The 68,630-nt window shown below is 46.0% G+C and overlaps 6 protein-coding genes across 10 annotated transcripts; 2 read left to right on the top strand and 4 right to left on the bottom strand.

Moving 5' to 3' along the window:
* Positions 1-1,281: 1,281 nt before the first annotated feature.
* Positions 1,282-8,961, top strand: HOPX (HOP homeobox). Of its 3 annotated transcripts, none has more exons than XM_071556069.1 (3): positions 1,282-1,597; positions 6,009-6,184; positions 8,508-8,961. In XM_071556069.1, the coding sequence occupies exons 2-3, from the start codon at positions 6,041-6,043 to the stop codon at positions 8,583-8,585; spliced, it is 222 nt and encodes a 73-aa protein (XP_071412170.1). In that variant the 5' UTR covers positions 1,282-1,597; positions 6,009-6,040; the 3' UTR covers positions 8,586-8,961. The 3 variants fall into 3 exon arrangements, with proteins under 3 accessions (XP_071412170.1, XP_071412168.1, XP_071412171.1); XM_071556067.1 differs by lacking the exon at positions 1,282-1,597 and adding an exon at positions 3,646-3,949; XM_071556070.1 differs by lacking the exon at positions 1,282-1,597 and adding an exon at positions 5,738-5,927.
* On the bottom strand, positions 8,943-18,147 carry SPMAP2L (sperm microtubule associated protein 2 like). The gene is made up of 7 exons (XM_071557097.1): positions 18,112-18,147; positions 15,519-15,682; positions 13,806-13,919; positions 13,375-13,495; positions 12,149-12,280; positions 11,453-11,628; positions 8,943-10,900 (listed from the first exon to the last, which is right to left on the bottom strand). Exons 1-7 carry the CDS (start codon positions 18,145-18,147, stop codon positions 10,786-10,788), a joined length of 858 nt encoding a protein of 285 aa, XP_071413198.1. The 3' UTR covers positions 8,943-10,785.
* A 1,723-nt stretch (positions 18,148-19,870) lies between these two features.
* Positions 19,871-26,008, bottom strand: ARL9 (ARF like GTPase 9). 3 transcript variants are annotated; one of them, XM_071556064.1, is made up of 4 exons: positions 25,800-26,008; positions 24,831-24,999; positions 22,122-22,297; positions 19,871-21,051 (listed from the first exon to the last, which is right to left on the bottom strand). In XM_071556064.1, exons 1-4 carry the CDS (start codon positions 25,923-25,925, stop codon positions 20,872-20,874), a joined length of 651 nt encoding a protein of 216 aa, XP_071412165.1. In that variant the 5' UTR covers positions 25,926-26,008; the 3' UTR covers positions 19,871-20,871. The 3 variants fall into 3 exon arrangements, with proteins under 3 accessions (XP_071412165.1, XP_071412167.1, XP_071412166.1); XM_071556066.1 differs by lacking the exon at positions 25,800-26,008 and adding an exon at positions 25,405-25,772; XM_071556065.1 differs by lacking the exons at positions 24,831-24,999; positions 25,800-26,008 and adding an exon at positions 23,699-23,755.
* A 1,687-nt stretch (positions 26,009-27,695) lies between these two features.
* SRP72 (signal recognition particle 72) lies at positions 27,696-41,439 on the bottom strand. Its single transcript, XM_071556063.1, has 19 exons — positions 41,265-41,439; positions 40,160-40,280; positions 38,247-38,370; positions 37,324-37,467; positions 36,464-36,575; positions 35,301-35,332; positions 34,589-34,713; positions 34,434-34,491; positions 34,123-34,254; positions 33,609-33,737; positions 33,074-33,146; positions 32,439-32,503; positions 31,534-31,629; positions 30,965-31,068; positions 30,289-30,366; positions 29,539-29,676; positions 29,240-29,277; positions 28,775-28,934; positions 27,696-27,950 (listed from the first exon to the last, which is right to left on the bottom strand). Exons 1-19 carry the CDS (start codon positions 41,368-41,370, stop codon positions 27,776-27,778), a joined length of 2,010 nt encoding a protein of 669 aa, XP_071412164.1. The 5' UTR covers positions 41,371-41,439; the 3' UTR covers positions 27,696-27,775.
* A 2,323-nt stretch (positions 41,440-43,762) lies between these two features.
* LEPROTL1 (leptin receptor overlapping transcript like 1) lies at positions 43,763-49,218 on the bottom strand. Its single transcript, XM_071556062.1, has 4 exons — positions 49,095-49,218; positions 48,844-48,919; positions 47,272-47,458; positions 43,763-46,240 (listed from the first exon to the last, which is right to left on the bottom strand). Exons 1-4 carry the CDS (start codon positions 49,108-49,110, stop codon positions 46,124-46,126), a joined length of 396 nt encoding a protein of 131 aa, XP_071412163.1. The 5' UTR covers positions 49,111-49,218; the 3' UTR covers positions 43,763-46,123.
* A 101-nt stretch (positions 49,219-49,319) lies between these two features.
* SARAF (store-operated calcium entry associated regulatory factor) lies at positions 49,320-59,436 on the top strand. Its single transcript, XM_071556061.1, has 6 exons — positions 49,320-49,448; positions 50,111-50,286; positions 51,452-51,836; positions 54,582-54,690; positions 56,409-56,527; positions 57,026-59,436. The coding sequence occupies exons 1-6, from the start codon at positions 49,355-49,357 to the stop codon at positions 57,049-57,051; spliced, it is 909 nt and encodes a 302-aa protein (XP_071412162.1). The 5' UTR covers positions 49,320-49,354; the 3' UTR covers positions 57,052-59,436.
* Positions 59,437-68,630: the final 9,194 nt, after the last annotated feature.

Genomic DNA, 68,630 nt, shown 5'->3' with positions numbered 1-68,630 from the left:
CAAGAGCAGATGCCAGAGCAGAGCATAGGTATGGGGCACATAAGAAGCAATACCCACCAGAGCTCCCTCAAGCATGTGACTGTATGCAGTCCGGGACCTCTGCCTGGACATTTCCACACTGGATTTGAAATCCAGGGCTGAGTCCTGCGGCAGGGGTCTCCTCCAGAGTCCTTGAATGTAGCTGCTGAACCCATTTGATCGGACACATCTTCCAACCTGCTTGTCCGTACCCATTGCTACCCATGCTCATGTAGCTTAGCACCTGTGATAAACAGGACATAATCCCTTGGCCAGGTGCCTGCGCAAGGCATGCAGGGTCAAGTCTTCTCCCAACAACCAGCAACCGAACAGCACTACTGGGTTTATCAGGCAGTGAAGCTATCCTTGTAGCAAAAGCAGTCTTGTTTGACAAATGTCATCCTGCCAGAAAAATTGGCACAGGTCAGCCTGCCCTTCAGCACAAATCTCTTTGCAATCCCCTTGTCTTGGCCCATGTTTTCCCCAACATTAAAAACCTCTTCAGGGTGGTTTTGGCTTATTACTAAAGACATGGCAGGTTTCTTGCATGGGTTTGTCCCTCTGCTTCTCCCCAGGGGCAGAGCTCCCTGCCCCTGACTCCAGCCAGCTCCACAGCTTTTTGCATCCTGTGCCAGTTTGTGTTTTGCTCTGGCAGATAACCTCAGCCATTGCAAGCCACACTCAATTTTTCATGAGACTTTATTCCAGCCTCTTTACAGCATCCCATTCCAGCTGTCTGTAAGTGGAGTGAAAATCAGCCCCTCCCCACTGCACCGCACCCCACAAGATTCTTCTTTGGAAGCTGCTGCCTAAAGCTTCCAGACCACCCCGCTGGAAACTGCAGGCTCCTGGGCACTTTAATCGAAGAGAGCGTAGGTCTTTGGCAGAAGAGGATGCCCTATGCCCCTTCACATACACAGCCAGGCTCCTGTCCTGTGCTTCTACGGGCACTGGGGCTGCAGAACAGGTCAGATCCAGGACCCAATTCTGCCCCTATATGCAGCCTGGAGGGATCACATGGCTGATTAAAGTGACAACAGAGTCAGGAAATGTTAAACCTGGACCCATCATTTGGAAGAGACTGGAGCGAGATGAGAAGCCAACCCTACAAGGAGTGAGCACCGCTTTACTCCATCAGCAAAGCGGGGAGCGGCACCGAGTCTGGCCGAGGGGCACACGGAGTGCAGATGAACGAACAGCTCAGCGCACTTTCCGCCGCACCCCGCCTTCACCCTTCCTGTACCCCTGCAGGAAACGGCCCCAGCAGCCCTCGCCCGGGGCCCGTAGGATGATGTCCGTAAGCCCGGAGAGTGATGGGACGAGCCTCGGCGGCTCCCGGTGCCACCCGTCCCAGAGCCCCGCAGCGGATACAACCATGCATTGAGCCCTGCCAAGGAGAGTGGATGCCAAACCTGAATTTCCAGCCCAGAGAGTGGCTGCGGATCCCGGGAGCTCCTGTGATTTGCGGCAGGTTTTTCAGGTCCCCGCCTGTCACACACACACACGCAGATACTTAAGCAGTCACACAAAGACCTGCGGGGTTCTTGTTTTACACACTTCTGGTCCCTGCCAGCTCCAGGTAAGCACAGACTTTGAACTGGGGGTACTGGGGTGGATTTGCTCTTGAGGATGGGGAGGTTGGGGATGGACGGAGGAGCTCACCTGTGAGTTCTAGTGCTGGGGGAGGTTGGAGCTGCACCCAGCAGGCCTAGGTGAGAAAGCTTCATGCCCAGGGCAGGGCGAGGGGTGCACAGGCAGGCAGAGACCCCAGGTGGGAGCTACCACAGGGATCTGCCTCTGCTGCAGTAGCTGCTGTGCTGTTGCTTGCTTTGTTCCCATTCGATATTATCTTCTAAAAGGCTGAATGGCTAGTTTACAGGATGCATGACAGGTGGTTTTTCCTTATTTATAGCAGGGTCCAGTTTATTTTTAAAGCTTCTGTCCCACCTTATCCTGTGCGCCATGCTGGCTGATGTTATCCACAGCCGCCCCGCAGCAGGAGGCCAAGCAAAGCTCAGGACAGGACATGGTTCTGCAGCAGAGCAAGGCAGGGTAAGAGGGCTCGTTTGCATTGAGAACTGCTATTTTGATCCCTGCAGTGGCAGGAAATAGCTGCCTGCAAGCTAAAACCAGATGCAGATGCCTCCAGTCACATCCCAGCCCTGACAGTGGGAACACTGGGGAAGGGGTCAAGAAGCCCAGCAGCGGCTATGGGACCCCATCAGTTTGGCAGGAGCTACTGCTCAGAGAGATTTCCCGGGGCTTTGGGCACAGTAAATGGTCAGAAAGCTACACAGCCAGCTATTGTGACTACTGTTCCAAAAAGCAAAGCTGAGCAAACAGAGATCATGTCTTTTCTGGAAAAGCAGCAGATTTCTGCCAAGATAGTAAATGCTGACTGTACTAGAAGTGCTGGGAGACAGAGAGATGTCCTCTCCCATTTCAGGCCAGAGCTAGGAGTCCTGCTAGAACCCAGGGTGTCTCTGAGGAACTGGATGCAACCACAGGACATGGGCAGTATAATATATCTAGTAAGACTTTCTCTTGCTGCAACTTGTGTCCATCAGCCATTACCTTTTGTCTGCTCACTCCAAAATGGCCATGGAGGTCCATTTCAATGCTGTGTCAGCCACAGTAAGCAGGTGCTGCCACATACACAGTAAGGCTGGCTGGAGCCGATCGAGGCCAGGCAACCACTTAAAGCTTCTGCTCTCACATTGCTCCACCTCAAACCGAGATGGTCAGACCCAAGTGAGTCTTTAGCATAACACTTAGGACAGAGCAGGTGTCACCAAAGCTGTGGTGGTTTCACTGACAGTGCATCTGGCATTGTCATTTCTGCCTGGGTGAGTAAACCCCTGACACAGAGCTCTCAGGTGACTGTTCACTGAGCTGAATGACAACTGCAGACCCACAGCCTTTCTGAAAGCATTTGCACTGAAAAAAACTGATTTTTTCCCCCAGTGCCTTCAAAACTTTAGGCAGAAAAAAGCAGTAATGCTTTTCAGCAACTGAGCCAAACAGCTATGAGTGTCAATATTTCTACCAGGCTTAAAGAAGTGCAAGCAAGACATTTGTACCTTTCCTGTATGGGGTGAGATCTTGTGCATCCTGAAGGCCAGGCTGCAGGCCTGGACTTAAATGAGCCTCCATTTAAGTAGGAAACAGGTGAGTAGGTAGGGCCAGTCAAGGCATTTAGGCACTCCTGGTACCTTCAAGTCCTGTTGTATACCCCCAATTTTTAGCACCCAAGAGGTGCTAAATGCTGGATGCTGTACAGGGGCCACATGGCTCCTGAAGGCCTCCAGGACCTAGTGGAGCAATATGGGGAGACTTTCAGAGCCCTCCAGGAGCCCCAAGGTTTTTGCCTTTTCCTGAAAGCCATCTCACAGCCTTGAGAAGTAGGAACTGTTGTCCTTCCAGAGCAGGAAAAGCCATTGGGCATCACATCATGCATGCTGGAACACCCTGGGCTGCCAGCAGGTAGAATATACTGTGTCCTAGGGGGAAATGCCTCAGGAACCTGGAGATAATCAGAAACAGAAACAGCTGTGCAGGTGAAACATAAAAGTTGAAGCACATTTTCCCTATGCAAATCAATGCACTCTCATTAATGTACATTAATGCAGCAGGTTGCAAACAATGACTTATGAACTGCCAAGACATGTTGCTGCTCCTGGCCCAAGGTAGATGTATGATCCAGAGGTGATGAGGAGCCCTGTAGTGGCTGGGCTTTCTAGGAGGGCAGGTGGCTCAGTGAGGTGCTAATCAAGGAGGAGACGCAGGACCTGTGGCTGGAGCTTGGCCTCATCTACACGTCGACCTCATGGACAGCCTGGCAGCCATACTGCTGGAGAGGAGCATCTCAAGTGCAGGGGACCTCCTTCTCCCCTTGCATCTTTTTCCAGAGGTCTCCAAATGCCCAAAGTAGGTGAGCAGCATTCAGCAGACCCCCACTACCTCACATGTGTGAGGAACTCAATTTTGTTTGCTCCCTCCCTATATGGGTGCCTCTGAACCGAGCTGACCCCAGGAGAGCCCAGGCAGCTGGGCTCTCTGTAGACAAGGCCAGCTCAGCTTGCAGTTCCTGGGGTTAACGATAGTCTTTCCCCAGTCCATCCAGGGCTGGTGAATGATACTGTCTACAAGCACTCCATCATGCTGAGAGGTGCTCCAACTTTTCGCAACCACTGTGTTACAATCAGCATTTACCAAGTGACTTAAGCAGAGTGGGCTGTTTCACAACCCACCCTGGTCTATTTATAAGCCCCTACTCAAATGCCAAAGGATTCTTTTATTAGTCAAAGCACCCTTTGCAGATGAGGCTTAAGGGAGCCTTTGCTTTATGATGTAAAGCTCAAAGAGGATCTCTCCAGGCTGTCATGAACAGCAGAGCTGGCTCTTTGCAAGCTGCAAGACAGTTTTGAAGCTGAGCTCCATCCTAGCAGTTCTGTCAGCAAGTGAAAGGCCTGGGACATTCAATACCCCAATTTTCAATACCTTATGGTGAGCTACCAGTCAACCAATAAAGTGATTGGGTTTAAAGCTATGCAGTAGGGGTGCAGCATGATGGAGGTGCCTGGGTTACATCCCTGAGCCAAAGGAAAGGAGACCTGGACTGCAATGCAGAAGCAGGGCAAGTCTGCAGCACATGGCCCAGAGGAGTCCCAAGGTGGGCCAAGGGGTCCTGGCAGCACTGGACAGCCAGCAATATGAACCAGCCCACCTGAAGAGATGGGCTGGGCGACTTGGACAGCAGGAAAGAGATCAAGAAAGGCCACATTTTTGCATCCAGCTCCTCCCCCGCCAACACCCCACAGCCTGGTTTTGAAAACACCACAATGATTCAGCATCTAGGGACTTCTGCATGCTTTGTGGGGGCAACGCCTCATGTCTTAGTTAACTAAATTGGCAAACTTGACCCTGTGCCACACAGAAGCAAACCTGAAGCCCAGCAGAAGAGACCATCTTTAACTTTGGGTGGAACTTACCCAAGGTGCACTTACTTGTTTTTTCTGTGCTTTTGGGCCAAGTCTTCCAGACATTCATATCAGCATAAGTGGGACAAATGTTACTTTGGAGGACAACATGGGCTTCTCATTTCTGCCGTTGCTGGGAGCACCTAGCATTGACCACAGCTAAAGGCAGTGAGTGCTTGGGCAACAGACATGAACAGGGTACACTCCTCCAAGGACTGACCCTTCACTTACACCCTACAAAATAATCAAACAGTCCAGTGATGTTCAGGAACAGTAGGACTGTTTATGCCCATGCATGATAACATTAAATACTAGTAAAAACAAAGCAGCTCACCCACTTGTCACCAGCTTTGTGTGATGTCTGGCCATGCTGGAGGACCAGGACACTGATCAGGAGGGGAAATAGTGTGATTGCTGGGTCAAAGACCAAGCTCCCAAAAGATACAGCCTTCTTCAGTTTGGGATTCCCTTGCACAAACTTGCCTGATCACTGAGAAGTTGGAAAAAAAAAAAGACAACTCCCTAGGCTGGATGCCAGGTACTGTCCCTTCACCCAGAGGATAAATACTGTTTTTAAACTAATATCTTCAAATTAACCCCCTGAACATGCCCACTGCTGTGACATCATTCCTAAGTGACGCCCAGGCCTAAATACGGCTGTAAACAGGAATCGTCCCCATGGGAGTTATGCTGGCTATAAATACCAGCACCAGGACAGCGCTGAGCAGCCTGCAGTTTCCTGCCAGCTAAGGATGGTGAGGCTGCTCAGCTGGGCACTGTTGGTGTGCGGCCGTGAGGAAACTGAGGCAGAAGCTGCTGGGAGACTGGGGGTTGGCGCTCCTAGCTGAGCTCCCTGCCATGCCTTTGGGAAGGGACTTGTGCCCTGCTGCAGCCAGAGGCCACCGGGGAGGTGGGAGCTGGCGGGGACAGGTATGGAAACTCTGGGGCTCAGCAAGTGTGGCCCCACTGGCTGCTTCCAGCTTGAGCAATGACACTGGCCCTTCTCTGCAGTGCCTGGCCCCATAGCCCTGCCCCAGGAGGAGATGGCCACAGAAAAGCCAGAGACCCCCACTGAGGAGCAGCTGGAGATCCTGGAGTACAACTTCTGCAAGGTGAACAAGCATCCTGACCCCACCACACTGTGCCTCATCGCGGCTGAGACCGGGCTCTCCGAGGAGCAGACACTGGTGAGTGCCCCTTGGCACCAGCCCTGCTCCCCCTGCATGCCTCTGTGCCCCATACACTCCCCCAGCATCCCCTGCCTGTCCTGTCCTGGTCTCTGTATCACACATCTGCACCCATCTGTCCCCTCACAGGCTTCCATAGCAGCCCCTTGCACTTCTCATGTGCACCTCCACACGCCCTGCACTCCTCTATGCCCCATACACTCCCTGCTTGCGCTTCCTGCACCACTGTGCAACCTGCATACTGCTCACTGCACCCCACACTGCACCCACAAGCTTCCTCTGCACCTCTGCAACTCCCAGCACACCCCTAACCTCACACATCACCCACAAAGCTGTACTGCAACACAGTATATCCCTGTAACCCACATACTCCCTGCACCCTGTATGTTCCTGCCCCTGAATGTACAAGCCATGCATGCTGTTCTTCCAACCCATTTCTGATAGTTTTAGGTGCCCAAAAGCACTGCTGGCTTTACATTCTGAAGAAACTACAGTCATTTTAAAAGAGATACAGGATAGATGCAATTCCTGCAGGATGTGCTGTGGCACATGCTCAGGCTGAGCACACTCCCTCTCACTGCAATTAGATACCCCAGCATCCCCAAGCCCAGATGTCGCGCAAGTCTGTTCAGCCTTTCCAGGAGACATAGACGCCTTCAAATAACCCTCCACAGGGACAGGCTGCCACTGTCTGGGAATTACAACAAGCCCTGTGGCTATCTGCAAGCTACCATGGGCTTCAGAAGCAAATGGCTCCTTCCCAATTCCTTCAGGCTGTGGTGCAGCTCATTTTGATGCAGGTGTTTTATAAGCTACTAGACCTGTAGCAGCATTGATGGGTATAGAAAAGAAACAGTGCAAAGTTAGCAGCAGTTTGCAGAGAGCTGCCAAGCCTGGCTTTCCCTCAGCAAAGGCAAAGGGACATGAACCAAAGAAGCAATGTCAGCATTTAGCCTGTCCCGGGGAAGGATGCTGGTAAAGCATTCATTGCACTGAGTCCTTGACTGGAGTAGAAAAGGGGACCCCTCCTCTACTGTGCTTTGGTGACAGGCAGGTATTGCTGCTTGTTTGAGGCAGCAAGAAGGCAGTACCCCTAAAATGGCACTGTTACATTTTTTTTTCCTAAAGCAAGTTGTAAAAAAATGGTCATGTATGCCCAGGACACCTCTGTAGATATCTTAAAATCTTACCTGATAGCTATCTTTTTCCACAAATCCAGGGTGCTCCTAGAGATCTGGAGATGAAGGTCACATTAGGGACAGGATCAAAACTGGGATGGTGAGCTGCAAAGTGCCTGCATTGCACATAACACAGAGAATCATTGCTCCTGACATCTGGAGTGCTTTATCGGCTAGAAATAGCAGCCATTTTAATAAAAAATTCAGTAAAAATGAGACGCAAAGATGCACTGAGTCAACAGGAGATGATGGTTTAGGACAGAAGGTAAAATTTTTGGGAGGAAGCTAGGCTGTCAATGATCTAACTGGATGTAGTCCAAGGCAGTGTGAGTGCGAGAGGCATTTGTAGAGCGCACTGTGGTTGTATCACTACAAACCATAATAGCTTCAAAAATAGTCATGAACAAATATAGCAACAAGATGAGCTGCAACAAAAGGAATCACAGGCACATTGCCAAACAAAAGGCTGAACTGTGCTTCCGGCACGAGTTATATCTCTTTTCTTACTTTACTTCTTAGGTAGTGTGGCTTTAACCAGATGCATTTTGTCTATTATTTTAAATGGTGGCTGTGTTGAAATGGCATTAAAAGCTCTTGGACTTGGCTTACAGATGCTGTTTCTAAAGAATAACAGACATGCATATTGCTTGAAGACTAAGATAATTTTTAAGCAATTTTTAAAATCTATTTGTTCTTAAATTTGTTGAGAACCACTGTGGTGTCCCTCTCATCCTTTCTGAAGCAGTTCAACTTTTGATTCCTGACAGTTTTGGACCTGCAAGTGATTATTTCACTGCTCCAATCATGTAAACAGACACTATCCAGCTCCTTAAACAATCTTACTCTGTTTGCAAGAAAAATCTGGACTCACAGCAATAAAAGAAGGACTCACCCATGCTGTCAAGGTCTGAAGTGAGCAAGAGAAATGAATTTGGAAGATGTGCACACATAGTTTAACAAAACTGTTTGGTCAGGAGTGACAATCCATACTGGGTGGGAACAGTGCAGTGCCTTGTTACAAGACAGCAGAACCATGAGTTTCCCTCTCTGGTCCCACACGCTGACCACATCTGCACCTTTAGCAAAGTTATTTGGAAGGTTTGCTCAGCCCAGTGCATTCAACCCATTTTGTTCTTTCTCTCCAGAAATGGTTCAAGCAGCGCCTGGCAGAGTGGAGAAAGTCTGAAGGACTGCCCTCAGAAAGCGGGTCTGTCAGGGACTAGAGGATGCTGCTTTGATCCCCATGCCTCCTATAAATGCCTCCTATAAAAGCTCTTCAATGTGTTTTTCCTTGGGATTCTTCTGTTGCAATAGGTTTTGTGATACAAAGTAATACTCTGCTATTTAACATAAGTTTTATTTAACATGTAAATAACCAGGAAAAAAAAGCCATTATATATCTATATCTATAGCTATATATATTTGTGTGTATGTATACAGCTTTTGATGGCTGGTAACCTGTCTAGTGATTCCAACCCATTAACAGCAGCTGCACAGGACAAGGCAATCTCATGCCCTTGTCCCAGGCTTGCAGAAAAGCTGCCATGAAACGTGTTCAGATATAGAAGGAAGAAATAAAGATTCTTTTTCCTTACAATCCCCAGAGGCAAAGTATGTGTGCTAACTTTAAGGTACTCATCCAGAGAGTAGGGCACCTGGAAAACCAGATGTGTTGTTCAGGTGCCCTTGTTTAGCTCAAGATGCCTGAGTCAGCCCTGGATCTTGGCAAAGCAAGTGCCTACACTGTAATCAGACCAAGTCAAGCCCCCCTTGAATGCTTTTTCTACCTTTCTGTTAAAGGTCACCAAAGAGAAAGAACTAGTGAGTTGTTTGGGTTTTTTCCCAATACAGTAATGAAGAAAACAATGCTTTTTGATGAGAGGAGCTGCGTTATGTCCCTGCTTGTGCTCCCTGCCCTGACGGCAGGAGGCAGACTCCTTCCTCTGAAAGGGCAACATTTCTCCAAGGCAGCCTCCGTGGGTTTTCCCTCTTGCCACAGGGACAGTCCGCAGACATGGGCAACCTTGTCTTCTAGGACACCCGTGGGTCCATACATGGCAGCCCACACAGCCCCATGCACACCCTAAACCCAGAGGCTGGTGGTGCTGGGGTTCCCCCCCAGGGTAATGGGTGCAGGGGGCAAACCCCAGCCTCCTGCTGGCCATTCTCAAGCTTGAGGAATGCAGTTGTTCTGGGGCTCTTGCACAAAACCCAAACTCTTATCCATCCTGGTACAAGACAATGCATGGTCTAAAAATAACCAGCACCAAGTGACTTTACCTTGTTCAAAAGGGTTAAAAAGTCCTCTGCTTAGTGGATAGTTGAATCAATCAATGCATCCTCTGATTAATCCCCATCTGGTTTGTGCTCACCTACCTCTACTTCTTTGGAAAGAGAATCAGCTTAGCGCAGGGAAGATTAAAATACATTGGCTCTGAAAGTGCCACATCCTTTCATTTGTGGCTTTTGTTCCTTACTGGTAAGCATCTCTCTTACCTCACTATCTCCAGCCCGTTGCCAGTGGTTGGGCTGCCAATGCAAAGCACACCAAACTTGTAGGAAATAGATAAAAGCATTCTTCCTGTGCCATGTCCTGCACAGGCTACGTTGTTCCTCTGCAATCCAGCTGTCAAACTGACTCATCCTCAGACCCAACTGGAGCTCAGAAATTGTTCTGCAGAGTCTGGCATCAGTATCTGTTTTCTTCTTAGCCTTTGCAATGTGCCTTCTCTTTTACACTAAAGGGAACTCTGCTTTTTTGAGTTAGGCTCCAAAAATCCCAATGCAGAACTCCCTTATTTTGCCGAGGGTCACACAACTGAGTATCTGAACCACGCAGATTTAACCCAACTGTGTAATGTGTATCAAAGACGCATGCAAAGGAAAAGGCTGGATCTGCCTGTTCTCCAGGCATTTGAGAAAGCAGGTCCCAAATCCAAGCCAACTCAACATACATTGCAGCCTTTTGTTTCCACTTCTGTCACAAGCACAAAACTTTGAGTGTCAGTAAGATCTTTAAGCTTTAGCAAAAATGTTTACACGCAAGTTCAGCTGTTGTGTTGCATCAGCCTACTGCATGCTGTTGCTTTTGGTTTGCCACACTTTCCTGTGTGAAAGAACAGTTCCTGTGCTGCCTTCCCCCAGCAGTTGTTTCATTACTTCTTTAACTATTACAGCAAAACAATAAGGAGATAAACTGCAGACATAACCCATCTTAGAGATTTCCCACATTAGGTCAAATTTTGTTCATCTCCCCTGGTGACTATTCTTAAGGAATGACCATTTTATTTGAATTCCCAGAGGGTGTTCCTGCTGAGTGCTGCCTCTGTGCTGTGTTCAAGTTTTCCAGCCACAGCACAGTCCAGAGAGAGTCATGTTCCAAGGAGTGATGGGGGCAACTGGCAGCTGCAATTCTGAGGGAGCTTAGCGCTGAACTGGACAGGATAGTTCTCGGATCCGATGAGAACAAGTTGCCTTCATAGCAGTCTCCTTCACTCTGAATGCATCTAGGTTGAATAGAGTCAAGCCCATAGGAGGCCTGCAGGAAAGAGGGTAGGGATGGTCAGTCCTGACTGGAGCAGGGTCAGCTGCCAGCTGTCTGCCAGCTGACATACCACCTGTGCCCTTCTCTTCCCTGTCAAGGGAGGACAAAAGGAGTCATGCCTCCACTGTTGTCACCAGAAGAGGAACATCTCTGGCAGCCACTACAGCCAGGCATTCCCTCACCCTCTGTGAAACATCCTACCCAGCACTTCTGCAGGCTGGGCTGAGGCCAGCTGCATCATGCTGGCCCTGTGCCAGTTGGTTGCTTTTTATGATTGTAATTAATATGAAGTCCCAACCAGTAATTCCTACTGGAATTAGAAAGTTCCTATTTCTTTTTTTTTTACTCTCCTTTCACCTTAAAAGTGTTTTTTTAAATCGCAATCCATGCAGCTTTAGCACATCCAGACAGAAAATCCATGTATTTTGGAAGTGGAAGAGCAGTGATTTAATCTCACTGGCCAAACACAAATCAAGACGGTGCCATGGCCTGCACAAAATGGGCTGGCAGATGATCATTTCCCTGTGACAGGGAAGCAGCACCTACCTTGTGCCAGGCTGGGCCAGTTCCACAGTCCTTGGCGTTGCCACTGCATGCTTGGCAGCTTTCGACACTGGCCACTCAGGATCCCGTGGGGGCACATAGCCAGAATGTATTTTTTTTGGCTTAGCCAGCTCAATGATCCGAGGGCTTACAATTGCCTTCTGAGCTGCCTTGGAAACCTGTGGAAGAATTGGGAGGAAGGTCCTTAGAGGTGCTCCTGGCATTCAAGGGTGATCAGCCTGCAACTAACTCAGTGTACCCAGGTTCACAGCCACTGACCACATGCAGATGGGACGTGATCCTGTCCTCAGATGAGTTTGGCACCAGACAAACTGTAGAAGGATAAATCACTTCCTGGCCAGTGCCACAACCTGCCCTCCAGCTTCCCCTTACTCACAGCCATCCAACCCACCTCCCAGCACCGGAGATCCCAGTTAGACACTTGTCCACCTCTCCCCCTCCCCACAACTGCAGGCTAGGCTTAGCTCTTGCCATTCTCTGGGGGTATCTTTGGGAGTCAGTTCATGCTTTGAATGGAGGACAAGTCCTGTTTTCCTGCTCAGGAAGAAGCTACAGCAGCCTCACAGAAAGCAGCCCATCCACGGCTGCCATGAAGACAGCCAGAAGCAACTGAGCACCCATGCCCTCTCCTCTGCCAAGTGTCCCTTCCATACAGGGTCCCAGGTGATGACACCTTACCGGATGAATGAGAGATTCAGGATTGCTGTGCTTATAGCAGCAGGTCACCTGCCTGATACAGGGCTCTGCAAGACGCTCTAACCGCAAGGATGCTCTGGCCAAGGCTGCAGAAGTTGAAACCTGTGTTGGCACCTGCATGGGTTCAGAATGGAGGAGGCATGTGCAGACACAGAGCTTGTCCACAGCAGCGCACGGGGACATGCTCCCTCTCAACAAGGATGAGCATCTCAGCACCCTTCCTCTGCAGACATGGTCACAAGAAGGAGCACTCTTACTTTCCCAGTACCCATTGTCTTTCTTTCACCTGAACTATAAGGTAATTTCGGTGGCTATAGAGATTTGTATGTCATAGCCACTATCACTTCCTTTCCCCCAGTGTTGCCTACTCATAGCCAGGGAAGGAATGCCTGTAATGACAGCCTGCATAGCCAAATAAATTTCTTCTTGTAGTAGAGAAATTTTTTCTATGTTTTTCATGTTCATCTTCCTGGCTGAATCAAATGGTAAGGAGAGACACTCAGATTTCAGGATAAAGGGCTGGTACAGTTAATGGCATTCCTACAGAAAAAGTGATTACTGCTCCACCATGGGACTTCCCTATTTTACACAGAGTTACTGTTGCCAAAATCTGCTCCAGCACAGCCTCCCATTTCCCAGCCCCAGAGACTGCATCCGTGCAGTCTAGCCTTTGCCATGGAAATGAGTGTCCTCTGAGATTGCTCCAAGCCCTTTCACCCCTGCCAAACAATGACCCATGTAAAAGGAACAAGTTCAGAAATACGGATCTAAATTAGGCTTTTGGTAAAACACTGTTAAAATATACATAGTGTTTGCAGTCTCATGCCCCCTATATACATACATAGGAACACAGCTGCCCAACTACAAATAGGACTGTGCTCCCTAAGAGCTAAACAGGCCATTCCCATCTGGTTTCTCCACTTTCCCAGGGTGCAGGGGGTGCAGCCCAGATGCCTCCCTTGGCTCTTCTACTATACTAGGCTGCTCCAGCCTGGTTGGTTTTTGTCTCTCAGCAGGGAGATTTGCAAAGACTATCTCACTCTGAGAAGGGAGTTTCTCTCAGTATCACAAACCCCAGCAGAAACAGACAACTTTTCCCCTCCATAGCACACACTGGGCACATCCAGGGGTGGGATTCAGGATGTAAAAACTCAGGACAGTTTGCTACATCACTGTCCCTTCCAAATCTCACTCAACCACCTCCTCACCTCTCTGGGCAGCATGAAGTCTCTGTGCAGCGGCTTTGGCCGGGCAAGCTCACAGATGCGCGGGGAGGCGTCATAGGTCAGTGCGGCTAGTGACACGGGCCACTCGGGGGAGTCACGAGCTCTGCAAGCAGAGAGACATGGCACCGTCAATCACAGATATTCCACCCCTCTGGTTTAAACAGACAGCAGCTGGGATGTTTATGCCTCATCTTTGGTGCACTAGAAGACAGCTTTGTCTTGTGGCCGTTTCCAGTGTAGAACTCATCCCATGAGAGGGTCCAGGAGTTCTAATCCCAGCAGAGACCCTGCTCTGCATTTTGCCCTCTGTTACACTCACCTTCTATTCCTGCATTTATTACTTTGAAGCTGCACTGATGCTACAAGGCCCAAGGGCCTACCTATAGCACCCTACAGGCTTTCTAGCCTCTCACCTTTGTTGCAGGAAAGCTGGGTGGTGTTTTCTAGGTTCAGACAACTTCAGCAGCCGCTCAGAAGGGAAGCCAAACTTCACTAGTGGGGGACGCCCACCGATCACTGCTCTGCAGCTGTACAAGAAGAAGAATTTTGAGGAACAGCACAGAAGAGTTCGCAGAAGGCAACTTACAGAGAACATGATCCTGGCGGATGGTATCCTAAGTTTGGTTAAACATCCACGTGTACAAAAGTTGGCCCTGGTGCACCTGGAAAAGCCACAAACAAATGGGCATTTACACTTGAGATTTCCTCACTTTAAAGGTAAATGCTGTTTGTGTCTGAAGAGTTCTTTTTCAAGCATCTTCAGTGCATTGCTTTCAAAGTTTAGGCTTTTCCTGGATCATTTCAAGAAGCCACTCCCCAACACCCAGCAGCACAGCACCTCTGTTGGTCAGATCTGCCAATTTAGAAATCTCTTTGTTACAACAGCCTGATAACATCTTGTGCCCTTGTAGCTCCTTTCATCTTGGTGTCTCCCCAGGCTCTAAAAGTGGCATGTTAACCCAGCTTTCCATCAGGCATAACTGTTGGAAGATGCTTGTTATCACCAGGGAAGAAGCAAGCAGAGGTAAGCAGAAAGGCAGAAAGGGCTGTCAGATGGACACCAGTAGCAAGAGGCAGAAGCTCTCATGAGGATAAGAGCCCATAAATAGTGACAGTAGCAGAGGGGAGAAAACTACAGACATGCATGTCTTGACATCCCTCCAGGTAGAGGAAAACCAGGAATGCAACAGAGTTTCCTCTCCATTCTCATTGCTAAGACTTCTTATAGACTAGCAACCACCATCCTGTCTCCATAAGAGCTCCATCACCTGTAACAGAGCTACAGATGACTTGCTTCAAGAAATGCAGCATCACCTGGGGCCACTGTCATTTACACTTTCTATATAATTTTCACTCCTATTCCAAAACATGGTCTAATTTCACACCATGCAGTGCCAGCAGAGGTCTAACTCAAGGCAAGAGAGCTGGATTCCTTCCAGCAGCAGGATGCTGCAAGATTTCTCTGTTCCTGACCTTTATCTTTGAGATTTAGTTCAGACTCCAAGAGGATGCAGGGGATCATTAGTTGTATCCAGGTGCCTGGCTGGGCTGCATCAGCCCCAATACGGATAGGGAATACTGTAGGTACAGTTCCCCTGTACTCAGTTACAACACACACATTTCCATCACAGAAAAATGCATGCAGTGGATGCTTGCTTCCAAGCCAAAGCAGAGGTGTTGGTGGAGGCTTTTTTTGTTACAACAGAGGAACATGCTCCCATATGCTTGGAGACTGAGATCAAGGCAAGCTCCTATGGCCACTGATAGGAACTTGCATCATCAGACTAGTAACCATGTGTTGTGGAAGTCCCTCCCACAGCCAGGAAGTGGGTATGAGGAAATAAAAGGGCACCAAAAGTTAACACCCCCCAGTTTCTTCCCCTTTTGGAAAACAAGCACTTAGGCTGACTATGCTCCCATAGCACTTTCTTCTCTGCTATAGGCAGCCCCTGTTCCAAGCACAAAACAGTCTGCTGAGTCACAGTGCCATGGGGCTCCCTGTGGGGTAGGGGTGGCAGCAAAGGAGATGGCATCTCCCCTTCCCCTGGGAGACAGCATGTCTCCCCTCATTAGAGGGAGCACTCTGAGCTGCCTGCTTCCCCAGGGTATGGTATCACATCACTGACCTGTGCTGGTGCTTGCTAAAATCTTCCTTGGGCTTGGACAGTGATATAATTCTTGAAGATGGTTGAGTTGTCATAGCCCCCCATGAAAGGGGCCATATTGTCTCTTGGTTTCCCCACACAAGTCTAGCAAGAACAGAAAGGGTATGAAATTTTAGTAATATGTACTAGGGTGAAATGTATATGCTGGGGTTATCCTTCCCTTCCTAGGCTGAAACACACAGACATTCCCTGTGGCTGCCCACAGCTGTAAAATGCCACTACCATCTCCTGAGCATTTACCTTCTGTGACACTGAATTTCCTAACACTCTCCAGGTGATTGCTGTCAACTCAAAAAGAATCTTCAAGTAACAAGTCTGGTTTTAGTTACCAGTGGATGTGCAGAAAGGGTAATTTCATTACATCTCTGAAACCCCCGGTGGAGTTTCATGATTGCTTTTTTTTTTGCCTCACCATTTCCACCTAACTACATGACAGGTATGACAGTAAAAATAGTAATAATGTTACAGTCAGGGTGTGCCATGGAAAGTGGGTGCGGTTTTACAGCAGGTTAGTGGTTACTCTCCTGTGCCCAGGGCTAATTTGGAGTTGCTCATTCTCCAGTGAGACAGTGGCAGTGGTGGGAAGGGGTATCAGAATAGTAAGGATAGGGAACATCTGGGCAATGGGGGTGTGGAGCCTTTTTTAAGACCCATCCAGACAATGGAGAAGAGATGTTATGAAGAGACTGTTGCCCTGGCTTGTCAAGCTATAGCTTGACCATATCATGTAGACAGCAACTCTGTTACTAAAGCTGGACTGTGTCCTCCAGGATATGGCAAGCCGTGGCTACAGCGAGGTCCAGTCACCTTGCACTACAGCACCATCCTACCCTGCAACATCTCAGTTGGGCAGCTCAGATGGGGCAACAAAGGCAAGATGTGAGTCAAGCGTATTTTTTTGACTGAAAACAAGAAAGGACAAATTGGAAGGGAGCCCTTCAAGCACTGAACTCAGTTTGCTTTTTCTGGAGACAGAGAGTAAATCAGTAGCAAGACAATGGCCAAGGGTCTGATCTGGCTGAGCCCCATCAGTCCCTGGCCTCTGCGCACCTACTTACCTGGGACTGCTTTCACAAGCAATTTGCTTGGGTTCTGCAAGTGCATGTATCCTGTCAAGACTGCAGAAAAGGACATTAAACATACAGTTAATGTTATTAAACATACAGTTAAACCAACAAAGCATAAAGAAGCCACTGCTGTCCTCAAAGCCGTATAACACATTCTCAAATTGCTGTGCTTTTGCCTCCATTCCCTTGAGAGAGTATGTTTAAGGATCTCTCTCTTCAAGTATTTTCCACCCATTTAATCTGGTGAACTTGCCAGCCCATGAATTTTTGTGCTTTCTCTTGGATTGTTGAGACACAAGTGTGCAATTCTGCCTTCATCCAGGGTCCCTTTGGGACATGGCAGGGAGAGTGGGAAAAAACTTTTCTGGTTAATAACATGTCATGAAACCTCTGCAGGTAGAAGAGGGATGATTTCCCAGCCTATGGGAGCCCAGATGAACAGAAACACCTGTTGTCAACACTGTTGTGGTTAATAAAAGGTGTCATGGAGACAGCACTCTGTTGCCACATGGCTTTAGGAGCATATTTTATTTCAGTCCATTTAGCACAGAGGTCTTACATGCTATAGACGCAGGAACATACATGGTCTCTGCCCTAGGAGCAGCTCTGAAAAAGTTTTTACTGACTATCCAACATACCAAAACCTTTCAGAAAAATCAGGTATCACTGCTGTTCCTGTTAATCAAGAGTACCAGGCCTGAAATCCCAGTGGCTGGGAAGTGCTTGTGTTTTATGAGCCTTGGTGCAGAGAGAACAAGATGACCCAGTGCCACAAGTGTGTTGCACAACTCTTTGATGTCACAGACCAAGCCCATACCCACACATTGGGGCTGCAGGTGCCTGCTGCCAGCCACCTGGTGAACAATCACACTGTGCAAGCAGCTATGGAATTGCCCCACCATGGAAAAAGCATAAAAGGTGAAATCCTGGGGCATTGCTTCCCTCTTCAGTATCACCCTTTAATAAGGCAGCATAGCCCTACAGGACACCAACTGAGAGAGGTATTTGCTGATAGAAAACAGTCTGTGCTTTGGGGACACATCTGTGGCTTCCCTGATGGGTCTGATACCTCTAGCAAGATGCCAAGCCCCAGCAAATGCTTGCCATAGAGCTCAGCACCAGAGATCCTAAAAATGGCAGGCTGCTGTTACGGTATTTTCACCACATGCTCCCTGCAAGATGCCTGCTGATTTATCTCCCTGCCATGCCTGTCAGCCAAAGCCCTGCAAACACAGCTCCCACTGAGATCCCACAGAGGGAACTGTGTCTGTAGGACTTTGGACCCCTGCCACCAGTTCAAGACAGGACTGAGTCAGAAAGGCAGACATCATTTCAGGAGCCAAAAACCAGTTTCAGTGGTTTCTTCCCAAGCAGCTCCCCACAGGCTTATCCTTGCAAAGTTACAAGGGAGTGAAGGATTAGCAGGCAGAGGTCCCCTCAGCCTTGCTGCACCACAGAGCTAGCACCATCTCTGCAAGCAGGCTCACTGCTTTTCCTCTACTGCCGGCACAGGCCCACCACATAGCCACAGCCAAATCCAGCACAACATGCACGTGGCCCTAGTGCCCCACAATGCTGGCTTGGACGCTGCTGTGCAAAGCTTGCATCATGATCCAGCCAAGGAACAAGTCACATGTATGTTCAAATCAGGTCCCTCAATGCACCTGACAATCATTATGATTTTTTCCCCCAAAAAATAATAATAAAAGATTACTTTGACTCTTTTATCATGGCAAAAGCTCTAGGCAGACAGGCATCCCCATACAGGATGCACCTGCAGCAGCTCTGCAACTTGAAGGAGTTAAGTCACCTCACTGACAATGAGACAGCTCTGGGGAAGTGCTTTGTTGGTTGATCCTGCTCATGCTTCCCAGTAAGGAAAAGGAGGTGTTGCTGCAGCCAGTCACAAGAAACACCTCCCCTCTGCTGGCTGAGCTCTCACAGACTTATTGCTTAAGGGGGATCAACTCCCTTTGAGATCAATTCCTTGTAAAGCAAACAGTCACAGCTTCCGTTTTGAAGAGGCAGGGTGGTCAGATGTTCTTTTGTCATCAGAAGCTGAGGGAAGAGGAAAACCGGGCCTCATTTCCTCTTAGTGTTTACCACAGTGTCATCCAATACATCGACTCACTGCTCGACATAAATCCCCAATCGAGCCCTCCCAAGAGACATGGGGCATGGCCTTAACACCCAGACAGGAAGCTGAGGCCAGGACGGTTTCTTACCTGGTGTGTTTGTACAAAGGTGAGTAACAAGAAACTGTAAGGACAAGAATAGGTGAATTTAAAAGCTTGGTAACACTCGTGGTCAGGGCTGCCTCCTCTCTAGCATGAAATAATCATATGGCAGATGAAGTTTGTGCATCTACCTAGGATACAATTGCTCAGCAGGTTTTTGTATTGATTTTCCCTGGTTCCTTCCTGGTGCAGCTGCCTGGCAATGCACTCGCACATGAAGTGCTCCACACCAGTGGATGCCCCTCACTGGGGACACTGGCAGCCCCCAGGGCTGAAGGATAGAGCGCCCCAGCACCACATCCACTCATCGGCATCCTCCTCCTGGGACAAGCACCAGTGGCCACCAACCTGAGGGCTCCCACCTGACTCCCTGTAGCTACCCCTTATTATTGACCTCAGTAGCTTCCCGTGGGGGGGTTGAGAGCCTCGGGGGAATAGCAGCTGTGTTATACCGGCACTTGGTGCCGTTACAGAACACCCGGCCGTCTCTCAAGGCGGAGCGGGAGGGAGTATGGGATGACAGAACACCAGCGGCGTGGAACCATGGCACTGAGGGGAAACCAGGGGCGATTTCGGGCAGTCACGTGCCCCGAGGGCAGCGATGGCCACGGAACAGGGCCGGCATCCCGCACTCCCGGCTGCGGTGCCACGGGCCTGCCGTCACCGAGACGCCTCCGTTGCCCGGAGTCCGCCCTCCCTCCCCCGAGCTCCACTGCGGCCGGGCGCGGGGCCTCTCGGCACAGCCGCTGTCGGAGCGCAGGGGCCGCCCCCGCCCGCCCCGGCTCCCCCCGAGCTTCGGCCCCCCGCGCACCGATGACGGGCGCGGCCGCCGCCATGGCCCGGCCGGCCGCGCTCCGCCCCGCCCGCCCAACGGCTCCGCCCGGCCCGGCCTGCGGTACCCCGGGCCGGGGGCACGGCCACAGCCTCTGCCGAGCGGGGAGGAGGTGACAAGGCTTGCTTCCACGGCCGCGCACCCAGAGGCCTCGAGCCAACTCCTTGTTCGGGTAAATGAAGCCCGGAGCACAGGTTAGGGTGGAATTTTCTGCTTTATGCATCTTTTACAAAGGGCAAAACAACTAAAGCCTCCTACAACAGATGCGGTTTCAAAACAGGTCCTTTACAGGACTGCTCAGAGGTCCCTCTTTCAAGTATAATTGGGACACTGGGAGAGTGACAGTGGTCAGCAGCTCAGCACCTTCCCTGCCTGCTGTCCTAACAGGAACCCCTTTCAAGAAACAACAGGGTTCTCACATGTAAGATTGCTTGCTCGAGGACATCCCAGACTAAGCTGAAGTAAACCACTCAGCATCCCACCTTTGGTGCCAATTTTACTTAAATGCTTCCAGTCACTACCTCAAATTACATCATTTTGGTTTTTTGCCTGTAGGCAAAGAAACAGAAGGTATTACTGCTTTCATTTTCTTGTTCTTACCCACTAAACAATCAGTAATCAACCCAATTTCCAAGGATTACCGATTTGCCACTCCCTTAACAGCTGACTCCAGCAACAAGAATTGTCACTGTAAAAAACACTAGTTGCAGCACTTTAAATTTCTAACACCGTCAAGAAGTGAGGTCTCATTTTTAACAGAACACCTATTAACCGCTGTTAACAAGGTTCTATAAAACCTGTGAAGTAAACATATTTCAGTTTAAGCCTAAACCATCAAGCCAGGTTAAATTCACTGGATGCAACTTTGTTCCACTGATGTCAATGCTTGATTTCCACCTGGCATGAAGCTATCTATCCCATCTACACTATATATCCCCTTAACTCTGTTGCCTGAGAGACTAATTTCCCTCTACAAACATGCTAAAAACAGACTACTCAAATGTATTTTCAAACCACTATAAATGAGGTTTTCTTACCAACTAGACATTACTTTCAGAGGAATTCCAAACCTACAAGGAAAACATATCTGTACATTGCAGTTGCCACATGGCGAACTGACCATATGCTAACACCTACTCTCCCTCATCTGCAAACACCATGTTGTAGGAAAAGAGCTGTCACTGTGTTTCCAAAACCAGCTGTGCTATCAGCTCCTTGGCATCCTTCATGCTGGAGGAGATCTCAGAGCCATCTTCTGCCACGTGGGTACCAATCAGGAACATCTTCCTCTCGTCCCCAATATCAGACAGTGCCAGAGCATCGTGGATATCAGTGATGCAATATGCACCTTCGAGGTCCTGATACACAAAAATAAACCAAGTCTGTTAGTTGCAAGAGGTGATGGCCCCGTTTCCATTTTGAGCCACTGCTTTTGTTTGGGGAGGGATAGGGTATCAAAGGCACTAGGACACCATTCTTACACCCTCTATGACGTCATGTTCCCATGCTCTAAAAATGCTTTGCAGAAAAGAGTTTATCCCTAACCTAATTTCTTCCCAAAGAAATATGGGTACAGTTCTTTTTCTATTTCTCTACTAATTCCAGTGGTATCTAAGACCACCTGTACAAGGCAGACACAAAGCTGGCCGGTCCAAGACCCCAAGTGACCAGCACACAGTTACAAGAACAGGGCAAACGTGTAACAGTCATGCCTTGCCTGCCTTCTTAGCCACCACCATTTCTGGTGCATTTGAGTTTGATGAAGCCTGAGCCTGCACTTGGGTTCAAGAGTAACACAAATGGCTAGTAACACATGCCTCAGTTCCTAAAAAATTAGTAGGTAACAATCTAGAGCAAACTGAGCACTCAGCCCTGATAAAAGAAAATCTGTGATTAGAAACCCTGGGCTGTTCTGTCATCTGACTGTACCAGAAGCTCAGTTCTATTCCAGGTACAGCACCTATCATCGACACTTTCACAAAGATCTTAGGAGGAAGCACTGCATTGTGAGGAAAACTGCTCCTTCTCTCAGATTTCAGCAGCAGCCTTAGCAGCAACCAACTGGACAATCTGAAGGCAAACAATGGTGCTTCATTTTTTAGCTGCTGCTAGGTAGAGGGCACTTCTAGGCAGATGCTCAGAATAGAAACCTAACTCCCGATCTAACTGTAGTTTCCTTTCCAGTTCTCAAACCTTGAAACTGTACAGCAGTTTCCACCCACAGCTCTGATCGCATCTTTGCCAGGCACAGGACCTGCATCTTGCAGATCCAAAACTCAACCTCAGATTATTTTGGTTTGTGGCTAACAGGTGTGTCAGAACAACTCCCAGCCATGTGGCCTCCTTAAAGGCACAAAGCCTCCTTTGAAAGGCTTTGTTGCTGTTTCCAGAGCTGCTGCCAGCTCAGCTAGCAGCAGGGAACTCTTACCTGCTTGTTGGCCAGAATCACCACAGGCAGGGTGGAGTTGTTCTGGATCAGTTGATGAAGCATCTGTTTTGCCATAGGCAGTCGGGCATGATCAGCCGAGTCCACGACATAGACTAACAACAGCACCTTGGGCAAGTACATCTTCCAGTACGAACGCAGAGACTCACTGCCCCCGACTGGAAAAGAAGATAGCAGCACAGGATTCACCAAGTAATTCAAGCAACACTGCTCCCAAAGGTACAGTTCAGTTGGGTCCAATTTCTTTATGGTTGCTTTCTGCCTTGTTGGTTCTTGCTCTCAAGCAAGTAGGGAGAGTAGAAAGAAGTTTAGTGTCCAAACACCATGTGAGAATGTCCCCATATAACCTATCTCCACATGTCCATCTCATCTTAAGACAGAGCAGGTCTACAATTTCCAGAGAAATTTGGCTCTGAGATGGGGAGAGCTCTCATATTTCACAGACTCTCTCTATATATGAAGCTTTCTCATATTTGTATGACACCAAGAAGTACTTCAAAACTCCCACAGCTTTAATACTGTCAATAACCAGAGGTGCTTAGGAAGAGAGAAAAATCAAATCCCAGCAGACTCTTCAGGCAACCCCTGGGAGTAATCTCTGCATAGGATACATTTCTACCCAAGCTCTTCTCTGCTGGATACAGAGGAAAGCTGTCCACTTTCAAAAGCTTTACAGTTCTGTGGTGAATCCACCGGCAGCAAGTTGTTTGAGATTATTGTTCCCATATGGGGACAGAGTTCAGTAGTTTGCCGAGTTTAACAGAAGGAATAACTAGCAGTATATTATTTCAGATGTGTTTTCAGGTCTCCAGCTCTTCTCCAGCTATATTGCAGGACCACTTGCTCAAAGAGTATTGAAGTGCTCAAAAGGCATGGGTGAATCTATCAAAAGTAGAAAGTTTTCAAAGTAATATATCTGGGGTGCCCAGTAATTGTCTCCTGCCTTAGACAGGAGCTCTTTTCAAAACTGACTTGCCAGGCTGCTGTCTTTTACTGCCCCTTGTGACTTTGTTCTCTTTCAAGGCAATTTTACTTAAAAGGGTTTAGTAGTTTCACGAATATGGAAAGGGAAGGAACATTTCCCACTAGGGCATGCCTGCCTCTTCTTCAAGCACCCCAGTGTACCTGCAGGCAGAACTGCAAGTCTGCCATTGTGGAAAGGAGCCAAAGGGCTGTGACTGAGATGTAACACTTGGGACAGAAGCCTCTGATTCTGTACTGTGATAGTGCAGGGGCTCAGCACCACTCCCTTTGTTAAGTGCATTCATGCATAGCGTAACCCAGGGGTCAGCAACCTCACAGAGAACATTTTTCTTTCCCAAACCAGTAGGAACTCAACAGAAGCCAGGAGCTCCTATCTCTTGCAAGGACAAGATACCACTCACTTATCTGTATGATGGTACAAAGAAAAAGATAGAACAGTTTTCTATCTGTCTAAGCCAGCAAATTAAAACCCCTGCTGCTTGCTGATCACCTTGTGCCATGTGATCACAGCACAGGCTGCTAACCCCAGGACTAGGCAATAAGTAACCAGATTAGGGAGTCATGCACAGATTTACCTGGCTGAAACTGGCCTGAGACATTGCATTTCCCATGGGTCAGATCGCAGCCATCACATCTCAGTCACTACCAACCTGGACCAGAGAGGGAAGGACGACTCAGAAACAACAGGTTCTGCTGTGGGGTGCGCAGTGCTGGGCTCAGACCATGCTCAGGCAGGAGAAGAGACACTGTGGGTTTCTCTGGGCTCAGGCAAAGCACATCCCAGTAGGAGACATCCTCTGACCCACTAGGTGAGGGGCACAGACTACATGCATATCTGCTGAGATGATTTCCCCACAAGCCATTGCAGAGACTTCTATGTTATCAAGACTGGGAATGAAACTCTGCCTTAGGGGTCTTATACTCACACCTCAAAAACTTACTTGGCAATAGCACAACTCTTTTAGGCCTGCTGACAGAGGTACAGAGGCATGTATGGGTTAGCTGCCAACTAAGACAGTCGAGCACTGGTACAGCACAGTGCAGAAACAGCAGAAAGCAATGGGCAGCATCTTGGTTCACAGAAGGCAGGCACTGGTGAGGCTGGGATGTTCAGCCTCTCTGTACCAGGACTGACCTGACTCCACAGCCTCCAAAAGTATCACAGGAAATGCCCTCTGCAGGCAGACAATATCCAAAAATCAGCACTAAGGACAGACTATACAGAAATTTTAGCAAAATGCTACAGACATTCAAAAGCTGTTAAAGACTGGAAAACACCACTTACGAGACTTATGAACAAAAAGCATAGAAAGCTTTTCTCTTCTTTCATTTATTCTTCTGTGGCTCTTGCACTTGGCCAGGCATGAGCACCAAAAAGAAGCCGTAAAACACCTATGGACCACAACACAAGCCTTACTGGAGAAACCTCTGCTTTGGGCTAGTTTCACCAAATCAGCCTTGTTACCGTTCCCTGGGAGCAGAACTCCCTGGGAGCCAGGGATGAATGAAAACTGACCTAACACTAGTGTGTCCTTTCCTTCAAAGAAGCTGGGTAGGAGAGCAGAATGCCCAAGGAGAAAACAGTCATAACTTCATGTTATTAGAGCAGACATGCAAGAACATGGAGCTTTTAAGATACATGCCTGATCCCCTAGGGCACAAAATAGGAACTTATTTTATGTTCCATACTAAAGCAGGTTCACTCACTCTCCAGAAATTCCATCTGGGACTCCTCGGTGTTGATGCAGATGGCATTGAAGCCCTCGGTGGGAGCCACGCTGCGCTTGACGTGGTTCGTTGCCAGGGAGTGGAGAACGCTGGTCTTCCCAGCCCCATCCAGGCCCAGCACCAGGATCTGCTTACTGTGTCCTTTACCCTGCAAAGCGAGGGGCAGCACAGTTAGCCGGGCAGCCGGGGCAAGCGCAAAGCTACGCAGGGCTGGGGGGAAGAAGGAGGCTGAGCAAGGGGCCTGGAGGGCACAGCTAAAACCACTCGGCGGGTGAGGAGGTGGAAGATGCCCGCCGGGCTCCTGGGGCACAAGGGACGGCCGCAGCGATGGCGGGGCCCTGGGACACCCGCCGGCACCGGACGGTGCCGGGGAGGAGAGCGGGGGAGCAGCCGCAGCCCAGGACGAGGCCGCGCTGCCGGGGAGCGGCGGGGCCGAGGGCCCAGCGGCCCTGAGGCCGGCGGAGGCCGCGCTGCCCCGCGAGAGGCCCCGGGCGGCCCCACGGGCGCTACCCAACCCCGCGGCCTCGCCCGCTGCCCCGGGCGGCCCCGGTACCTGATCGGCGGCGGCGGCGACGGCAGGGCGGGCAGCGGGCAGCGCGGCGCGGCCCCGCAAGCGGGCCCAGGCCTGGAGAGCTACGGCCGCGCCGCCCCCCAGGGCCAGCGCCGCCCCGCAGAGCGCGACCGTCCGCAGGCGGGAGCCCATGGCGCCCCCGCACCGACACCGCTCCGCACCGGCACCGCTCCGCGCACCCCCGCCGCGGACACCGCGCAGCGGCTCCGCGCAGCGAGAGCGCCCCCCGCAGCCCCGAGCGCGGCTCCCGCCGCCAGCCGGGCTCTCAGCGCCAGGCTGGGCACACGCGAGCGGCGATGAAACCGAGCGACCTGTGCCACGGGGGCTCTTCGCTGTCACAGGGAGGTCACGCTTCCCCAACGCTGCCCTCTCCTTACCCCAGTTCCACGGGTTCTCGTCCCAGCTTGCCCCTGCCTGCTCGCCCATCTCTGGCGCCGCAAGGGCACTCTCCAGCCACCCGGGGCAGGCAAGGTTTCAGCAATGCCACAAGTCAGCGTTTCCATCAGGCCAGAGCTTCAGTCAGGTTTGACCAGAGCTGCGTTTTCCTTCAGCATGCCCTCTCCTAATCACCCTCCAGAAACTGGAATGCTGCAGGACAGGGCTCTCTCTTCTGTATCACCAGCTGCTGCCTAAGAGGAGCAAATCGCTCAGGGAAGTAATTTAAAACAATAATCTTTGTTCAGCACTCAGTTGGCAGCAAGTGACTCTGCCAGGCATTCACACAGCTGTTTTCTCTATGCTTGTTCTCACTCAGACAACACACCTTCAGCCCCCCTTCAAGATACTTCCAGTATACAATAATGGTAATAAAAACGGGATTCTACTGAGTAGATTTTTATTCTGTGGGGACTCTGGAGTGTTTTGGGGTTTTTGAAGCCACAATAACATTTCCCTCACTCCCTGCCTTTTCACGTCTTCGCTTTAAACGGTTTAAGAGACAGAAGCCTTTGCCTTTCAGACTGACATCTGACAACTCCCTGAGGTGCTATTTCTACCCCTTGACAGTCCAGTCTGCAAAAATGTTTTGGCTACATCCAGACCAACCCAAAAGTTTCAAGACAGGTGTTCACAGATAGTAGTTGTTTAGCATAAATAAGTTTTCAGCAGAATGAGTTACAGAGTTATAATTCTGTGTCATTTAGTATCCTGTGTGCTTAGCTTTATTTACTTGCTTACCACCAGTAGCTGGATTTGCTGAACCCTCAGGCCCCAAACTGAACTTACACCTAGATACTCTTTCAGCTGTAATGGAGTTAGCTTAAGCAGTAATTTTCCTACTAGCAGGTACATTGCTGTTTTGTCTTCAGTACAAGAAGAGTATTGATAACATACTGCTGTTTTCATTATTAATATGTTTATCCTAAGTCAGCTTTTTTAATTTCCCATGTTCTGCCAGCAAGCAGGTGCACCAGAAGAACAAACCAGGAGACAACAATCATCAGCAGAAGCTGCAACGTCACAAGGTAAGAATCATTAACAGCCTTCCTGAATGGGCACAGAGAAATACCTTAGTAAGATGTTAAAGATCCAGATCAAAAATAGCCACTGACCAAGAGGCATGTGCAAGGTCTGTGTAGGGCAGGTAAGTCTCAAAGGTAAAATTGCTTGGGGATTTCTTTGGTTTGCATCCCTCTCCAGTCACCAGCTTAAGCTGACCTGCTGCTGTACCACTGAATTTTTATAAACCCAGTGTCTAAGACTCTGCTATGGGAAACCTAAGGTCAAGCCCAAACAAGGATGAAGTGCATGCAAGACAATCAGACATCTCTAGTTCCCTTGTTTTGCCAAGCCCAGTAAGGCAGCTGTCTTGCAGAAAATGGGACACAGCTGTCATACACTTTGCCATGCTTTCTCTCAACAGCCTTGTTATCCCTCTTCAGACTATCTTCTCCTATATGATCTAGCCCTTATGTTGTTTTCCAAGATGCTTTGTGTCTGCACTCCATGTTGGTCAATGACTGACTGGGATGAGACGAAGTGCTTGCATCACACAGTCAGATGCATTATCAGATAAATCTGCTAAAGGCCTAAACTAACATATGCAGGAGGAGCATAAAACTACATTTCATGAATGACTTGATCATCCTGCAACTCTTAAATGTTTGGCAACATGGACAGATTTCTTCATAGGGGCTACATTTAAGCTTGATGGCAACAACCCAAGTCAAGGTGGGGGCTAATGTGAGGAAGGGAACTTGGTGGGCAGAAACATCATGGCACCTGTATCAGCCCATATCCCCCCAGACCACTGACAGACAGGACAGAGATCTGGATGCCAAGACGCTTTCACCAACATTTGTTTTTGATCTTTATTCTGCAACCAGCATCAGAGAGAGGTTACACATTCTGCTTTTTACCACCCTCCTTTAGCCCCTTTCTTCTTCTTCTGCTGCTGCTTCTTCTTGGTGGCTGCAGCACCAGCAGGTTTTTGGTGCCTGGGAGGGATGACGTTGCTTGTAGCCGATACAGCTGCAGCACTGCCGGGCCGAGGGGAGGTAGGTGGGCTGCTGGCAGTTCTACTGGCATCCCTGCAGGGAAGACAGAAGAAAGAGATACCATGTGGGTTCACAACCACCTGCAAGATGTGGTACTAATGCAGGAAGCCGAGAGTGAAAAATACAACTGCCCCATAAGATAGCATTACATATGGGAAGTCACTCAAGCAAAGGAGATCTTAAATAAGCTTAAACATATGGAAGAGCTGATGGATGACGGGAACATATCTCGAAGACAAGGCAATCACCTTCAAGGTGATGTTCACTAATAGTTTAAGTCCTCAACAATGAAAGTAAGGCTAACTTTTGAATAGATACGTGCCAGCTCATGCAATACATGAGAAGCCTTTCAGGCCCCCACTCTTAGGCAGTGGAAACTCACCGTCCTTTCTCTTACATGCTAGTAAGCTACCATCTTGCTGTCAAGCTTCATACATAATGATAATCCCTGTTTCCAGCTCAAATAATCAGTGTCAACTTAGAAGGAAGTACAGTGTTTCTCAAATCACGGCTAATGGTTCTCCAGCTGCCAAAGACTTGAAAGCAAATAGCTTAAGAGAAAGCATGCAAAATTCATCTTACCATTAAAGCTAGGAAAAGCACATTAATGGGCTAGGGGAATTTTACTTGCACCACAGCACCTTCAAACATGACTATCACATCACTTTGGTTTTCAGCAACCTATAGGGATCTTTGAGGAGAGCAGCTGGTAGCAGGTTTAAGCAGCAAAGTACAATCTCACTTGTGCTACCTGCAGGTGGTGTGAGGAATGAGCCACAGCAGAACAGCACAAACCCAGCCTTCCCAGCTGCCCAGGAGTGATTCCCTGCATCAAGCCTTCCAAAATGAGTACTTACAGTTCAGAGGAGCCAGCTGTGGTTGAACCCTGAGTCCCCTTGCCAACTTGCTCCTTCTTCTTGCCCTTCTTCCGTCCACGATAATAGGAACGCTCTCGCATTGGAAGCCACCGCTCAGGGTCAGGAGTCACCTTGGGGTCATAGTTCTTAGGCAGCTTTCCTACAGAACATCCAGTGTCAGAAAATGAGACCAGGGTCAACTCACTGAAGAAGTATCACCAATGGACATGCATGGGATGTCAGCAGGCAGGCAGTGCAAAGAGCCCAGCAACCAACATCATCCTATCAGGGTGTTGCTCTCACTTGTGAAAAAATGCCCCATCCAAACAAGCTGTTATGAAGATCTGGACTCAGTCTTAACAAAAGGCTTCAGCTCCTGGGGAGCTGGAGGCTGGCTATTTGAAGAAACAATCTGGAGAGCGCTCTGGAGCTGTGTCGTGTCAACAGCTAGGAAATGCAACTTACCCTTCTTTTTTTTCTTCTTCTTCTTAACTTCCCCTTGTCTGAAAAGCAAGAAGGGAAACAGACACTGTGACACAGCATGGACAGAGTAGACAACTCAACTAAAAACTAGCTCTGAAAGAAGCTAAACTATTCTACTATCTCTAAGAACTTTGTCTGCTGCTATATGAAACTTCTTGCACTTAAGCAACAGGCTCCCTTTCTACCAGTCTGCCTTCCAGAGCTATGCCCCCACCACACCAGGTGTGGTTCTTGTGCCACCCCAAAGAAGAATGCACCAGAGCTACAGCAGCCCGCTTTACCCTTGCTCCTTCTGCTGGTTGTCTCCAGTGAGCTTCCCAGCTTTCTTCCGAACATAGGTTGCTCCATGGGAGTTCTCCAGCGCATCAACATCTACTTTCAGTGACAGGGTGTCTGAGGAAGGCAAGTGTTTGCTAAGACTGCAAAGGAAGAGTTCAGGGATGCAAACCAGCAAGCATAAACACCTGGGTTTTTCAAGGCAGCAAGAGGCAACTTCAACTTGAATAAATTCTGTCTGTTAGCAATGCAGACACCAGACAGGCTTACACAGCTAGTTTTGTCTCTCTCACCAGCTTCTTTCACAATTTGGAATGAGCTGCTTAATTGCCATCTGCCTCATTTTTTCCTCTTTAATATATGGACAGAAGGAGCAACTTCCCTTGAAAGCTGCTCAAGTGACAGAATCAGTATGTGAACCCTATTTTGGGTGAGCAAGAGCTAAGCCATATGTTATCAGGCACAGTCCTGCATTACTATGTGTCCCTATTTTTGGTTCCACCGAAGCTTAAGTTATCAATTCTCAAAGAGAAGGAGGCCAAAGACAAAAGGGTCCTGAGATTTCACCGTAATCAAACCAATTAGGGAAATAATGTAGCTCCAGGCAACTTGGCCTGGATATGTAGCTGTTATGGAGATGTTCCTTGCCTTTCTTCAAGTGAGAAAGAGTCTGAGGTCCCCACAGAGCTGAAAACTCAAGGGAGCAATGCCCAAATGCCTCTTTCTTTACTGTGATACCACCATCAAAAGGATACACTTTAGCTTTTTCAGGGTCAACCAGGGAATAGGCAGAGATGAGCTGTGCCAGAGTATGCACATCTTTTGGGTTTTGCCTTTGTAGGGGAAAAAACAAAACAGAAGAGGACCAAGTTACCAATGTTACTCATTCCACAGACTGATATCACCACACAGACCTTGCTGCTGCAGCACAGCTGCTATCTCTGGAGACAGGCATATCAGCCTGTGGCCTCCTCCAGAGCACATCACCAAACGTCACTGGTCTGGACAAAGGAAGGTGCAGACAACTCCACAGTGTCATAAAGCAGGCAATGAAAGACCAGTAGCAAAGGCAAGTTAACAGTCACTTCCCCCAAAATCCCATCAAGTGCACAATAAAAACTAAAACCTAAACATCCGTGTTTATGTAGCATGAGAAAAAACTTGTGCATCCCAGTCCCCAAAGCAATCTTCACTGCACACAAGAGGCCCCTAGGACAAATCTGCTAAGGCTTTCAAGTGAACATCAACTATAGGTCAAATGATTTCTCTGTCCTCCTTCCAAAATACAACTTTGCATTGAAGCCCCTGTACAAAAGCAACTCTAAAGGATAGCTACCAGTCAACCAAAATTGTGTCAGATATTGCCTGCCACCAGACAACTTGCAGAGGACTCTGGGAGGAGACCTGCTGCTCAGCAACTACCCAACTCACTTCCAGAGCTCCTCCAAGTCGCTGATTGCTTCCTTCTTCCTGCCATGCTTTAGTTTGAAGTTGGCAGCTTCCCTTATCAGTGACAAATGGACAGGAGACTTTGGCTGAAAGACACAGCAGCCATAATTAGTTCCTCATTATCACAGCATGAAGCCCAGCTCTAGCTGGCTTTAATGACTCTGAGACCTGGCCAAGGAGAACTGAGTTAGCATCCTGTAATGCAGACAATAGACTGCCTTTGCCCTCTGGGATGTGAAGCAGAACTGCATGGGACAAGGCAGCTTGCTGTTCCACCATGCTTCCTCATCAGGGAGAAGTCCCGATTTCTGCATTCGGGCATCCATTGCCACCTTTCTCCTAATCTGGCAGGAGCTGCTGCTCCCTGTTTGCAATACATCTGAAATAATGTAAAAGCGATAAAACAAATGTTCACAAAACAGGAGCTCACAAGTCTACATAACCACAACTAGATAGTGCTGGGGCTATGTATCAACAGGAAAACCCAAGTTGGAGTATATGGAAAAGACTGGGACAGATCCTTGCATGTTACCTCCTCTAGTCTGACTTGCCTGAAATTGCTGATACCACTGGATAGCCTGTGTGAAGACCTCGATTGCGCTGTCAATATCCTCTTCATGACTGTACATTGTCACCAATGCAGACACCTGCCAACATTCAAGAGCAGTATATAGCAGATCTTCATGCAAGTTTTCTATAGCCAGAGAGTCAGCAGTTAAATGATGGGATTTCCCAAAAGCAGAGTCAATGTGAGCTTTCTGTCTGTCCCTAAAAAACAGCTGTGGTGACAGGCAGGATACCCGGGCCATGAAAAAAGAAACTAGCACTGATGGTACAGACATCATCTGTTTGCTTACATCCCAGTCATAACCAGAAATGACCCAGCAAGGTGCTGCTATTGCTGACTGCCCCTATAAATTACTTTGATCATTCGCACCTGAACTGGAACAGACCCACAAGTGTCAGCCCCCACTCAAGATGCTTATGCTGGGCATGTGAGCACTTATGAAGGTCATCAAGCTTTCCCAGATACGAGGTGTGGATTTGCATGCAGACTGGGGTGATACTGTGGTGATGGAACATATGGTACTTCCTCTTTAAGGCCTGTTGTCCTAAAACTGCTTCAAAAACTTCCCAACAGTACATACCAGGGAAGCAATTGCTCCAGTCATGTTATGCAAGTAAATCCGGGCAACATGCAGATCTCAGAGATTACGAGGGAATGGGAACATAGGCAGAGAGCATCCCTGCTGACAGGCAGAGTACTTCTGTAGCTAAGTTCAGATCACTTGATGCAAATTACAATCCCACCTTTGTCCAAGACAAGGAAGATGGGCTCAAAATCCCTGTACTCAGGTCAAGTGAAAACCACAGGAAAGAGGCAAAAAGGAGCAGGCAGTGCAGAGCTGTCCTGCAAGGGAAAAACCTCACACAGTTCAGACTGAGTTTTGCTTACCATACCAGGCTTGTGCTGCAGTTCTTCTATGCTCCTCAGGATCATGCAGGCTTTGGTGACACTGCCTACAAGTTATACAAGTAAGAACACACTCTGAGTGGCATGGTAGCACTTCATCCCCCAGTGAACTTCAAGCCAAAGGCAGAAAATGAGGACAGAATGATTTTTCCCTTCTCTGAACATCTCCCCCATTCCAGGAGTTAAGGATAAGCCTCCACACAATGGACCTTTCTGTCCTTGCCACATCCCACAGGGTTCGGGAGCAAGGTTTTGCAGGTAGGATCTTCTCTTCCAGGCGCAACTCAGTGCTGCCTGACTGTATACACGAATGATACCATTAGGAAGCCCGACACTTCTCCCAAGATTATCCTGCCCCAGAATAGAGAAAAACCCATTATTCACAAAGACTGTGGGCATCTCTGGTAGCAATCTGTGAAGCCTGTGTATTCAGACATTAAGTCATGAGCACTACCCTACCAGAGCCACTTACATATTTACCCAGCTGAAAGCATCTCTGCTACACACCCATCACAACAGTGACTGCAGCAAAGACTGCCCTAAAGTCTTTTTTTCTTATCACTCGTTTTAACATTTTCATATGCAGACACTTCCCAACAAAGGAGGACAATGGTTACCTTGAGCAATTTTTAGCTGGGCCATTGTCAGCTTGATCTCAGCTGCATTGGCAGGGTGCTGATCTGCAAAGTCCTGAGAGTCAGAAGAAAGAACAATTCAACTTGTGTGCGGGCACCACGCTGCTGCTTTGGTGAATCATATCTCATGCTCAGTCACAGCAAGCTCACAAGAGCCAAGGGAAGCTTTCCAGCACAGGCAGGCTTCAGCACACAGCAGAGGAGCGTTCCAAAGTGTACCAGTGACCCACTGCCCTTTCAAATTTCTGTCCCAGGCCACTCATTCCCCCCAAAAAGGGGGGTGTCGCAAACTACTTGTAAGCAGAGCAGTGAAGACTACTGCTTTTCTAAAAAATCAAAGATATAAGGGGACTATTTCCCTTTAAAAGCAGCGTTGTTCAGTGGGTGTTAAGGCCTTCCAATAGTATTAAACCAAACCAAAATAAGCAGTGAGATACCCCTGGAAATTTAAACCAAACCAAACTAAGGGAAAACAGCACAGTTTAAATGGAGCTTGGCCAACTTTCTCTTAACTTACCTGCAGAAGCCCCACGGCCTTTGCATGCTGCTTCTCACGACACAGCTGGGCTGCCTGTATAAGCACAGGGAGCAGATGTTCAGGGCTCTGCGACTGCAGGCTTGCTGACAGCTTGCGGCACTGATCTGCCTGAGTGGGAAGAGAGAATACACTTACCTCAACCTTTGCAAGCATCTAACATACCAGCAGTATCCAAGAAGAGATGCTAGTCATGACTTCCCTAAAGTGAGTACACAGAACCGAGAACAAGTCGTAGTTGCACTTCACATGCATCTCAGAGCCCTCACATGCCTTTTGTCTTCTAGTCATCTCCACACAGTTCTCCCTACAGCAATACTCAAGACACTAAACAGTAAGGCAGCTGTGCTTTTAGAGATGACTTTATTCTGATCACTTATGTACCTAAACCAAGTGGTCTTATCTTCTGACACATAACAGCTGCATCTCCATTTTGCCCAGTCAAACTCTTGTGGAGTAAATCTGTAGCTACTTGCTGCCGATCAGTTTCCCCTACCTGGTTAGTGTACATTGCCAGCAAAGCTTTGTTGAATTCAATCGCCTGGAGCTGTTTCTTGGAGAGTTTATGCTCAACACCTTCTGCATTGGTCAGCTTCACCTTTTTCTTTGAATCAAAGACATTTTGGTCCTAGGGAAATTGCACATCATGAGATTTCACTATATTCCTTGAAGAAGAAGGAAAGGTCCCTGGGTCTGCAACTTAACTACTGTTCAGGAAAAAGTCTTTCCTGGTTATCTCCCTTCTGTCCACAGAAGCAGAGAAGCAAGCTGAGTAATCACATTGAAAGCAGCAAGGTAATTCTGTACCTTGTTAATTGTGATGATGTTATTTGCAATGACAGCAAGGAGTCCTACATCTGTTGGCCTGCAGATAAGAAAAGCAGAAAGCATACTATTACTAAACAGTGGTCTCTCTACAGATGGGAAGTTGAGCATTTGTTTAAGGAAAAAAACCAACTTACTTCAATTTGATTATTTGATTGTAGAGCTGTAAAGCATCCTCTGTACGACCCTGCAGTTGCATGATATAAGCCATCTGACCATGAATAATAGCCAGTTCTGCTTCAATGTCTTCTTCTGTCACATCCTGAAGAAAAATCAAAGTAAAAAGTAAAAAAGCTGCCATCTCACCTCTCTTCCCCTGGCTTTTGTCTGCTGGCAAATGTCTGTGAACATTCTTGGGCAGTATTAGCAGTGAAGTACCTTAGCTACTACAGATGAAGGTTGTAGCCACAGCACAAACAGAAGCATATGTAGGTTAAACCAGAAGAAAAGAAAGCTTCACCTACTCCTATGAAAATCTGAAAATATCCTTAACTTGTGCACTGAATCTGCCCCTCTGCTCAAACCAGTGACTGATTACAAATTTCCTGTTTTTCACCATCCACTCAGCATGTTCATCCATAGCAGAGATAGGTCACAGGAAGGTTTCAGACAATCTGTACCCATCCTACCTGCACCAGCACAGGCAACTCTGCAAGGAGCACAGCCACAAACAGTTTGCAGTGTTTCCTACCCTTCTGCAACAGCCATGATTGCTGCCCCAGCCTCACAAGCTGTTACCAGCAGAGCAGCACTGGCTCTCCTCTCGCTCTCTGCACTGCATTTTGTGACTGCACCTTCATTCATGCTGGTGCAAAGCAAAAACTCTCCAGAACAACAACAAAAACTTACAGAGTCTTCTGACAGTGACTGGCGGCACAGCTCTAGAAGGAAAAACAAATGGAGAAACAAAATTTAGAAGGCTTTAGCGGGAAAAAAAAGGCTAGAAGCATGGGAGAATAGATAACCTTTTCCACATGTCCCTGAAACTTCTGCAGCCTACAAGGACACAGCAGACTGCAAATTTGATGATGGATGGGACTGAGCATGAGGGAGAAGACTAGACAATGCAGAAGAAATATGAGGCACAGAAGATACTGTCCCTCCCAGAGCTGACTTCTGAGAGCAGTCACACGCTCAGTTTCTCTCCTGAGCAAATTTCCTTAAACCTAACTCCTAATCTTTTCCACAGGGATCACTCAGCTATAACCATGCACCATCTTGGGAGTTATTTTAAGTGCTGCAAGCCTGCAATATTGAGATTACATTACCCTTTATGGGACAGAAATTCTGTTATTTTTCAGTATCCATGCTAGTCACTTAACTTTCTCATATACCTCACCACAACATCACTTGTTTGCTCTCCAAAGGACAACTATCAAAGCACAGAAACTGAAATTACACATGCTTATCAGCTGTATGGGAGACCTGTTATTCTTCATCGAAACTGGGACAGAACTGGCCTATTTATCTGCAAGAGCAACTAGATCAGACAGAAACTAGTCCTTTCTAGTTCTTACCACAGCCTTTTCTTTAAGACAGGAAAAACCTCTTCCACCCCATAGAAAAAAAAATCCTCTTTGCAAAAAATCTAATTTATAGGCTTATACTATTTCATATCTAATGCATACCATGAAGTATTTTCAATTTTTAGAGCATATATTTAAATATATACTCATATTAACAAAATCAGGAGTTAGAACAGATGAGACATCTCATGTTTATGAGAACAGATTACAATCACATCTACTTCCTGCTTCAAAAAACTGCACAAAGTTATTGAACACAAATCAGGAAGCTGTAAGAGCCAGGAAATAGTACATGCTGCATGGCTCTGGAAAGATGTTGCAGAGAACACTCCTACAAAAACACCAGTTCTGTCAGAAACTTACAACAAATCCTGCTGCTGGCCAGTTTTTGAATTCTCAAAATCTCATTTCCTCTGATTTGTCCACAGAAAGCAAGTAACTACTCCTGTCACACAAAGCTTCCCTCTCACCTCACCATGTTTTTACCTTCTGCTTTCTGTAATTTTTTCATTGCTTCGTTCAACTTTCCTTGCCCAATTAATGCACATGCACTGTTATAACACAGCTCGTAGGTAGCTTCTCGAAGGCCCAAATCCTCCTAGAATGAAAAGCAAATGTAATGTTCAATAAACACCAACTGATCTGTAGAGGTTTGACAAGCAATGGAAACAAATTATAGTTTTCATGTACAGTCAACCTAATTGTTGCAAAATAAATTTAAGAGGCAGTTTTAACAGAGCACACACCTGGCAAGTAAGTCACAGCACAAAGGATCTTCCCCGACACTGCACAAAGTCAGAGGTAACTGACAAGGCAGCAACAAAACTCCAGCCTGAACCTGGGGACTGCTTAGACTGCTGCAAGAGGGCAGGTAAGAACTGCTGCTCTGGAGAGTTAGAAAGTGGATCCACAGCACTGAACAGAAAGTTGAACATGCTTTGCACATCTCGAAGGACAAAGATTTCTAAACAAATGTGAACATTACAATCTGCACTGTTCATTAACAAAAACCTTCCCACACATGACTGGGTGATCCAAAGAGTTAGCTTTTATCCTGGACAAGAAGGTAATGAGAGAGAGAAGTGCTCGTCACCACAGGTATTCTGCCTAATGCAGGCTCAGAAAGATCTACTTCCTGCTCTGCTGTCACAATAACTAGTACACATCTCCTGCAGATCAAAGGTGAAGTGCAACTCCATACAGGAAAAGTCACTAGGTGATCTTCAATACACCCAGAATTCATTAAGAGACAGGAACACATTTCTGTCCTGTTCAGTATCTACAACTCCATATCTTTCATTTCTTGGCTCTCACTCTTACACACACAGACACACATACTCACTTACTGGCACCACCTTCTCCCATGTGCTTTGTGCTGCCACAACAGCAGAGAGGTTGGTTTTTCTCTCTTCCTCATACTCATCCTGGGAGTTCCGGATGAGATCCCTGTATGCAGCCAGACAGTCATCATAACGCTCCAGTCTGTACAACTGAGAAAGGGAAGGGATTAACCTGCAGAACTTTATTTTCCTGTGCATATTGGTAACTACAGCCTCCTTCCTCCCTCCCCATGGACAGGGGCAGCAGAGCATCATATGTTTTAAGCTCAACATTACTAGTATTTGCATCTACCTTTAAGGGCAAACTATATGAATTACATTTGCAAGGACTCAAGCAATGACACCAGATACCTGCACAAAAATGATAGAGCTCTTACTCCTAAAACAGCTTCTTTAAAAGCAGCAGTTTACACAGTTTTGTCCTCAAACAGCCTTCTTCCAAATTAGATCGCCTCTCTAAGAAAGAAATTAAATGAATGGTCTTTCATGCAGCTAAGAGAAGATAGCCAATTCTTTGCAAAACTGTCCTAATCAACCGGGGAGAAATGAGAGAAAAAATGTAATTTCCTTTCGGCTTCACTTTTAATGCCTGAGACATCAGATCCCACAAACCATTCCTGGACAGATGGCTCAAACACAAACAAATTCCATCAGATCCCTTCCATCCTCAGCCATATTGCTAATACCAGGCCAGACCCAGGAAGGGAGTGGGAGTCACAAATACATTGCTTTGGTTTAGTTGGGATAAAATGATGACTCTGCCTCCAGCAATAGGCAACTGAAGCTTCACAGACGTTCGAGCAGTTGGAACTGTACCTATCCTTACCTTCAAGAAGGAAATTCTCTGTCCCCATACTTGCCCCTCATTAGAGGAGAGACAAGGCATCCAGCACATGAAATTCCCACCAAGAAGAAAAGCTTGTAATTACCACTTGTCCATAAAGCTCCTTCAGTTTGTCTGTCTGCTGACTGGCACTCTGAATGGTCTTGAGAGCACTTTCTATACGATTCAACCTGTATTCACAGTAGGCCTTCTCAAAGGCAATAATGTCACTGCAAGGACAAGACAAAAACTGAGAGCATGCACTGCAGTTTTCATTCAAAAGCGTTCACCCACATAAGCACACTTGTTTAATTAGCCCTAATTAGTCACAGACTGCTACATAACCAAAAATCCAAACACATGATCCCAGATTACTGCATTACATATCTGTTGAGCACTGAAAATATCTTAAATCCACTTTGTGTTCGACAGAGAAAGCGTATCAAAACTTCACCTCAAAAAAAAAAGAGGTTCCTTTTTAATGGCATTTCCAGACACACAGCATTCCAAATTTCCTCCACTCCTGGTCTCCTACTGATGATGCTAATCAAATGCTTAAAAGGTAGAACACCACCAAACTTCACTCCTTGACTCCTTCTTAAAGAGAAGTTGTATCATTACAACAAAAGGTTGCTACTGCAAACTTGTAAAGACAATTTCCCACACAGAAAGAGGAAGGAAAAGGTATAAGATACAGTCCCTCTTACAGTCCCACATAAGGACAAAGGTAACGTTAACCTATTCTGAAATATCAGTGCAGCAGAATCGCACCAAAAAGGTTTGCTAGTGCTAACATAAAATTGGCTTCAAAGCAAGCTCACACCAGCAGGGAAGCATTCTGAAACAAGCAGAGCCTTGAATGCTGAGTTTCACCTACCCCCGACTTACCACTTAAGCCCAAGGAAAATTAATTAGTGAGTCCTTTGGTTTGTGCCTGGGGCCACTTGCTATCAGCTTTTCTTTGCCGATTTAAAATGATCTTGATTCAACTGAGTATAAAGGAACTTTGAAAATAAATTAATGACATTCAGAATTAAAGGAAAGCAGTGGACCACCCTCAGTGCAGGGCAGGACAACTTCAAGAGAGAGAAAGAACCACCACTTTCTCTGCTCTGCAGGACACAGACACACAGACTCAGGCTAAACAAATTATAGGGACAACTCTGAAGCCAGTTGAATTTAAAGAAAATATTCCTCCTCCTTACCACAGAATTAAAAAATGAGGTAAAATATTTGAATTAAAGCCCTTCTGTCCCATGAAATAAGGAATTGGTGAATAACATAATTATGTGTTATTCAGATGCGAACATAAACAAAGGTACATTTCGTCACAGAGATACTTCAACACAATTTTCTGGGAGGTTCCTTAATAAAAGCAGTATCTGAAATACAAAAATTTTGCTGCCAGGCAGTTCTTGGGTAGAAATTTTCACCCTAGTCGTTGCACAAAGGGCATCCTGATTAGGAAAAAAAAAATCAGTCTTCTTAATGACACAAATGGGAAGCCTGACTTGTTCTCAAACATGAGTTATGTCCAAGGTCCTGATTTTGAGATGTGCAAAGGGCTTGCACCACCCCAAGAGCTGAGGCAGTACCCTCAGACTGGCCAAGAAAAGGACCCCAAGGAGCAGTATGGTGAGACAGCCAAGCAAAGCCAACAGCTCCCAGCTGCTGGCAAGAGCTTCTTCCCTTCTCTCCTCACCCCTGTTGAGATCTGTCCCCTTCCCTTGTATCAGCTATGGCACTCAGCCACATCAACAGGCAGCATCACCACTTGGAGGTGGTTGAGAACTGCGTTAGGGACAATCCCTTCAACAGGGACAACAAAAGGTTAGACTGCCTCAACCTTACCCAGACAGCTCCACAATAACTCTGTTTTGCTGAGAAGACCAATCCAAATGTCTTTGAGCACCTCCTGTGCTTTATTTTGCTGCCTTATTAGTCCCCTTCACTGATGCTGCAGCAGCTTCTTAAGGACTTAAGGTTTTATTTTGTAGAGCACAGCAAGACTCAACTCACCTGGTTAACACTTTAGTGTGGGTATTGATTATGCCAAGGGCTTCCTTGAAGTTCCCATTCTGGATAAGACACACTACTTTACAATGAAGTGCAGTCACGTCGTCTTTGCTGATCTGCAGTACTGGAGGGGAAACACAACGATCCAACTCGCAATCAAACACACTAAGGCTTTGCACGAGCCATGTGTTGTTATAGCTGCAAAAACCCACCCTGGTGAGCAGTCATGCCAATCTATGAGTCCTGCCATGGCTTGCTTTGGTTCAGATCGTGAAACAAACCTCATCAGGTTAAAAGAATCCAGTGTAAATACTGAACCTACGTGAAGTGTCCACTGTGCTAACATGCCTGGAACAGAGCTACACCAAAGAGGCTGGACAAGCACCTGGACAACCCTTTAACTGGCATTTCACTTCCAGGCAGAGAACACAGTGCCAAGGCCCAAGTGCCACGTAAAGCATACTCAGGAAGGACAACAGCTGGTACAGAAGAACAGTGTGGCTCTAGACAGGGAGGCATTTTACACACTAACACCTTTTGCCAGTGGAAGACAGGGAGGGGGAACTAGGAGCGAGAGACAGGTTTTGCTATCTGATTTTTTTCATATGATTCCTCTCCCAGGAGTGAAGATGAGCTCCTATGCCGTACAAGCAGCAAAGACAGAACTTTAAACCGTAAAGTGCCGTATACTGCAATCCCATTTTGGATGCCAAACCATCAAAACCCCCACATCTCAACGTGGACTCTCAGCCACGAGCAAGTTACAGGTACCATACCAGTCAGTCCATAGGCATAACAGCGGGAAAAGCCCTCCTTCCTCCCACAATCAAAACGGAAGGAAAACCCACGAGCAGCTCCGAGGCTTTGGATCACAGCAAGAAACGCGTGTGATGGAACAGGAGCACCCGATGGTCACGGCTGCCCCTTTCGTCTCTCCCACTGCAATCAGACCCGCCGGGCCTTTGCCCGCTGCCCTGCCCCCGGCACGAAGCCTACGGACGGGCACCTCGCGTTCCCCGCCACACGGCAGCGCCCTTCACCACGCCAGGCTCGCCCAGGCAGAGACCGCGGCCCCGCGGGGCGGGTCGTCACTGCCGCCCGCACTCACTCTTATTGATGGACTTGAGAGCGCGGGCGAAGTCTCCGTTCTGCCCGCAGCGGTTCACTTCGCTCCACAGCCCCGCCGCCGCCCCCGGCCCCGCCGCCGCCGCCATCTTGGCACCGGGACCAGACACACGTCGCGGGGGCGGTGGCTGCGCCGGAACCGGAACGGCCGGGGGGCCCCGCCTTCTGCCAGCACCTTCTGACTGCCCGGGCCTCGCCCCGCCCTCGTCCCGCTTCCTTCCCCGCCCTCGTCCCGCTTCCTTCCCCGTCCTCGTCCCGCCCCCTTCCCCGCCCTCATCCCGCCCGCTTCCCCCCTCTTTCCTGTCCTCATCCCACCCCCTTCCCGTCCTCTTCCCGCCCCCTTCCCGTCCTCTTCCCGCCCCCTTCCCGCAGAGCGCCAGGCGCTGGGAACGGCGGGAATTCTCCCGCTGAGCTGATGCGCTGTATTGATGTTCGTTGCGCATCAACTTTTTACTCGTCCGTGCACCACTGCGAATATGAAGTTCAGCAAGGGCAGGTGCCGGATTCTGCACCTGTGATGGGGCAGCCCTGGATGTTTGCACAGACTGGGGAATGAGATGCTGGAAAGCAGTGCCAGGGAAAGGGACCTGGGGGTCCTGGTCAGTGCAAGCTGAATGAGAGTCAGCAGTGCCCTGGCAGCCAGGAGGGCCAACTGTGTCCTGGGGGGCATCAGGCACAGCATCGCCAGCTGGGCAAGAGAGGGGATTGTCCTGCTCTGCTCTGCACTGGGGCGGCCTCACCTGGAATATTGTATGCAGTTTTGGGTGCCACAAGAAAGATATGAAGCTCTTGGAGAGCGTCCAGAGGAGGGCAATGCAAGTGATGAAGAGCCTTGAGGGGAAGCTGAATGAGGAGCAGCTGAGGGCACTTGGTCTGTTCAGCCTGGAGGAGACTGAGGGGAGACCTCATCGGAGTTACAACTTCCTTGTGAGTGGAAGGGGAGGGGCAGGCACTGATCTCTTCTCTGTGGTGACCCCTGACAGGACCCGAGGGAATAGCCTGAAGTTGTGTCAGGCAAGGTTTACGCTGGGTATTAGAAAAAGGTTCTTCACCCAGAGGGTAGCTGAGCACTGGAACAGAGCTCCCCAGGGAAATGGTCAGTCACAGCACCAAGCCTGACAGAGTTCAAGAAGCACTTGGAATACGGTGTAACTCTTGGGGATGGTCCTGTGCAGGGCTAAGGGTTGGACTTGATCCTTGTTGGTCCATTTCAACTCAGCATTTTCTATGATTTATTTTGATTTCATGAAAAAACTGCAGCTGTAGCACCTTAGTTATTGCCAAATTACCCTACTCCTTTCCCATGTTTTGACTTGAGAGATGCAGTTAATATTTTAACCAACTTTCTTCCCCTCTCAGAATAAACAAATGGAAGACAAAATCAACAGATATTAGCAAAATGAGTGTGTGTGGGGAGAGGGAAGGGAGCAATGGCTCATCCCAGAAGAATTCCACCAATTCCCATTACTTTTGCTGCTAAAAGACTGGCATCAGTTTTCAAATTTCAGAAATGTCACCAATTATTACATCACAGGGGCTGGTTTTTTTTAAATAAAACTTGTAAAGATATAAATACATCAGAGGCTAAAGGTGCCATTACTTTGAATAATACCAACATATCAGGATTTGGCCTTCAAGCATAAACTCGAGACAAAACTGCAGGTATGTGATACAACTGGCAAAGCCAGCTCAGTGCAATTAGGACAGCACTGGACACTCAAGCCTCTCTTTGTGGAGCAGTCCCAGATTGTTATGGGTTCACCTAGGTGGGCCTAGATTTGGGCTCTGGAGTTTGGACTGGGCCGAAGCTGTCAGCTGACTTGAGCTGGGCTGAGCTGACAGCTGACCTCTTGTAGCCAGTAATTTTGTATTCCATACCACATTATGACATCATCTCCAGGAAAGTAGGAACCAGTGTGGGAGTGGTAAAGGCAGTCGCTTCTCAGCCCTCCTCTTGGGAGGACGCACGATGCTGTCCCAGGGGGGATGGAGAGGACCAGGCCCACCACTGGCTCACAGGGTACCTCAGGAAAGTAAAATGTGTTGTTCTGGGTCTCTCCTTTCTGCTTGGGTTTGTCTCCCTGGGGAATAAGCTTCTTCTTAAGTAATGTGTAGTTAGGACAGTAGAATTTGTGTGTTCGTTAAGAAGTTGAGGTGGGGAACTTGTTGCAGATTTGTGTGAGTGTGTATTTGTACTCTCTTCTAATTGTCTCTTTCTTTCTGTGAAAAATATATGTAGATTTAGTATAAATGCAGTTTGAAGTGTTTTTTTTCTTTCCCCTCTCTTTTCCTCCCTTTCCCTGGTGTTAGGAGGGAGACTTTTCTCTCTGTGCTTGGGGGGGTTGGCAGTTGCTTATCTCAAACCAAGACACAGATAAATTACACAAATACTCACTCTGAAGGACTAGTGAGCAATCTGGCGTCATCACTGCCACAGGAATGACAACCACATTAAAGAAATGAAAAAAACCCACCAATTAATACTTTAAACAAAATACTCCTTTTATTAGAGTATTTTTGATTAAACATACAGAACTCAAGATTGCTATTTAAAATTCTTACCGCTCAAACTTTCTCCCTCTAGAAGGATGGTAACACTAACTCAGTGCATATTATATGGAAGAATCATACCTCTCAAGTGTCTAGCTCATAAATCAGAGCAACACTGCATGTACTTGTGCAAACAAAGAAGGTACTGCTGTAATGCAAGTAACAAACAAAAGATGCACCACCAATACATACACAGTCACTTCACGGCCAGTGACCCAGGGAGTAGCATCACATGGAGAAGCAAGCTTCGGGAATGAAGGAGAAAACAGCTCCTGACCACGAAAAAGGAGTCAGTAAGAGATTCAGATTTGTACAAGTCCTTAGCATTCCTCATTTGCAAGGACTGCAAAGGACTGTAACTTTAGCCACTGGCTGGTCTGGAAGATTTTCTGCAGCCTCCGTTGTACTGGGGGTGTGAGTGCAGAGGGGATGAACTAAGGGATGAAATGTGACCCAAAAGCCCTCACGCAGCTCCTGGTGCCATCATCGCAGGCAGCCTTGGTGAACCACTTCCTTCTGGCTGAAACACCACCTGCTGTGGACTGGCTTCTGCACTAGAGCCCTGGCACCAACTGTTCCTCTACCAGAACAGACAAAATTGAACTTGTTTTACACAGAGGACATTGACAAAGCAGCAGGTGCAGGTAGTAACACCCCTGCTGCCCTCACCTGCTGGTAGCAGTTCCTTGAGCACATCATGCAAGTAGCTACTATCAAACTTTACATATATTCATATACATATATGAATATATATATATTCAAGCTCTATACTTGGCACCTGCACACAAATTCTATGATCAAGACCTGCAATTCTGTGCCTTTTCATACTGTTAGCAGAACCTAAGCAGTTGACAGCTTTTAAGTATGCATGGTTAAGATTCCTAGACTTTTTTTTAAAGAATTGAAAAATACAGTTTAGAAGTGTGTTTGGTCAAGTTCATCACTGCACTTGTTAACAGTCAAACCTCGTTAAGTGGTACTCATCAACTCTTCATGATGGAATGTCTGATAGCAGATTTCTTCAAATGAAAAATCCAGACAATTGAGAGGTATGCATAAAACTTGTCTTAAATATTTGAAGCTACATGTGCAATCTTACAGAACACAAGCTACCATTACAGACATAACATTAAATCTTATTAACCAATAGTGCATAAGAACTTAAAAACAGTCAAGTGAAATCAGTTCAGCCAATGACTTCTGAAGAAGTTATGCCTCAACTGCATTGTGAGGAGGAAAAAAAAGGGGGAGGGGAGAAATCATTCTTAGGCAAATTTAACACAAAGTTTTAATCTACATTTTAAAAGCTGTTTTGTTTTATATATATATCTACTACATATAAAATAAATTAAAAAGGGAAAGGAGGAAATAGCTTTGTATATGCTTCAAATTAACATAGACCAGTAGTTTCATAAATTAACATTTTACCATCTTTTTGGTAAAAAGTTGACACAAAAGTTCAAAACCATACAATACTTATAAATAGAAAGAGTTCAAAAGATATCTTTTTAAAAAAATGGAATTTAAACATCATTTTCCCTTCCCCTACAATACACTTTAGTTTTGTATGTCAGCATCGATACATTTACAGACTATTTGAATGTCACATCCACAGAATCGATTACAGAGCAGGTAAAAGTGCTAGCGGTGTTAAAATTTAGGACTTTTCTCTCAAATAACTCTACCTGCTCCTCAGCCTTCTCCTGAAATGAAGGCTATCAACATTCATCACCTGGTATGAGGTATGGGCAGAAGAAAATCTGCAACCGGTACTCTCCACCCCACCTTGTCTCTGCTAAAACACAGCAACAACCTGTTGATTTGGTAATTGACAATGGTGGTGGACAATCTCTTACCTCCATTCATCTTGTATATAATTTAATCCTGGTATTAAAAACAAAATAAAATTGAAACATAGTATTAATGTTCAGCTTAAATAAAAAACAAACAAAAACCCAACCAAAAATCCCAACTAGTTGAAACCACATTTAAATGTTCTTGTTCCTGATTTAAAGCTTCACATAAAACACTGGGCAGAAGGATGACAATTTTAAACCAAGAGAGCACCTGAAAACATACCATAGGTAAAAATGAAATCAATAATGTCTCCACTTCAAAAAAACATATAAACCCTGTCAGCAACAGTAGTACACTGAGAACGAACAATGTGAAAAGGAACATCTAAAATACTCAAGAGGCTTGCTACGCTACTTCTCTTTATTGCCCATTCTCTCATTTGTATGGATGGCCACTGCATGACAAGATGCCTGTGATAGTTCTCTTATCTTCCTTTCACCACTGCTGCCAGCTGAAGTCGTCATTGCTGCCAAAGACCAAGAAAAATCCTAGGATTGTGGCAAAGATGACTGTATTCCCCGTCAGAACAAGTGCACATGCACCCCAGTAAATCTGTGAACAAGGGGAATTTAGTTAGACACATTTTCAACTGAATACTGACAAGACAAAAGGCAACATCTTACTGGACAATTTTGGACAAAGTTCAGTAACATGTCCATGATGCAAGAAGGTGATATGTCATTAATTCTGGTTACACCAAGAAGGCTGGGTTTACCCCAAATTACTTGACCAATTCACAGCCAGCCAAGCACTAGAATTGTTTTTCTAGCTGTACTCAAAACACTGGCTAGCAGACACAGCTATTTTGGTGTGTAAAGTATGGCTAGGCAACAGCATGAAACACATCTGCAGCCCAGCTATAGTTGACAACCACGCTGTAAGACGTTTTTAAATAGACATTTAAAGTCTTCAAAACACCAGCAGATATGCCACCAACAAAAATGGAGGCAGCTATTTTTCAGGGAGAGTGAATCATTCAAAGGCATTCAAACTGACCACCTGAGCTGTTTTTGCCTAAAGCCATTTATGAAAGTGCACTCCATGTTTTTTGACTTGGTAGTGCTTCCTGAAATTCACGTGGACAGGGCGAACTTTTAAAGTATTTTAGTGAAAAGCCATATACTGGAAAAGATGTAATGAAAACTCAGAAGTTTAAAAAAGTAACACCAATATAATTTACAGTGCGAAAGAGGCATTGCCTTTTTTTTGGTTTGGTTTTTTTTTGTGTTGTTTATTCATGCTACTTTAGCCCAACTATTCCACAAATTGCCTTTGAAGTATTCTTTACATGTTATATTTAGTTACTTCTCTATCAAGTTTTCTATCTCATTTTCTCTGCATTGCATACAGGCTTTTAGGGTTTATTCCATGAGCAATTGGCAATCACCATGTTCTGCCATGCTCCCACTTCTCTATTAGTTTTTCTTGCCAAAAGAACTCTTACTCTATTTCCACTGCAAGCATCTTAAGTATGCAATTATAAGAGATGTTTAGTGCATAGAGCTTCAGCAAAAAAAAAAAAGCATAAAGAACAAAGTTTTCTAAGGAAAAGAAAAACAATCACAGGTTGAAATATTACTAACCAGTTGTGCTCTTGCAAACACTACCGGTAGGCCAAATGCTGAGACCACAATGCCTGTTGTAAGGAATATCGCTAGCTCCTTGCAGGCATTACTTGTAGCATCTGTATCATCTACTAATCTTCTTGCTATGCAGTATGGGATAGGAGAAAGGATGTAAAAAAACAGAACAAACAGTGGCCAGTACTGGCTGAAAAAGAAAGGAGAAGAAAAATTTAAGTTATCTTGATTTGCTTCCTGTCTTTTCTAAAATCAATGCAAGGCATTTTCCCCATCCAGCATCCACTTTCAGGAAAGACAGACAAGCCCAGAGAAAGCAAATCCTTTCCTTTGGAACAAGTCAACATTAATCCAACAGACCATGTTTGTGAGAGGCTTTGGCTGACCTCAGCTGCAGTAGAGCTCACTAACAGAATATTCATAAAGCAAGACTTCACTAAGGAAGCCTAAATCTAACGCCATTCTCACAAGATGAACTTAACTCCAAAGTTTATCCTGTCAGCTGTACTTAAGAATTGCAGAGACACCTTTGCAGAGCCCTTACACCACTTTGTCCATAGGCTTTCAGTGCACACGTGGGACAGAGCATTTTTCTCAGACAATACTCAGCCACCACAGGGAACAAAGACTTTTTACCAGACGACACCTACAAAAACTACACCATCATTTTGGCAACCATTGTTTTTGCTTGCAGCTCACCAGACTAGATCTCTCAGGCAAATGCAGGTTCACAGTTTCACATAAAATATTATTGCACAGTGATCTCCTTCCCAAGGGTTTGTGTCACAGCACTGCCTTTGTAACAAAAGAAAGCTGGCATGAGAATTCTAGTCATATATGGAGAGAACTGCAATTCAGAACCAGTAACAGGTCTATCAACAGGATGTCTGATATTTATTTAACATTAAATAAGTAAATTTAAAAGGATTTCTATAAAGTTAGGATTCACTTGTAAAGTCAAAGCCACAGGCCAAGCTACCTGAACTTTTGGTCTGCTACTTTGTACCTCCTGAGAACTAAGAGATAAGCATCGGAGTACCCAAAGTACAGGTGGAAACGGCAACTATACCAGCGTGGGACACAGCCAAAGGTCCACCTGAAAATAACCAACAGCCCAACTACCACTACGAAGCCAGAGAAAATGCAAATGCTTCCCTGGATAGCACACACTTGCTGCCCACCTCAGAAGTTCCTATTTGCTTGTCAGCCACAGACCACAGCTGGGACGTGGCAGGGCAGTACACTCTTTTTAGCAGTTTGCAGCCAGGTCTGGTAATTTGACTTTTGTTGTCACTACATTTAGGGTGAATTAAATCCTGGATGGTCTTTTTTTTCCCCACTCTAATCTGCTGAAGCAAAAAAAAAAAAAAAAAAAAGACAAACCCCAAGACCCCTCCTGCACAGACAGAACGTCTCAATCCACAATTGCTTTGGCAGGTGGGTTGGACTAGATGATCCCCAGATGTGCCTTTCATCCCCAACGATCCTGTGATTCTTAATTACGGAATCCAAACCAGGCTGAGGTTACTGACTCACAAAAAGAGACACAAAGAATAGGAAGCCGGTGCACGTTACTTGTATTGGGGCAGGGCACATCCGAGCATCAGGAACATCAGTCCGACCGCTCCCCCGAAGGACAGGCTGATCAAGGCTACAACGACAACAGAGGCGAATCGCCGATGAAGGAAGGACACGACACGGCACTCAACGCACCCATCGCGACACGCGACCAAGCGCGCGGCTCGGCTCGGCTCGGCCCCGCCCGGCACAGCGGCGGCGCGCGTGCCCGTACCCGTTCCCGTTCCCGATCCCGCTCCCGCTCCCACCTTTGATCCCGGCCATGGCGCCGGCCGTCCCGCGAGCCGCGCGGTGCGAAGGGGCGCGCGCTGGGGAGTGAAACCGCCGCGCGGAAGTGGGAGCCGCTTCCGGGAAGGGGGAGCGCGGCGCCCGCGTGACCCACCGGCGAGACGCACCCCTGTGACGCGCGCGCGCCGGTTCCGCCGAAGCCCATTGGCCGGTGAGCCGCCCCGCCCCATTCCGTGTGTGCCCCGCCCGCGCGCGGGCGCTGACGCAGCCCAGCGCTGTCATGGCTGCCGCGCCCTCGGCCCGCCTGCGCCTCCTGCTCCTCCTGCTCCTCCTGCTCTGCGCCGCGGGCCCCGCGCTGGGCCGGGACCGCCCGGGTGAGACCCGTGGGATGAGTGGGCTCAGCGTGGCCACTGCTGCCTGTCCCGGCGCGGAGGCCGCACCGCACGTGCCCGGCGCTGCGCAGCCCTGCCGAGCTAGCGACTGCCGCTGCGCACGGAGGCAGCAGGAGGGCTTGTGCCGGGGCCCGCGCCAGGAACGCGTGTGGGTTTGGGCTCCCTTTGAGTCGGCTTGTGCCGCAGCAGTAATCCCGCTGAGCGGTCAGGGGTGCTTGTATGCCCGAGAGCAGTAGCCCAGAGCCGCCTGGGAAGGCAGTGAGGGAAATGCCGTTTCCCTCTGCGCGTCTGATGCTCCGTGGGGTTCTCCCTCCCGAAGCCGCAGGGCATTATTTCGACTTCTGTATCGCCAGTCGTTTCCTGAGAGGAGGCCCTCGTGGCCAGGGGGAACGCACCTGCACAAACGCTGTTACGCATGAGGAAGACTTTCTTCACAGAAAGGGGAATTAGATATTGGAACGGGCTGCCCAGGGAGGTGGTGGAGTCACCGTCCCTGAAGGTGTTCAAAGAAAGACTGAATATGACACTTGGTGCCATAGTCCAGTTGACATGATGTTCAGTCATAGGTTGGACTCGGTGATCTCAGAGGACTTTTCCAGCCTAATTAATGCTGTGGGTTCTGACGTTTGTGCTCCCTGTTTCAGGGAAGGTTCTGCTGAGGGACGTGGAGGCGCTCACTCTCCACAGAGGGCAGTACACGACGTCCAGGCGCACACCTGCAGTCCCTCAGCTGCAGTGCACAGGAGGCACTGCGGGGTGTTCCCATGTCCCTGAGGTTGTTCAGTGTTACAACAAAGGTTGGGATGGCTATGATGTACAGGTAACTGTTTAAAACTTGTTGAACTTTTAATGAAATCATCTTCCTCCAAACTTAGTAACTTAGGAAGAAGAAAAGAGTGAGAGAGGCTAGAGTGTCATGTCACTTCAGTTTGCTTCTTGTTAGATGACCTTTGATGACTAAAACTTAACCTAAGTACTCCTAGGTTTACATTTTTCAGAACTGCTTTAGGTATATGTTTGAAATACCTTTGATGGCACTAATGTGAAAACACAGCATAGCAAACCTTCATTGGTTTTAAATAAAGTGGTGCTTGAGTTTATAAAACTCTTGCAAATCCCAGAGGATGCTCTTGAATTGATATTGCTGTGTAGATTTCCATTTTTCATTAGTGTGGAAAGGGCTTATAAATAGTTGCTTTACTTCAGCTCTACCTTTTAAAAAGTTAAATTTTGGGCTTGTGAGTACTAGTCAGTAAGCCATCATGACTGTTTTGTTACCTGTTACTTAAGCTGTCAGTAGATAATCAGGAATCAAGGCTGAAGGTAGTTGTTAGAACCAACACAGTACTGTGAAAAAAACCTCAAATTTGAATTGACAGTTGGTGCTGCTGTCCTGAATTTAGAGATGGTAAGTTCAGGTACCTCAAGGAAATGTGAGGCTGAGGAATCTGCAGATGCTCAACCACGGAATCTGCAGTATGACTGTTAAGTGCTGCATTTGAATGCCTAATGATGTCTGTCCTGTTTCTTTTGATTTCTGCAAGGACACAGACTGAATTGGTTGCATTGGATTTCAAGATCACATGTTGTGTTTTTGTAGCTCTGTTAAGCTTGTATGGGACAGGCATTTATTAAGTAACTTGCAGAGATTATTGTATGTTTTTAGAAATATTGCTGTATCTAAAGAGGAGGTACTTGAAAAACCTGTTCAGTGAAGAAAAACAAAATTTTCCAGAGTCACAATTCTTTAGTGTGCTGAAAAATCAAAAAAATTTTTTTAAGTTCTAGGATTTAAAAGTCATCTTTAGTTAATTTCACATTCCTACTCCTTTCCAAAATAAGTTGCTCATAAATTTCTTATCCTGTGGCCTCTTAGATGATTCGTTAGCAATCACAGCTTTATTTCAGAGCATACATGGGGAAGCAGATGAGTATTTCACCTCTGGAGCAGGGTTGTTTACTTTGTACTGTGTTTGCTTTTCCAGTGGCAGTGCAAGGCAGACTTGGAAAGTGCCTATCGCTTTGGACAAATAGAAGTGAGCTGTGAAGGCTACGATTACCCGGATGATCCTTACATCTTGAGAGGCTCCTGTAGTTTGCTCTTCAGGCTAGAGCTGACTGAGCAAGGTGAAAGGAAAGTGAAGAACTCTGGAAGCTTTGGCTCCAGCTATTATCAGTCAAGGCAAGATTCTTCTGGTTCTGGAGCAATTGTTGTCATAGTTCTTCTTGTTCTTGCTTTCGGGGTATATAAGCTCTTCCTCAGCAACCAGCAGCCTCAGCAGAGTCCTGGTGACAGTGACGGATTCACAAGGCCTTTCTGGCAGAGTCAGCAGGCACCTCCTCCTCCTGGCTTTAAGTCCAGTTTCACAGGTAGGTCTCTGACCTGTTCACAGTACTCAAAAGAGCAAGCAGGATTGTACTGTTTTATCTGCAGTAAGGGCAGGAGGGACTGACTTAAAACCAGAGCATTGACAGTCGACTCTGCTGAATTGGCTGCTGAGCCAGCTTTGCATTCTGTTCTTTGTTCAAAAGAGAAAATAAGGACTTGGTTTTCCAGAGGCTTTCAGGGCAGCTGTACAGTAAACTGCCCTTTGAACCTTTGAAAATCCAGCTCCCCATGCTCTGCATGTGTTCTTTTCATACCCTGTGAAATAGGAGTGTAACAGGAAGAATAATTTCCGTAGGTAATCTGGGATAGAAAATGGTTTTATGCAGCCAGAAGCAAACCCACACTAGAGGTGCTTTAAAATCTTACAGAAGGGTCTTTCAGCACTGATTTCATTCACAAAGCAGTTGATGGAGTTGAGTATCATGTACCAGTGCTCTCTTTATCAGGTGCTTCAATGTAGTTCCAGCAGCTGAAAGATTTGGTTCCCAGAACAGAGAACAGTGCCTGTGAACTGGCATTAGAGGTGCAGCATCTGAATCTCATGTGGGGCCTTTCATCTGAAAGTGTAAATTGTATAAGCAATGACAAGGCTGCTGCTAGGAAAAGGTGCACTTTTTCTTTTCTCAGAAAACTGTTGACTTTTGTCAATAAGTGGTCTTCCCTAAACAGTCACAGTGTTTAAGGAAAATAAACATTGCTCATTAGCTCTCTGACCAACTGATTTAACCCTGGGCACATGCAAGCTGCTCACAGCACTAGAACTTAAGTTATACTCTTGCAAGTTACATAATCTCTTTTTTTTGTGAGATAGAGAAGGGGGTTTACAAGAAAATGTATAGCAAGGATTAAGTTTACTTAGAAGTTTGTTTTAGTAGTGCATATTGATGCATTTTTCAAGTTTTGCTCAAGCAGCTTGGCCAGCAGAGGGTGCAGTATAACTCTTTTGGATACCCTTGTGCAGGGTGTGTGCAACAGGAACGTTCAGATGTACCTGCAACAGGAAATTAAAGGGATTCTGCTTCCATGTTACTGCTGCCTTTGCAGATTGGTTTCCATGTAGTTATTTCAGGCTGTCTGTCTATGCTGCCTGCGCATCAATCACCATCTGTGGGCAGTTGCCATTGGCATTACTGTGGTAGTCAGTAGAGCCTTGGTCACATGAGGCCTGTCATACTGGTCACAGGCAAAACAGTGAAGAGTTACTGTAATTTTTTTCTGTCCTGTTCCTTGCCCCTTCATTGCACCAATTGTTGTGCCATTTCATTGTATTTATGACTGCCATACATTCTGGCAGCAGAGCAAAAGCATACCTCTTGAACTGTATGTCCATGTGTTCCCAGGAATGTATTAATCTTTGGAAATCTGGACAGTAATGAAAAGCAGTGTTCATGCATTGCTGTTAATATTTGATTTGCCTCGTTTTAAATCCTGTTAGCATGCAGAACATGTCCAGTGAATCTAGTTTAGTCAGCCTATCTTAATTAAATTCTGCTTTTTCTCTGTGGTTTGACATGATTCTTGATGTTTACTCTATGTATTTCAGCAAAAAATGACTTGGTTTTCTGAGTCAACGTTCAGTCATGGTGCTTTTGAACAAATTAGTTGGTTCATCTCTTGATTAACGTTGTTTTTACAGTAAACGAAGTACTTTTTTTGGTTATTCCAAATCAGCATAATTTAATGAGTGTATCATTCCAAAGAGAGTTTATCTTTCTCCCCATGCATTCAAAATGAAATTCAACATCAAATGCAATGTAGACTGAGAACTGATTATTTCACAGCAGTCTGAAGACAAACCAGACCTTCTCTAACTTTTACCTATGTCATCTCTGGTCCACTTGTTCAGCTGGGCATATTTCAGGGAGACACTAATGTTATCTTCAGTCCTTGCTTTTTATACTTCCTTGTGTGTTAAGCCTGTGGTTGAGCTTATTCTTGTATTTGTGTTTTAATCTAGACCAGAAAATTATTCTACTTGGGGGTTGTATTTTCTCTTTTTATTTCCAAATGGAAGACATTCAGTTCTGACTCAGAGCCTCATGTTCCACAGGTCACATGTAAAAAATCTGTGACTCTCCTTTCCCCCGCCACCTACTTGATACATTTGCGGTTTCATCAAGGTATTTGTCAAGCTCAGTGATTCATGCATAATAAAAACTTTTCAATGTGATTGCAGTTAACATGCCTTTTGATAACAAATCCCAGGCCAGGATTACCAGGAACAATACAAGTAATGTGAGCCGTTACACTGAGCCACTGTGACTCAAATGGTGCAGCTGTGCTGAGTGAGATTAGAAGCTCTGTCTTTATGGTTTGCTCACTCTGAGTCTCACCTATTTGATTTCTGCTTCTGTGTCTGCCTCTGGCCTGCCATGTGACCTTCAGGAGATTATTCTTTCTTCTTTTCTTTTCTATTTTTAATCTTACCTGTCTGTTTATAGATCAGCAGGCAGGGACACTTTCCTTGTTTTGTGAGCATCAGGGCTGTAAGATGGAGTGCAAGCAGATTTTTAATGTAAAACTCTTCACAGTGGGATTTGTTTCTCTGGTTTTTTCCTGCTTTCTGAAATGCGAGGCCTCTCAAGCTAAGCTTGATCAAGAGTCTGCTGGAATCCGGAGAAAGTGTTCTAATTTTCCATTGTCTCTAACAGGAGAGAATATTGTTGAAACAGCTGGCCTGAGGATTAAGCTACTAACTGATGTTTCCTATTTTCATTTTGGTTAAGACGATAACAGCTTTGGAACTCATTCCCATCACGGAACCAATTCAGGACCAGGATTTTGGACTGGATTAGGAGCAGGAGGCTTGCTGGGCTACTTGGCAGGCAGTCACAGGTAAAACATGCATACTATTGGATTTTAAACTTTCAAGGGGTATGCCATATACTGTGTTGACATTGTTTCTAAGTTTTCAGGCCTGTGTCATTCAAGCTATAAAATCCTACCACTGGGTGAATTTTGAGGAGCTGTCTGTAGCTTCAGCACCAGACACATTTTATGCATGTTTGTGGGGAGGACTTGGGAGGATTAAGGTACTTCATTCTGGTTCTGATGACTCTGAGGTGGCACAGTGGCCTGCAAATTTAAATAGAACTTTTAAACAGTCTACCCGCAGACTGTCTTAAAACATATGCCTTAAGTCATATGAAGCATAAAACCATCTGTAGATAGTTCTCTTCTATCAGTGTCATCTTCCCTAAAATCAGTCTGGATTGCAGCTACTCTTCTGTGATAGGGTGATTAGATTAACCAGCCTTTAATCTGCAGTCTCCCAATGACCCATTTGTAGAAATCCAAGAGGTGCAGTTTTTCAGAGGAGTTGCAGATCATATGTAAATTGCATAATTGGCATTCAAAGGCAGTTTCATACTGGAGTAAGCATTTGGTTGGTGGTCATATTTGCTAGACACTTTTAGATGTTTAAAATGCATCGGTTTCAGTTTAACAGTTTAAAGAGAGCAATTGCTGCCATTTTAGGCTTCAGTGGAGACAATACGTGACTCCTGCAGGGAATCTTTAGAGCCAAAACAGTTTTTGCTGTTTATCAAATAACTGCTTGTATATTGAGTCTATTCCTTTAGGAATGTGGCAGTATAACAGATTAAATATAAAACCACATGCCTTTTTTATACTGAAAGTTTGAGAGTAAGATAATGTGGACAGGAGTGTGTTAAAGCATCTTCACTGTAAAGTTGTGGAGGTTTTATTTTTAATAATAGAAGCCTTATATTAATTCTGTTAAGAGTTCTTAAAAGTTATAATGTATTAAAGGTATTTTTTAAGTCTAAGGGCATTTCTTAAGTCTTAAATGCATGATCCTTGTGTTTAAGTATTGTATTTATGTAGTTTCTACTTACAGATTAGTTCCCTGATTTCCATCCCCTCCATTTCCATAGCCACCTCTTACTGTTCAAGATTAGAGGCCTAACTGATTAAGTCCAAATACTTGAACAAGCTTCCTGACTTGGGCCTCTTTTCTTCTGAAACAGTCTTTGGTCCACTATTATTTAATTTAGTTTTTCAGTCTTTTAAAATTATGTGCCTCAAAATGCTGGTGCCAGAAAGTGTGAGATAGTTATTTGTAAATTTCAACAACAGGAAATTCCATGTCCATGAAAGCAAGTAATTTAAACCAGTGAATCAAAGGTCATGACATGTTAGAGTTACTGCTACAACCTTTTCAAAATAGTTAACAGAAGGATGTTTTCTTTTGCCTAACGTGGCTGGGATGTAAGTGTTGCCAAAATGCATTTAAGCTTTGAATGTCAAACATCTTTTCTTGTTTGACAGAATTTCAAAGGGAAAACTTTACTCATTTGCAATTGTTCAAATTGCTTATTCTGAAGAATGCAGTTTAATTTCCTTTTGAAAGTCTACAACGCTGGATATCCTTGTTCTCAACATGTAAATACATTCAATAGGGTGATTTCCAGCTTGGAAACAGCTGCCTGCTTACAGTTTTTCTCAAGAGATGTAGCTCTCTTGTTTGGAATGGTAACTTCTTATTTTTATTTAGGGTCATTAATGAATCCTTCTATTCTGTTTCACATCAGAGCTCAGCCGCGTTCCCCATATTACAGTATGTGGACAGATCCCACAGCTGCCCCTCCTATGAATGGGCACTCAAGCAATGCCACACAGGACAGCAGTTCGGGAACAAGAACTGCTTCTGGTAAGGCAAAACACCTTTTCATTTCCTGGAGCTCAAGAATATGCAGACATTAGTTGAGATTCAGCAAGCATTCCTTGTTTGATTTCATCAATTAATGTAGATGGGCATGGAACAATGTCCCTTATTTCTGTTTCCTGTGGAAGTAGGGCAGCATTGTGGGCCATGAAACTCCCCACAAGTGTACAGTGGGCATGGGACCACCAGTGTTAGGTTTCTCTTCAGTGACAAGGTGTATTAGTTTAAAGCTTTCCTTTCGGATGTGCACTGCACATGCCCTTCTCTAGCAAATGTGTAGGAACATGTTCTTTGTAGAACGCAGGTTGTCTAATCTTCAAGAGCAGAATAGTTTTTCAGGCTAGTCAGCCCACAGTTGCTTGCTGTTCTACTTCATGTGAATCTATTTGCCTTGTCTCCCTTGCCACCTTTAGCCTTTTTAGAACTAGAGAGTTCAGTGGAAAGGCTATAGCGAAGCTGACTTTTTTTTTTTTTGCTTTGCAGGCTTTGGGGGCACAAAACGAAGATGAAATTCTTGACATTATTACATCAGAGTGATTGAACTAAACTTTCCTGTGAAATTATTTTATTAGCAGTTGGCTTCAGAAGGGAATATGAGGTATAAAAGACTAGGCGAAGAATTCCTTTCTTTCCCTGTGAAAATGTGGACTCTCACTGCTGTGTAGGGTATCTCAGGTGCTGGAACATCCACTATTTCAAATCAGCAGCTTCTCATACAGAATAAATTTATCCAAGTTAAGAAAAACGATGTTACAGTGACTGTATATCTGTCTGTACTTGAGGGATTATGGCAATGATAGCCTTACCAGATTGCAAGTAATTTACTACTTTTGTTCTGGGCTTAATTTCATTTGATTCAGAATTTCTAATTTTTTTTCCACCTCTTTCTCGGTGATCCAGCATCCTCCTAATACCTGAGGAGTGCTGCTCTTTGAAGCCACTTTCGTTTGTCTTTGTGAATTCAAGTGAACTTTACTGTAAGTGCAGGCAGCTACTCAGATAAGTGTTGTAGTTTTTCCTTAGTGGAAAAAAGTAAAACTACATATAAATAGAGACTAACGTTGATGTCTTTGTATCTGTGCTGTATGACTGTTGGAGCCAAAATTTGCAGATTCAAGGGTGCTCTGTGTTTTAGAGCTTATTCAAGGTGACTGTGCAAACCTGGGGAATTTTGTGTATAAATTAGGGAGGAAATAAGTAAGTAACCTGAAAAGAGACAAGATGGTTTTTCTCTAATTTGGATGTTTTTCTGGAAGACTGAGATAAATTTAAATTCAAGTGACAACAGACATTTTGCCCACATTGAGGCGACAGACTTTGCTTTTAATGGTGGGTGTTGGCAGTGCTGTGAAGACTTCTGATGTGAATGGTCTGTCCTGCTGGATGACCTGTCCAGGACACAGTAAACCAAAGATGCTTATTGCAAAAGGGAAGGAAGTATTCTTAATCCAGAGCTGGAAACATCTCTAGAGCACAGCAGGCCTTGATACTAAGCAAAGAAAGGAAATTGAATGTCTAATGGAATGGAAACTTTCCCCAGGGTACTTAAAAATGAAGTGCTATTAAAGAGTGGGAAGCAGAGAGGCCTTGCTTTATTCTGTGATGATATTTTGGGGGCTCTGAGAAGTGTCATACAGTTCTTGTGTGATTGACACTGCCCTGGGAGAGGCTTTTCTGAAAAGTAAGGGAAATTTCTTAGGATTGTGGGAAGAGGGCAAGAGTGAAAAATGGGCTGCCTGACCCCTAGGTCTTCTCCAGAGCCCATCCTAACAGAGTGTAGAAGTGTGTGTGTGCATGCAGCTTTTGTATGCTGGCGGCAGCAGCTGGAGAAGCATCACTTTCAGCCTTGTGAAAATACCGTTTCTGGGACTTGATATAAACTATTACAGCAAAAGCAAAGCACTATCTTGCTCATACAAGGTGCATCTCCACAAGATTTAGCAGATGTGGTTTGTTTCTAAAAAAGTGACTTCAGTATAACTCATCAAAAAGCAACTATGTCAATTCATGAGCACACAAAGAATTGGCTCATATCAAAATGCCCAAATTCAATGTCTGGCTTAAGCAAACAAAGGAAGAAAGCTAAAGAAGAAAACAAAACCAAAAATAAACAAGCAAACAAAATGAGCGAAAAACATAGAACTATCTTCATTAAGTCAACAGAAGCTGTGAAAAAGTGCTTGTACTGAAAATACTGTTTTGAAGATACAAATGAAAATTGATAACTTGAGGGTAAAACAGTGGTTTGCTTCTCAGAGCTGCCCAAGGGTTGGAGGAAAAAAACCTGCATTAACAGCCTGCACTATGAACCTCAAAAAGGGAAAGGCAAGACCTTAATATTGGCCTATTGGAAAGCTCTGCATTGTATGAGAAGTAGTATATGGTAAATTTATTATCTTTTTGACAAAGTGTAGCAAAATAATGTATTTTAAATGTGAAGTTTTCACTCATTTCTAAGTGTATTCAGGTTGAAACTTGTCACAGTCAATATTCTCTTTGCCAACTAATTACCTAACAATGAAACTGGATTTTTGCTATGTAGTTTGAAGCTGAAGTTTGCTCTCAAATTACAATGTGCTATGAAATGTTTTAAGACAATATTTTCATTTGTATTTGTGTTTATAGTTCTGCAGGAAACACGATGTGATATATGAACCATGGTTTCTGAATCTGTAGGATATTTATGCCTTTCTCTTTGCTAAAGTAATTAAATAAGTGAATAACAAGTACTTTTGTCTTTAAAGCGCTATCTTGAGGCCTGCAGGGATGGCATTGTCTGTTTTTTCAGAGTTGTCTGTCTCCATCCACTTCCTGGGTGGTGTAATGTCAACGTTACTGCCAGACTCAGAGTGGGTAAGGTGTATGTTGTTTCAATAAAATAAACAATTCTGACAGTACTGAGTTATTGTATTGATTGGATTTTCAATAACAAAATACTGAACCCTATAAGGAATTAAATGCTTTCTTGTAAATCATGGGTTTGGATCTGAGCCTGCAGAAAAGCTGTTACGTTGGCAAGTTCCTGGTTTTACAAGGTGATGAACTGAACTTTTCTATAGAATTCATGATCACTGCTGCTATTCTCAGTTGTGGATACAGCAGAACTCTATACTAGGATACTTTGTGGCCATTGTAAAGTAGGGTTAAATGGAGGCCTGCCAATTCTGATAGCAGTGTTTCCTTGATCAAACATAAGGGATGTTGATACTCCTGAATGAAAAGAATTTGTGGAAGGCAGCTTAGAGCTCATCATTGTGAGGGACCTTGAGCTTCCTGAACATCAGATCTGGAAGGTTCTAGTCTTCTGCTCCTGGGCAGGGTTTTGGCAACTTCATGGTTGCAAGGCATATGTAAATGCTTAAACTGTAAAATGCTGTTGTAGGTAATTGCAGTTCTACTTGGCACTTGGGACTAGTATTGTTCATACTCTGACAAGGCTTATATCCTCACACAAAGCTAAAGCTCATTACAGGAACGACTTTTTTTACAGCTGACTTCCCCTGAAGCATGTGATGAAAGAAAAAAAAAGCTGCACAGAGATAAGCTTTCTCTATGCTGCTCTGTCTTGTGACTCAGCTCCCACGTCAGATCTTGGCTAGTTCTGCAGACTGTCTTGCTATGCACCTCATTTTTTTCTCTAGGTGCTCTGTCTATGTGAGATTTATCAGCAAGGCGAGATGATAGGTTGTTGTTTTTCAAAATAAAATTCTTCCACGATCATCAGTTTTAAGTTGCAAAAGAGGAATCAAGCCAAGTGACACAATTTCCAGCACTAGGAATTGTTGCACAGGGAAATTGCTGGAAAAAAGTAGCAAGCAATCCCTTCTTGCATAGCCATCTAAAAGCTCAAAATGCAGCATTTGCACATTAAGTGTTGTCCACTTAGCACCCATTACAAGTGCTGTATTTTTTCCTCCTTAGTAAAGCAAATTAGTATTAGGTCTTAATATTTTCAGAGCACCCTGTCAACCAGTGATTGTGGTACGAAATAGCCCAGCTGCCTATGAACTAAAATATATGATCAAAACCACAAAAATGGTAAACAAATCTCATGGCAATGAGATCTGTACCACCGGACAATGCTGTTGTGTCTAATGAAACATGTCATGTCCCCTGTGTTCCTTCCATACCAGTTGGTGCAGTTCAGGGTTGAGGGCTGTATGGCTCTTTTTCACTCTGCATATTTTGCTGAAATCTTCCTCTGCAGCCAGTTCCCTTGCTTTCCTAATATTGTGTGTAACTGCAGTAGGATTCACTTTCTGAGACCTATTGCAGCTGTGATTTGCCAGTACTAACGAAAATAATCAGCAGACTTCCTTTATGTGGCCTGTATATCTTATCTCCCACTGTCTTCCATCTTGTAGTTCCCTCTGTTCCTGCTGAGTGTCAGTGTTTCTTTTAGCAAGGCAGTGACGAGCACTTGCAAAAAGTTTATTGAGCTGGGAATGGATGGAGTTGATGCAGATGAAGTCAAGGGGGCAAATTGTCAGGCTGTGAATTGACCTTTGTGGGCAGTATGTCTGTGGAAAGAAGTTTTTTTTAGCCTTCTGTCAGAGAAGCATTTTTGTCCAGGGTGCAGTACTGGCAGCTGGTGATTGGAACAGATTAAGAACTGGTGAATTGGCAGCAGGGAGAAGAGCTGAGAACATCCTCTCCATTCTGCCTTAGGAATGACTTAAGTCTTGTATAACCAGGAAGCTGGCCTAGAGTGTGCTAGCTCAGCCACTCCACAGGCATGCCATTGCAACTCCTGTAGGTGGATGTATGTTTAAAGACATCGGGTCCTTCTGAAAATGCCACAATGCTTGTGCCAAGCACAAGAAAGAGGACTGGCCCAGTGTCCATGTTTCTTTGCCACTGCAGTGTGATTTGGAATGAACAGGGAAGGCCAGAAATGGAAAGAGCAGCAAGCAACTATGATGAAGTGTAGCAAGTTTACACCTGCACCAGCCAAAGCCAAGTTTGCAGGGGAAACCTGTATCCTGCTATGTCCTGCCTGCTTGCTCTTCTCACACAGCAGCAGGAAATACTAGGCAGCTCTAATAGCTGTTGTATGAGGATTATTTTACTGGGCTTAAAAGTCTATCCTGCATATCTAAAGAAGTCCTACAGGCAATTACTGGTAATATGTATTGATACCTTTTGCTCTGAGGGCCATCTGAGCCATACCACAGTTTAGACTTCAAACTAGCCACTGTAAATTTTGGTGGAGACAAATTACATCTGCTTAACAACCACATTCTCTGAGGTATGGCACAGGGAACTTTAGCTCATTTACCACATTTTCCTTGACTTCCCTGGCACCCAGGTTCTTGTGCAGTCTTTGCTCTGCAACTGTATGTGGGTGTCATTGTGTAGGATCCCCTGAGATCTGGCCTTAAGATCATAGCCCTGACATCATTGCCCCTGTTAGCCTTTCTCTCTATGCCTCCTATGTCCTTGCAATCAGCGCATGGGGATGTATTTATTGAGGCAGCACTGGAATTACCAGCAATCCAAAATACTTTTTGTTGTTGCTGCTGCTGCAGAGTTAACTGCTCCCAGTTAACTCCTGTGGTCATTTTCATGACATTTAGCAGCTGTGAACACATCATGTCTGCTTTAAGGGACAGAAAACAATTATGGTTGGGGGGAAAGAAGAAACAAAAAAGGTGTAAAATAAATGTAGATAAAATACAGAGTTGGAACAGTTTTGCAGAGCTGACCTCCATGCTGGAATTACTTTATCAACATTCTTCCTCCAGGAATTGGAGGAGTACTTCATTCATGTGGATTTAAATAATTCCATCAGTGCTTTCTGCACCACTCTGGCAAGAGTGAGAGATTCAGAACTGTAACAAGTCTGGTGTTTCACAAAGTCAGACCCCTTTGGGGTTCTTTGTAGTTTGATACACAGGTTGCAAAACATTGGTAGTAGTAACAGGAAGTTAGATCAGTGCAGAAATTCACGTGGTTGCAGCATAGACAGAAACACTGATCTGTGCTGTTTCTGAAACTGAGGTAAAAATCAAGTTCTAATCAGGCTGAAACAACTCAGAAGAAAGTTTTGCTTTGAGTCAAGATTCTGTTCAGCAAAAATTGTCATCTAGTGCTGACACCTGCTGTCAGCTGTGAAGTGCTCTTTCCCTTAGGAAGGCAAACCCTATGTCCACATCCTGGACTATTAGAAGACCAGGCAGGCTCCCTGAGTCATTGTGCAGTGTGATTCTGTCTTGGCAAGCTTGGGTAATTAATTATACATGCTCTCCTCCATAACAGGTAGAAGGATTCACTTCCTTTTTAACAAGGAGCTGTAACTCTAGGGGTACTAGGCTGTAACTAAGTGAATGTGTATAGAGCTGAAACAGTGCAAACATAAGTAATGAAAGGAAGACCACACTTCATTCAAATAATCCAGTTTTACTTAAGATAAATACATTCCCTTTAGCAGCTGCTAAAGAGAAGTTAGGGTTTGGGCAGATACTGACTTTTACATTGTAGAGCTGCTTTGAACATAACTGAGAAACAGAACTCTCTGCAGCAGCTGAGAGAGAAACTCAGCACAAACCATCTCCTACGGATTCAGCTAGAGCAGAGTAGAGAGCAGAGTCCCAGACAGGAACCAATGAGTGTCTCTAGCCTGAACATGCTACCAAGGCATCTGTTCCTCTCCAGTCTTTGTTTGCTTAAGCACCTGAGAGGCCTCATGGAGCAATGAGTGCTACCACTTAGCCTTGGCTTGGCAGACCTCCAAGCCAAGAGGCTGTGGTTGAGGGAAGATTGTATTTGATGACCTTTGGACAGCATGTCAGGAAAGGCCCAGGAAGACAGCTGAGCTACAGGAATGTTTTATATCCTGGAATGACAAATAGTGCAAGGGTATGGAACAGTCAGCAGCAGAGACCTTTAAAAAGAGATGTAGAATGCTCTGGTGGAACCACTTGGCACATGGGAAGGGGTGTTCTCATGCACTGTGCCTGCAGCCTGCTGGAGGAGCTGCATCCCCTAGTGTTCCAATCCACTCAGATGCAGAGGGGAACCAGATTCTAAAACGTTCCATGAGCAAGACTGAGGCACAAACAATGCCAGATGCTGAATTACAACATGGTAATTCAATTTTATTTTGTAACACAAAAGAGCTGAGAGGAAGAAGGAAGACAGAAAGGTAGGAAAAGCTAAAGGTAACAGTTAAAAGCACGGAACAGGAGTTCCACCACCAAGAAGAGTGGCTGGCTTGCAAGGTAGTTGCTCTCTCCCACCTTCCCTGGTCCTCTTGCAGCTTCCAAGGAGCAAACTGGCAGGTAGAGTAACAGTGGCAGCAGTTCCTGCAGCAGTAACCCAGCAATCCTTCCAACCCGTGCCACCCTGGGCACTGCCTTAAATACCCTTGCCAAGGTAGACCCTGGATGCCCATTGGCCACTTCACTGCTATCCAAGCAAAGTTTGCCAGGTATGAAGATAGGCCCTGACTGTCCATTGGCTGCTTCCGCAGCAAGACAAGATCTGCCTGGCATATCTTGTTTGGGAGACTAAGTCCTTGCTATGTTCTTGATTGTAACAACTTGTTACCTTTTCGTTTTTGCTAAGAATAGCTTTCTACCTGCTTCCAATGGCTTGCTAGGTGCCTCCTGGAGCTTTTGCAAGAAGCTCAGCTCCTTGATGCTGTTGCATCAAGACTTTTTAGCTCCATTCTCGAGACAATCGTGAAACAGACTCCATCTTTTAATCAGTCTGTCACACCCAGTCTGCATGTGCCTTATGAAGACACTGTATTAATTCAGCTGCTGGGTCAGGCTGTCCTGGCTGTTCTTTTGCTTGCCTCCCAAATGCATGGCCTAACCATACATCACAATCTTGCCAGCTTGGAGACAATGTGTACCTTGAAACACAGGCCTTCCTGTTCATGAAACTTCCTATTGCAGCATGTTTTAAAGGCCAAAACTAAAGATGAGAAGGAGAGGGTTTGGTGATTTTAGAGAAAAACAGCACATGAGTGACTGAGCTCAAAAATCCCTAGAATTCGAATTTCAGAAGGTGTTAATGGCCTCCATCAGAGTTGGGATACTAGGGTAGGCAGAGCTTTCCTCCAAGGCAGTATTGACAACACTTATATCATTGTCTACAGGGATAGGGATCTCCTTATCTTAGGCACAGCCTCCTTGCACTGAAAGGTAATGCTGACTGCAAAACACTTTGTCCAGTACAGTTTACTGAAATTCTGCAAACAGCATGACTGTAATTGCACTAAAGCGTTTGCTGGTATAGGAGGAAGAGTAGAAGTACATGGATATTTTATGTTCCTGTCCCGCTATTTGTTCTTGGCAAAAACTTTAAATGTAGACCAAACTTCCCAATAAAGTGCTTGTCATCAGCATTTCTGGTAGATGGATGATTTCAATAAGCAGTTGCCCTTACCGTATTCAGACATCTTCACACTTTGCAGACAAGACTTGCTAAACAAGTATAAATTTTTAAAGTGCCAGACAAGGGCAGGTAACATGACTTGTCTTTCAGGAAAGTTTGAGTATGAAACATTGTGTTTTATGTTCTCTTATTTCAGTAAGTGGCCTGATTTCTGACTGAAATCCAGAGAAAGGCACAGTCAACCTATTGGACAATTATGACACTTCTACTGAGCATCCTAAATAAACAAAAAGCCAATTATTAAATATTTCATTTGTGTTTTGAGAGATGGAGCTCTGTGCTATGTTACAGCATGTGCTACATGAGTGTTCACATATCATCAAGCAGATTTACAGAAAATAGATCTTAAGATCTCATAGATCTTAACAAATAAAATCTCAGTACACCTTCCCACCCAAGACAGTCTACTTTTAAAAGCCATGTGAAAACTGTAGGGAGAAAAATTAACTTTTATTAGCATAAAACAGAGCTTGCATTTTGCTTTTTCTTCACTATTTTTCTTCAATATGCTGTTTCAGCTCGTTTTTCCTTAACAATTTACCATGCTACTGGAGCTCACTGAGTTCAGATGACACCAACGTATGTGCCAGAGGAGACCTCCAGGCAGGCTGCCTGCCAAGGGCAGACTTAACAGGAGTAGTATTTTCCCATCCTGCAGTAGTGCCTCAGCACCTCAGCCCAGACTTACATAGTGGCTGGATCATAGTGGCCACCATTTCGACTCCAGTAAGACACTATTCCCTTCCTGCAGGTCCCTCAGACAAAAGACTGGGGGAAGGGATCACCCTGCAGGGGTGGGTGGGAGGTGGTTTTTCCGGTTCCTTTCTTACCTTGTGGGCAGAGGTTTGTCAGCTCAAGATGAGCTGCAGAAATACTCGAAAGAAAAGAATGAAAGAGGAGACATTAATAACACAGATTTGAGTCTCAGCTGTGTCAGTGGTGAAGGGCCGCTGTCAAGGACAGCTGTGGCTTTGGGTCTGTTTGGGCTGTTTGGTTTGTTTTCTGGCTTCCTATTAGGAGAAAAATGGGGACCCAGAGCACTACATTTTCCATGTTTAAAGCAAATGTTGGGCCTAGCTTAAACCTGAGCGTTAACTAGTGTTTTACTGATTGCTGTGGCTGCATCAGTGAAACCTTTGTTGAAACCGTGTTGCAGCCCCGTGCCTTACCCCCGGGAACAGAGAGGCAAGTAACGTCCTCGGGGCCTTTGTCCAGCCGGTAACAGTGTTCTGCCTAGTGCAACTCTCCCAGCGTGGCCAAGAGCTGAGCTTTTGGGAAAGTCCATACAACTCCAGGGGAGTGCACAGAGAGTGTGCTCGGGAAAATGCTCGTAACACTTCACTGATTCTTAGGGATTATCTCAGGCTGGTGAAATCATATTTCTGTTGACTGAACAATTGCTGGAGGTGAAGTGGAAAGGTTTATATGTTTATGTAGGCTATGTTTTCAACTTTTTCCCCCCAGAATAGTTGTGCTGATAAAAACAGCAAATGTTGAAGAGCTGGACTGGAGTTGATCGCTGGATGTTGTTTAGTTTTAGCGCATGATTTAGAGTACTCTCCCCTTGCTGCTGTCCAGTCTCAAATCCCTTTTGTTCCTAGTACTGGAAAGGCACAACTCTTCCAGAGAGTCACACTTGATTTAAATATTGTGTGGTTGTCAGAGGGTGAGCTTGAGCTTGCAGCAGGCAGAATATGCAGTGGAGGCTGCTGTGGGGAAAATATGGCAAAGACTCAGTGAAGAAGGGAACAGAGGAAGAAAGAGCTCTACTAAAACATCCCGAATGAGTTTGGTTGAGCAACACTTCCAAGCCAGTGAGCATAGGAAGCCTGGTGAGAAGCAGGAGCAAGAAGACTGTGGCTTAAACCCAGGGGTGTTTAGGAAAGTTAGGTGGAATTTCTGAACCTGAGGTGAATAAACCAGACTCTTCCCAGCAGGAGTTACTGAGAGCAGGCATGCAGCATGGAGTTTGACTTGCTGGGAATGAAAGGGAAACCAAGGGACAGGACTGTGGTCAGAGCAGCTGAGCCCCACCACACAATCACATGTTCCTTCCAAAGGGGCACTTTCTACTCCCTTACTCTTCCTCTTAGCCAGTAATTGTACATTATATCCTTTCTTCTCCCCACATAATCCCTACTGTTGACAACCAACCAGTGGCAAAGAGCAGAGGACTTTTGCTTAAAAAACAGTTACTCATCCAGAGAACTGTTGTCAAACCCGGTTCCCTATCTGGCCATCACCCAAGACAAAAGATGTACAGCTCCAGATCCAGTCACACAGGTGCTCCCATACAAGAAAGGCTTTTGAAAACAGTTGAGGAGTTTCTGCAGCTGCACCTCTGTTTAGGCTGTGCCGCTGTCATTCCAAGCACAACATTACCCTCCCCCTCCAAACAATTACTCGGGCAACTTTCATTTTAGAAGCCAGGAATTGCTGCAGAGGATTAGGTGCTGTGTGTCTAGCCCTGACACCCGACTGCACAGCTTCCAGCTGCTAGCTTGAGAGCACATTTTCCACAGCACTCAGTACCTACTGCCTCTCTCTTCCATGGACTGAAATAATTTGGAAATCCAACCACATAAATGGGAACTATGTAAAATCTGATGGCACAAAATTAACCATTCAGAGCATCATGAAACAAACAGGTCTTGACAGGATGTGTTTTGTGCCAGGTTCATGCTTTGAGTCAGATGGCTGTGGTGGATTAGGTCAGGCAGTGGCAGCCTGAATGCTGGATTTACCACTTGGTAAAATCACAGCCCCAGCAGTTGGTAACAGCCATATGTTAGAAGCCTAAAAATGTTTTTAAAAGGCTATGTAAAAATAGGTACAAATATTAGGCCTGATTGCTACCAGAAAAATATCCTGTGAGTATAAAAAAAAAACTTTACTGAAGAGCCCTTGCCTTATTTAAGTATGATACTTTGTACTTTATGAAATGATGGCGTTTGGCCCTTCACAGTATTAACTGCTATCCAAGAAGGCAGCATCAGAACAAATGCAATCTATTGTGCATGCTTTTTGAAAAGACCAACGAGTGAGTAGCTAAGTTTAGATAATGCTCTATGAACTCATATTCCCTCAAACTCACCCTGCATTACACTAATTTCTAGGCAGGAAAGCTAATGCGGCATTTCCACTGACCCTGCAAGGTAGGGCAAGCCTGTGCTGCTCTCCAAAGAGGAGCTTTTTGCAGAGGTAGTTTTAGTACATGTTGTTCTATTGATCCTGTTCACCACCCAGATGTAGAAACCTTCATGCTGGAAGGAGGGAGGAGGTGCCACAGTGGAATGGCTATGAGTCAGAGAATTTTACTGACTCTGTGAATAAAACCCAGCTTATTAGATTCCTGGCATCATGAGATGTAGAACGAGCTTGTTCAAAAGGATTAAAGCCAGAATTTCTGAGATTTAAATGATGCTGCATAGGGCTTGAAATTTTGGCCCATTCTGACCGTCAAACAGGAGATGTCTTGTAAGGAGCAAATGAAGCAAAACAAAACAAATGGAGACCGTTTTAAACCCAGACAGCAATGCTTTTTCTCCACTAGCACCAAAAGAGATTCCTCTCAGAGAACAATACTGCAAAGTATATATATATGGTGTGAGGCTCTGAATAGTGTTTTAGAAGTTCAGCAGAGCCTACATTGAATTGGTAAAGCAAGAGCCTGTAGGCAGTGAAG

The sequence above is a fragment of the Pithys albifrons genome, chromosome 5, assembly GCF_047495875.1.
Source record: "Pithys albifrons albifrons isolate INPA30051 chromosome 5, PitAlb_v1, whole genome shotgun sequence".
Taxonomy (NCBI): Eukaryota; Metazoa; Chordata; class Aves; order Passeriformes; family Thamnophilidae; genus Pithys; species Pithys albifrons.
The sequence above is the reverse complement of the archived record's forward strand: the minus strand, read 5'-3'. Positions and strand labels throughout refer to the sequence as shown.

Excerpts from the sequence above, each read along its gene's own strand:
- ARL9 (XM_071556066.1), bottom strand. The coding sequence starts at position 25,554 with ATGGGCTCCCGCCTGCGGACGGTCGCGCTCTGCGGGGCGGCGCTGGCC. Across the intron at positions 25,000-25,404 it reads TCGCCGCCGCCGCCGATCAG|GGTAAAGGACACAGTAAGCA; the intron begins GTACCGGGGCCG and ends CTCGCTTTGCAG. Across the intron at positions 21,052-22,121 it reads TGATTCTGGCCAACAAGCAG|GACCTCGAAGGTGCATATTG; the intron begins GTAAGAGTTCCC and ends TTTGTGTATCAG.
- SPMAP2L (XM_071557097.1), bottom strand. The coding sequence starts at position 18,147 with ATGTGGTGGGCCTGTGCCGGCAGTAGAGGAAAAGCA. Across the intron at positions 13,496-13,805 it reads CCAGCTTTCCTGCAACAAAG|AGCTCGTGACTCCCCCGAGT; the intron begins GTGAGAGGCTAG and ends CTCTGCTTGCAG. Across the intron at positions 10,901-11,452 it reads CTGGCCCAGCCTGGCACAAG|GCCTCCTATGGGCTTGACTC; the intron begins GTAGGTGCTGCT and ends TCTTTCCTGCAG.
- SRP72 (XM_071556063.1), bottom strand. The coding sequence starts at position 41,370 with ATGGCGGCGGCGGCGGGGCCGGGGGCGGCGGCGGGGCTGTGGAGCGAA. Across the intron at positions 38,371-40,159 it reads CACACTAAAGTGTTAACCAG|TGACATTATTGCCTTTGAGA; the intron begins GTGAGTTGAGTC and ends TTGTCCTTGCAG. Across the intron at positions 36,576-37,323 it reads CATGGGAGAAGGTGGTGCCA|GAGGATTTGGGCCTTCGAGA; the intron begins GTAAGTGAGTAT and ends TTTTCATTCTAG.
- HOPX (XM_071556067.1), top strand. Across the intron at positions 6,185-8,507 it reads TCTCCGAGGAGCAGACACTG|AAATGGTTCAAGCAGCGCCT; the intron begins GTGAGTGCCCCT and ends CTTTCTCTCCAG.
- SARAF (XM_071556061.1), top strand. The coding sequence starts at position 49,355 with ATGGCTGCCGCGCCCTCGGCCCGCCTGCGCCTCCTGCTCCTCCTGCTC. Across the intron at positions 51,837-54,581 it reads CTTTAAGTCCAGTTTCACAG|ACGATAACAGCTTTGGAACT; the intron begins GTAGGTCTCTGA and ends ATTTTGGTTAAG. Across the intron at positions 56,528-57,025 it reads GGGAACAAGAACTGCTTCTG|GCTTTGGGGGCACAAAACGA; the intron begins GTAAGGCAAAAC and ends TTTGCTTTGCAG.
- LEPROTL1 (XM_071556062.1), bottom strand. Across the intron at positions 47,459-48,843 it reads TGTGCCCTGCCCCAATACAA|CCAGTACTGGCCACTGTTTG; the intron begins GTAACGTGCACC and ends TTTCTTTTTCAG. Across the intron at positions 46,241-47,271 it reads TGTTTGCAAGAGCACAACTG|ATTTACTGGGGTGCATGTGC; the intron begins GTTAGTAATATT and ends CCTTGTTCACAG.